Below are 71514 nucleotides of genomic sequence, written 5' to 3'. Positions count from 1 at the left end.
TGTCCCCAAGAATGCTTAACAAGGCCGCCTTAAACATGGCGTCGACCTTCTCAAACTTTTCCTGCTCCTCTGCAGAGAGAGGCCCCTCAGGTCTAGCATCTGTGGCGCTAAAACAGCCTAGGTTTGTAAACCATAGAACTGTCTTTGTGTGCCACCTCTTGTAATACATACCATCAAAGAGGGGAGGTCGAGTAGCGGCAGCAACGCTGCTTGAATTGATTTGCCTATAATCAGGTTTTTGGATTGTTGGAAATATAAGCAAATGCCCATATGAAATAATCCGTACAAGTAATTGATAAATCATGACTATGAAAATAACAAATAAACTAATCGTGCATACTAGTAAGGTAGATGAACAGATCACATCTAAACAAGAAAAATCGATCGTATCTACCATAGAAACTAGAAGAAGAAACTCTGACAGAGACTGAAAGAGAAACGACAAGATCACATACTTCACAGCAGCGTCGTTGTCGCCCATGTTGAGGTTGTCGAAGAAGTCGCTGAGGTCCGAGAAGAAGTTGTCGTTGTGGAGGAACTCGTCGTCCGATGACGACGTCGTGATGCCAGTAGTCGCGCCGGAGCGCTCCCCAAAAACCTGATTGCCCCTCACCCGTACAGGTTCAGGAGAGGCAGGGTTCCGGAGGCCTACTGTCCGGCAGTCGGTGCACGCCGACGGATGGGATGAGGAAGACGAAGGCGGCGGCGCAATGAACTGGAAACAGGTAGTCGTGTATGCGTCTCGTTATAGCGGCTAGGGTTGCGCAGGGTCTTATGTAGTGCGGTTCGGGAAGGTCGTGGGGCGCAGCCCACGTCCGAGTCGGCACAGCCACGATCAAGAAAAACCGGAAGGCAAAACAGCTGAGTAACGCGTCCGTTAATGACTCAAAATTGATTACGCAATTAATTTCCTAAACAGCAAAAAGATAAGCTCGGCTCGGCGAGATTCCCGCAACCCGCGGCGCGTCGTGGCGTGGCGTGGCGAGGCGAGGCAAGGCGGGCGGCGGAGGAGGAGGAGTGCGCGAGGGCTCTCTCTTCTCACTCACTTACTAGGACTAGAACACCTTATATACCACTCCAACTCTCTCCCAACTATCAATGTGGGACTAAACTTTAGCCCCCACTAGTGCTGCCACTGATTTTTGGAATGGGCCATGTGAGTTTCAGAATTTGATAATGGGCCATGGGCCAAAGGCCAAATGCCCCAAAGTCCAGCACTACTTCCATCCCAAAGTTTAAGGCTTATATTTTTGTTGAAAAGTTAAACCAAGTAAGTTTGATCAAACTTTTAGAACAATCTATCAACAAATATAATGTTTTATAGATACCATATGAAAATATATTTTATTATCTATTTAATGATAATAATTTTGTATTTTGCATGTTAATGATTCTAGTAAAAAATTAGTCAAACTTGACATAGTTTGACTTTCTAAAAAAATATATGCCTTAAGTTTTAGGATGGAGGTAGTACAATCGTACAGGTGGTGGCCTTATTATACAGGCGGTTTGGTACCCTATGTCACTACCAAACATAAGAATACAGTTGTAGATGTAGACCGTGTTCAAACCTGAAGGTGCAGAAGCTGTCGCACCTGTTGCACTCGAGCTCTAGCTTGTGGAGGCCTATAGCTGAAATGTCCCGGCGAGACATCCACCTAGCGAGATTAGCTTTGTTTTCGATCGAATCATTAGCTTAGACATCGTGCTAGTATGAGTTATAACTTCGCCTGTAACTTTTGATTTTCTAGTTGTACATGAGGTTGCAAAAGAAAGGGGGAAACCCCAACCCCTGCATCACTAGTCACAAGTTAACATAGGTTGCAACCGAAAAATACTAGCTTGAACCGTTGGATTGTTTTCGAAGGAAAGCTAGAAAATCTCATCATTGGGTTCACCACACGGTATAAAACAATAGATGAGTTCAAACATGTAATTTGAAGCAAATCAATATAACTTTGGTGATGCAACATCGGATGAAGCTGCTGCACTACTCCATGGCATTCAACTAGTTGAGAGGATTGGTTGCTCTCCTGTGATTATAGAATCAGATTCAATGGAGCTTGTCCAAGCTTTTAATGGAGAGATGCAAATCTGAAGCCCTTATACTGCTACCTTAACAAATTGCTTTGTCATTGCTAGTAGAATTGGCCAGGTTACTATGAAAGATTGTTTTCGTGAGGCAAATAGTGTCGATCATAAGATAGCTAGAGTTTGCTTTGATACAAATGTTTCTATTTTTTGGGACTGCGATCCCCCTATTTTATTATCCCGAATGTAATGAACGATGTATCTTTGCTTAAAATCAAATAAAATCCGCAGCAAAGTCCTGTTGCTTCCTCAAAAAAAAAAAATAGCAACTATAAAGGGGATTAGCACCATTGCATTGGGTTCAGCTGAACCCAATCCTTATGTGATAGCTCCGCCACTGATTGTTTCGTGATTCATGCTATCTATAAGTTGCAACGTTAAACTAAGATTCGATGATATTATTTAACTGAACTTGATTAATTCTACTCGTATCATTTACTAGTTGATACCCCGCGCGTTGTTACGGGCGTTAGAGATGATTTTCAGGTATGCAACTAATAGCATAAACCATCTATATATGCAAATATTGCTCATTTGCCCATATTGTTATAAACTGCAATCATATTGCCATTTAACTTGGCTTTGATTGTTTTGTTTATTCAAGTCTTGGTTGTCATCTCCGTACCTCTTCTTGTGCATATAATTGAAGATATTTTTGGAAAGTAATTATGTTTTGATCTTGATGTGAAGATTTTCTACAGCCTAACTTGTGGAGTACCATCATATGTTGATCTTGTTCTTGCTTCTTTCTGGTTCACTTTTCAGTGCCGATGAGCAATAAGTTGGAACAAATGAGAACTAAATCGGTTAGACTATTGCTAGATACTACAATGGAAGCCGGTAGATTCAAGGGGGCATGATTGATGTAGCTGTGCTTAGTTTCCAACCATCTGTAAAGACTGAAATAAGACAGGGAGTTGATTAAAATAGGCAATTACAAACCTGCGGGCTGGTACTGATGTTCCTAGCTGATTACTGGAAGGTAGAGGTCTTCTCTAGCACACTAAATGCTTGCAAAAATGTAGGAATCAACCGTAACTAGTATCCATGTAGATGATGTTGTGTTAAATGATAATTGAAAATACTACGTTTAGTACATCTACGAAATACAAATGATCTTTAGCAACAAGAGGTTGTATATATTATTTCATTTGGTCCTAAATAGTTGTCGTGGATTTAGGTAAAATGTAGGCTCAATATTTGTCTTGGCCTCCTTGTTCTCCGTTGCTGCCTCCAGGGTGAGCCGTGATGCCTCAACCTTATCATGTGAAATGCGTTTTTATACTTCTAGCACCGCAGTGTTTTAGACATGACCTCTAGGTGGGTGAACATCATTTACCCTACACAAGAATAACCATTCAAATGTTAAAATAACACAGGACATAGGTATGGAACATAATCATTTAGTACTGCATATCAAGCTGCAGGAGAAACATCTAGCTAGGATAAAACAGCACAAGGCTACTGCAATACTAGATATCACCATATATTATGAGGGACACTTCTATTAATTTAATTATCGTATCTAGAAGCAGCCTAGATGTTAGCTCAGATAGAATGCTGCCTCCATAAAGTAAATGATGCTCTTGTTCCATCTGCCATATACTTCTCGTCAGATAGAGCATAATCTGTATGTGACTGATAAAATACAGAACATCCATTAGAGATTGCATGTAAAACGCATCTAATATTTTCTAGTTCTATTGCCGACCAATCCATGACATCTACTTATCCATTATTATATACTCGGATCAAGGATGCAATAATGCTTACAAAATCGAGATCGCGGACAGCAGCATATTCATTCAGTTAACCAAACGAGAACGGCAGTGCCTCACCAAATTAACCGGGTGAATCAAGATGAAGAGAGCTTGTACACATCGAGTACAAGGATCAGAAGGCAAGGCTTACCAATCTGATGGAGAAGAAAGATTAGGGCTACTAGCAGCAGACCCGTCCCACCAAACGTGCCAGGCGCTGGTGCCAAATCCGGCATAGTCTGGCGATGCGGGACATACACGGGAATTGGGGATGGAGAAGCTTGTCTGCGTGCCTAGAGTTGCAGAAGATCCATTCCGCGCCGGCCGGCGAGACATGGCCGGAGCAGGGCGGCTGGGATGGATTTGCGGCGGCAGCGGTAGGATTTGTGGTTCCTCTGATTGAACGTGGATATATGCTATCAGAGAGGACGATTCAGCCCGGGAAGAAGGAATAATTTGGCGCGACGAGCAAAGTAATTCCGCGCTTCGGAGCATTGGATTTGGCAAACGCGTTGATAAGGGAAAGCAAGTCATACAACGCCAAGATTTGCCTTCCCGTTCTTGATAAGAGAAATTCCCTTGCGGAAGGGAAGGCTCGGACCTTTCTTCGCTATCTCTCGCCTCCACGTCTGTAAATGTCCTACGTGGAGCTGTTAAGGGAAGGCTGACGTAGGAGCGTTGTACATATGCCCTCAGGGAGCATACCATGAGAATAGTAGATTAAGCACACGGATTATGATATGACGGGAATATAGGAAAGGAGTTCAATACTGAAAGGGGGTTGACGATCACTCGCTGTCCGAGACCAGATGTAGACGCTCAGCAGCTACAGATTTCTGTCCATCAAGGAGGAAAAATCAAAGACAACCTTATTAAACGTAACTAGCACAGTTGTAAGAAATGTGTTTTCTGTTATCAAGATGAGACAATAAAATATATATTTTTAACTGTAGGTTTGCTAGATCTATATGGTCAATTATTCAGATAGGTTCTACCTTATACTCGCCTCGTAGCATTGCAAATATTTTGGCAACTGGCTAAATGGGGTAGATACTAGGTATAAAACGCTTATCAGAGTGGGCATGATTGCAGTCGTATGAACGCTATGGCTATGTAGAAATGACAAGGTTTTCAATAATAAGAATTCTTCTCTCATGCAGGTCATTTACCGTTGTACGGCTTTGCTCCATTCATGGTCGCCACTTTAGCGCTTGGAGGAACGAGACCTTTTTATGGAGGTGTCTACCAGTGGCGGAGCCAGGATTTTCATATTGGGTATTTGAAGTAAAAAAAAATCCAGCAAAAAAATATAATATATATAGGTTCGCAATAGCAAAAAAAAAATATACTGCCTGATCGGAACAGCTTCGAATTCACGGACTGTAGACCCTGACGGATTTTGTTGAGGAGTTGAAGTATAGAACGGATCAACTACTTTAGGATTGGATCACTCACGGTAAAATAAAAGGATCGTGTCACTTGCAAAATCACAGAATACAGAACTGAGTTGATCACCTGGAGAATTGGTCCCTTTCGCGGGTTCACTGCAGAGAATGTGGCGGACGGCCGGCGTGCAGGCGGGCACCTGCCGAGCGGCGATGGTCGGCGGCACAGGCGCGCAAAACGGCGACGGGGGCGGCCGGCGGCTGAGATCGATCAGTGATCCTGGCGGACAGGGCAAGGTGATGACGGCGAAGAGCGGTTTGCGTAGGGGCTATCGATCGATGCCTCTTCCCTCTGGTCTGGAGCTGAGGTGGGCCGGTATTGGAAAATGCCCGGAGAAAGCCCATACTGGCCCAGGTTGGAACGGCCGACTCGGGGGGGGGGGGGGGGGGGGCTCGGGAGAGCACGATTTTTCGTTTTTTACGAGTCTAACACGTATAGAAGAACAATCATATGTATATAAATGCATATAGGAGCTTATATACTAAAAAAATTGCAAAAAGTATTGGGTACTCATTGAATACCCATGAATAGTTCTAGCTTCCGCCCCTCGTGTCTACACGGTTGGAGCTAAGGAGTTTATTTCCCGATATGGGTGACTGCATATTAGGCGGATTGAAGCCAACGTAGCATAGTCTAGTTTGGCTCTTTCGATCGATCTTTTATATTTTTCTTCAGACTTGATACTTGAACGGCTATGTGCATCTTAGTTATGCAGAGACTAGGTATAATGCTTGAATATTTTGAATAATGAAGCGCTCTTTATCGAAAAAATAGCAGTGCAACTGCATGTGTGAGGCCGTGTTGTTACTGGTACCACGAACGTGCTCAAGTCTGAAGGCGCAGTTTTCATCATCAGCAGCAGCAGCTGACGCGGCCATTGCCGTTGCTCTAAGTTGTAGCCAGGGGAGGCGTCTGCCGGCCGGTCATGCGTGTCCACACATCGTGAGCGATGGCATCTTGCTAGGACCGCTGGCGCTGGTCCTGCATCTTGTACTCCCGTTTTCTGTGAGGGGAGCTGTATCGACCGTATGCATCGTATCCTCTGCTCGTTTGCCCGTCTTCTTTTGAGGAGAGCTGCTTATTTTGCTTCTACTTAAGACCATGCAAGAACATACGAAGAAGAGCGGAGCTTGTTAGAGCAGAGCGAGTGCGCGACCATGACGGGTGTCGAGAAAAACACGGAAAGCGGGAAGACGGTGTGTGTCACCGGCGCCGGCGGGTTTATAGGGTCGTGGCTCGTCAAGCTGCTCCTCTCCCGTGGCTACACCGTCCATGGCACCGTCCGCGACCTCGGTACGTACCGTACCCTCCTATCTATATGCGCTGCAAGTCTGCAACTCAAGGTTGAGGCTTTGTGTACGTGTTGAGGTTTAGTGAAATGGAAGACACACTGCCACAGACTAGATGGTGTGTGGGTGAGACACGGTGTGCGAGAAGGCCTTCATGGATGTTTCTTTCGATTTTACACTGATTTCAGGTGATAGCAAGACTTCCTATCTCAGGCGTTTAGATAATGCTGCTGACAAGCTCAAGCTTCTCAACGCTGATCTCCTGGACAATGATGCAATGGCAGCTGCTATTGCGGGATGCCAGGGAGTTTTCCACGTCGCCACTCCTGTTCCTTCGGAAAAGATAACTGATCCAGAGGTAAGCAACTATATCATACATGTAGGGATGAAGACAAGGGCGGAAACAATAGGAACTGAGTACTTACCGCATTTGTTTTCGTTATTTTTAGCAAAAAAAAATACTCCTTTCGATCCAAATTATATGATTTCACTTTATCAATATACGGATGTATCTAGTTAACAAACGTATATAGGTATATTCGTATATCTAGATAAAGTGGAGTCATTTAATTTGAATCAGAGGAAGTGCAGAATTTCGAGACACAAAATAACTACAAGGAACTAGATGCTATCATAAATTAATACATAACAAATATGATATATACATGCTAACATGGATACAAAACGAAAGTTCGCGGGGACTCAAGGGAAACATAACCAAATTAAAAGGTACAGTAATTGCTAGGTCAACTACAAACATAATAACTTGCTAATCCCAGCTGACTTGGAATTAGCTAATTCTCAGTGGACTCCCATGATTTGTTCTACCATGAGTTGCAATATGAGTTGTAATCGAGGATTTGTAGTTTTACATGGGGTTGCAACTAAGAAAAAACATCTGGGTGATTGGATTGCTTCGTAGTTTGTGCTAGTAATGAGTTGTAACATATGTTGCAAACGTCCTAGAGAGTTGAATTTCTTCGTGATTGTGCTAGCCATGAGTTGGAACATGTAACTAGGATTGATGACATCATCCGACAGAATTAAGATTAATTGTTAGTCAATTGAGAATTGGTCACACCCAATAACTTAATAAGCTATACTATTTTACCATTTTTTTTTACTTTGACAAAATTATAGTTGACGGATTCGACAGACAATCGGAAAATTTCGCATGTGCCATCCTAGAGGGACAAGTGGAAACAATCCAACAACTGAGATTGGGTGGTGTAGATTTGGCCCAACTGGCCCATTATGCGTTATTTTTAGTAAACATCGAAGGAATAAAAAACAGAATCATATTCCATCTCTCCTAACTCCCTGGAGGCAAAAAGTGCCGCTTCCTTCCTTTTTCGATTTCATGAGAAACTTTTATTTCTTTTTGGCTTTTGTTACATCCGTTTTTTTTCATGATTTTGGACCGTTGCTATTTTCCCCTTGGAACAGATGGATAAGTTCTGCTCCGATTTAATCCATGTGCACCCGGGTGCAAATCGACCACCTCCATGTTTCCTATCTTTGCCTATTTATACCCTGGGTTCTAAGAGATGTTTTCCTCCTTTACCAAGACAACTTTTTAAATAACTAAAAGAAATACAAACACAATATAGACATAGACACTCATATACATACACTGAACTCTCACCTTATGAGCATCTCCCTGAGATCGAGCTGATATATCTTAAGGTTGGCGAAATCATTATAAACGTCTTATGACGGACAGATCACATATGGCTAAAACAATATTGCAAATTAATTTCTGAAATAAATCTTTACTATTATATTGCAGTTCGTACGTCATTAAAAATATTTGATGTCAAAGATCAGGACCATTCAAACCGTCTAATCGTATTAAACAGCTCCCGCATGAAATCTAGCCATCCGTGAGATATATCCTCCTCAAAATCTCCTAAGGGCCTATGAATTTCCAAAATCAGCATCATATCGTTAAAACCGGTGTGCTAAATAAGGAAGTAAACAATAGCAGCAATAATTAGAATCGCTACAATCACTAGAATATGGAAAAACATGGAAAGGAAATAACTCGTTTCTTTCTCTCGTGCACGATCACGGAAATATCTCATACCTCAATCAATGAATCAAAAGGCTAAAAAGAAGAAGGTGTTCTGTTTTCCGCTTAGAAAAAATAGCCCGCATCTTGCAAAATCCCGCATCGTCTGGTAAAAATAGTGCTTGCGGAGACGAAAAGAAACCGCACGCCACGTTCTTTTTCAACCCCTGCCCACATCGCCGCCTCGACCATTCTCCACGCTGCCTCCCGAATTCGCCATCTAGCGTCTACTCATACCGCCCGCTGCATCACTTTCCCTATCCTCAGTAGAAGCCCTCGATCGTTGGTCGCTCGTGCGACAAAGCTGCAGCGGAACGACCCGCTCTGGCCCTGGCTTCGAGGAGGATGACACGAATTTATGCATACGTGAGGAGACTGTCACCAAATGGAGGTCTCCGTGAAGCAACGGCGCATGGACGGTTGAGCAGAAGTACATTGGCGGTTTTGTCCAAGTGCAGGTTTTGCGGCGCGCGTAAGTACGCTGGTGATGTCTTAGGTCCGGGTCATCTCGCTGCTTGGCAGCAGCGAAGGAAGTGACGAGGCGGCGGCAGCGGTTCAGGACCGTTGCGGGCCTCAACAGGCGTGCGGTACCAAATCATAACTCCGTCGCGGCTGGGATGAGGCGTTGTACAGATGGGATTGTGGCTTCATAGGCAACGCACGGGATTCTTTTTTTTTTCCTTCCGCATGGTTGTCATGTAATTTCTTTCGATTGTCTGCTTAAGGATGACCTTGTGACACTCTATCACTGGACCCTGCCTCCTCCCATCAAAGATCTGGCTGGGCAGGCTTCCTAGTTCCTAGACTAATTGATATTTGCAGCTGAATCTGAACTTCAACGGACCAGGTAGGCAGTGAGACAAAGGTAAGTCCCCCGTGATTTGTGAGGATAAGCCAAGCGTGGAGCATACAATTTTCTCAATATTTTCTTCTGGAAATATAGCTTCATTAACTTCGTCAATGTAAATTTAATTAGATTTTACATCTCTTTCGAAATATATTTGAATTTAGTACGTATTCTTAAAAAATTGTAAGATAATTATGTTGACTTAATGCGACCTTTAAATATCTTAATTGGTGTACATGACCAAACATACATATTTATAGATCAGTTGATGGGTCATGTGGAGATGTGGAGGTTTACCTATATTACTAGAGGTTTTCAAAAGCATTTGTAGATGTCACTTTATATGTGAATAAATACATATGCAAGTTATCTTTCTCTAAAAAGGAGAATCACAGCGACTTTGTGTTGTCAATTGGTTTTCCCGTTGCATGAAGGTGATTGAAAAGTTCCTTTTGGTGGAACTGATTGTGCGATATGAGCGTCGAGTTCTCCAGCTACGCACTGCCCGCTTCAGTGCCAACATGCACTGGCTCTACCCTCCGTCTTCTTTGCTTTTGGCATCTCTGGAAGCACCGTTATGGGGTAGTCTTCAACGGCATCGTCCCCTCTTTGTCTCTCATCCGCAAGAGCTGTAGAGATGATGTCGTCCTTTGGCGTGCTCGACTCCCTCTTGAATAGCGCGCATACGTAGATCTGTGGCTAACCTACCTCGTCCCGGAACGACCCTAGCTCTTTTGTTGTGTATCTTCTTCTCCGAGCACACCCCCTGCGTTGGGTGTCTGCTCCCCTTCCCGTGTAATGTTGCTGTCACAAACACAGGCTTTCACCCGAACTCTGATGAAATGAAAATATTCAGGCGAGAACCTTTGTGCTCTCCCCGGTGAACAATCAAAAAAAGGACATTATTCCTTTCTTTCCTATGTCGTAAGGTCTGTGGAAAGTGATATTTATATGTATTTTTATAGCTTTCGAGACTATTTTTGGCTGGACTACAGCTGTCACTACGACTGATTTTTTTTGTATAGATATTCCCTAAACAAAATTATGGCTACCAAAACCAACTGTTAGAAGCAGTGATCCTTTTTGATGTTATCTTGACAAGAATTTTAGTGAAAATCTTGTTACAATTTGCTCCCTCATGTATTACTAATGCATCGCAACTACATGATTGCATCTGTTAGAGCATGACAATTTGGTTACATGTTTTCTTGAAATATGAAATTTTTTGTGTGAATTGAGTGTTTGCTTTTTTTTGCAAGATTTACTATATTTTGAGGGAGGTGCTATAGAACTAAATAATTAATTCATATTTCATAGTTGATCATCATCTATGAATATGTAAGTAACTTTTAGGAGGAAATACAATAAGTTTATCGTGTACTTTATATATGGGTCGGCTATGAGCAAGAATTGTTGTGTATTATGCGGTTGTTGCACAATCTGGCAAATAAGTTATTCTACAAGAAAACATGTTGTTGACCAATCTCGTGAAAAAGTTACTTTACAAGAAATACAATATATATTGTGAAATATAAAATAAAAATATTGGCATGTCTTATGTCTAAATATGTAGCGGGCGAGAGCCGTAGCAACGCACGAACATTTAACTAGTTAAGGTAATATAGCACCCGTGTCAATTCTAGGACTTCAACACCACGGTATGTTGGTTCAGCCTTAAGGTATCTAACCAGGCCCCAACTTATGTGCATCAATTTTTATAATGGATAGATGTGTCATGATAATAATGGATAATAATGTGAAATGTATTTTCAAGTTAGTACTGAGTACGCCAGACATGATAATATTGTGAAATATATTGTCCGAAATCTAACATATACACAGCTACAAATGTTGGGCCCTGCTGTTACTGGCACCACCAATGTGCTCAAGGCCGCATCTGCTGCAAATGTCCGGCGAGTGGTCGTGGTATCATCCATGGTCGCCGTCGAGATCAACCCAAAAGACTGGCCGCATGGCAAAATCAGGGATGAGAGCTGCTGGTCAGACCAAGAATTTTGCAGGAGCATCGAGGTAACTAGACAGCACGACCCTCCCATGAATCATGATCAAGTATAAGTTTTCGCCAACCTTGACTACACCATTCTGCACCGTGCTCCGTGCATCTGCAGAGCTGGTACCCTGTTGCCAAGATCGCGGCAGAGGCGGCGGCGCTCGAGTACGGGCGAGAAACCGGGCTCGACGTGGTGACTCTCAACCCGTCGCTGGTGTTTGGTCCCATGCTCCAGCCGACGGTTAACACCAGCAACCAGTTCCTCATCTACTTCCTCAAAGGTTTTAGCTAGCTAGCCTACATAAATTGCTTAACAATGGCGGGGCATATTCTTCCCTGCTCCGTCTCTTGATTCATTACGTTGTCGCGCATGCAGGAGGTCCTGATCTGATATGGGACAAGCTGTGGCACATCATCGACGTCCGCGACGTCGCCGAGGCGCTGCTCCTGCTCTACGAGGCGCCCGGAGCCGCCGGCCGGCACATCTGCGCGCCTCACTTCATCACCGCCAGGGAACTGCTGGCATTGCTCAAGAGCATGTACCCTGGGTATCCGTACATAGCCGAGTAGGGCCTGTGCTCCCCTGATGATTCACCACATACTTGTATTTTTTAGCAACAACGATGAGATTGAGATGGATTCTATCGCTAACGGTAAATTAATTTGTTTTGTGTCTTTGGCAGGGACAGCATACGTGACATGGATCACCCGGCTCGGATGACTTCAGGCAAGCTGGAGAAACTGGGGTGGAGCTGCCGGACGATGAGGGACACTATCACGGACGCCGTCGACTTCTGCCGGGAGGCCGGGTTTCTTGAGGACGCGGTGGATGGCGCGCCATGCCGTTTCCCCCCTCTTTTAAACAAAATTTAGCGGCAGCAGAGAAGTATTTGGTAGTAGCAAGTAAATGCTGTGTTATCATCTCTATCTCTATCTCTATCTCTATCTCTATCTATCTCTACTATATACTATTAAAGCCACGAAGTTGGCAGGAACATCCAATCTCAGCCTTCCATTCTCCAAGATCGGACGGCTAAGGTCTCTCCAATGACATTTCCAAACAGACGCAACCATCGAAATATCTCTATCTATCTATCTATCTTCTATCTACTACTATTAAAGCCACGAAGTTGGCAGGAACATCCAATCTCAGCCCTCCATTCTCCAAGATCGGACGGCTAAGGTCTCTCCAATGACATTGCCAAACAGACGCAACCATCGAAATAGGAACTTGCCAGTATGCTAGCCTGATTTTCCGGGATTGCCGCTAATCACGTACTCCACGATGAGGAAACAATTCCCTCTTCCCATAATCATCTGCATGACCGCGAGCATCCCTGCTCCAAGCCTCCAACCGCCTCGCCCATCGTCCTTTCACAGACGCTGTGTCGATGATCGTTCGTTGTTGCCTGCCGAGTGCCGTACTAGCATGTTGACGCCGATACCAGGGCAAAACGCGCGCGCGAGAGAGGCACATCAGCGACGCACCAGGTTTCTCTTTCTCAGGCGTGACGGTGGCCGTGGCAGGTCCCGCCTGCCGGCTCAGGTGGACGGCGGCCAGCACCTGGGCGACACGGCCTCCTCGGAGCAGTCGTGCTTGTCAAAGATCAACTCAACATGGCGTCGATGAAATAGCTGGCGTTGGAGCTGGTGCCGGAGCAGATCGCCACAAGTTTGAGGAGGTCACCAGATCGCCACCGTCAAGAGCGCCGTCATGCACCTGGTGGGCGTTGACGGAGGAACAGGTGATTGGGTCCTGCGGGGTCAGCATGTGCCCGTACGTCACTAATGTGTATGTGAATGTGGAAGTGGGCAAAGATTAGGCACGGCGGCAGGCATGGCTCGCGCGTGGTATCACAAGGACCGACAGTCGTGAAGCTGTTGATGTATGCAGGCAGACAAATCCGGACGAAACAACCGTCGGATTGGACGAAATTAAGTCGTGGGGAATACCGTATTTCCAGTCGTCCACCCGGAGTTCGGCGGACATAGTTTAAATTCAAACAAATTACCGTCCCGCGCTACAAGTACGGCCAGTTGATCGGCAAAAGGAGCAAAAGGATCAGCCACAGATCGGCGATCGGAGGGAAATTAGACGGAGACAGGCTCGTCGGCAATCCCGGCCGGCACGGCGGTGTCCGACGGACCAGTTTCCTCACACGCCGTGGCCGAAGCGGCTGCGGCGGCCGACGAGGAAGCAGCGGCAGTGGACGTCGAAGCAGCCGCAGTCGACGAGGTAGATGGTGAGGAAGCCGAGGTAGGAGCCGGCGGAGACGACGAAGGACTGGCCGGAGTGGCTCGGAGGATGTCGCTGCGGTGGCCCTGGTACCAATTCCTCGTCTCCTCGTCCATCAGTTCCATGTCGCCGCCGCCCATCGACAGGTTGGCGGCGGCTTGTGTTGGCTCTTCTTCTTCCTCGTCTTTTTCTTCGACGGCTTGGCTTCCGTCGGCAACATCCTCCCGATGCTCGTTGCGCGCCGCCACAGCTGCCGTCGCCCTCGCCTCCTCTTGCGTGAAGAACCCCGGGCACGCAGCGGCGGCGGCCATGAAGAACCCTGGGCTCGCAGCGGCGGCCATGGAGCCGGAGGTGATCATCTCGTGGATCTCCTCTTCGTTCGGCACCGCCGTCGCACCGAACGGGAGCGGCCCTCGTCGCAGGGCCGGCGAGGTGCCCTCGAACTGGCCGCCGCCGCCGACGTCAAGCTCGGGCGGCGACGGCGTGGACCTGGACGGTTGGACGTAGGCGCCCTCTTGGAACACGGCAGTCGGCGACGGCGAGTACAGCGAAGGGGAGAAGGATGATGGGAACTGGTTGTACCTTGCGTCGGCCATTGGCCGGGGAACATGCTGCCGCCGCCGCCGCCGCTCATGGCCATGCTGATCATCCTCGCTTGTTCGTCCTGGGCCGCCGCCGCCGCCCTCTTGGCGGCGGCTCTTTTCACCCTCTCCGCCCTGCCGCTTGTTTCCACCTCGCGCCGTTTCTCGTCCGCCGCCCACTCGGCGTTCGACATGCCCGGTGGCTTCGTCTTCTTCGCCCGCATCTTCCTCGCCGGCGCCTTCGGCGGCATTGTGGTGGACGAGAAGACGAGGAGGAGAGTGGTGGTGGACGAGAAGACGCCGCCGGGAACTGGAGCTGGAAGACGAGGAGAATGGCCAATTTCGGCGGGAGAGAATGGGGATATGCAAGCAAATTGGAGGGAATGGGGATATGCAAGCAAATTGGAGGGAAAATCGACATGATTTGGTTTTCCAGTCGCCGACTACGCGGGTCCACACGACGTTTCGCGCCAAAATCTTCCGTCCGGAGTCCCCGAGCGCGCCCCGGGGGACCGGGGATGGCGTGGGCTCGCCGGATAGATGAAGGGCCAAATCCGGACGAAAACGAGGAACCGGGGGCGCGACTGGACCGATTTACGCCGTCCGGATGTAAAAAAAGCTCGCCGGGGGCCTGTTCGGGGGACGAGTGGAGATGCTCTAACTCTTTTTTGGTTGTAGTATGACGACTTCATGAGCACTCAACTGATTTTTGTGTCTCTCTCTGCCTATCTCTCTCTCTGGTGAAGTTTTTCCTAAACAAATTGCATTGCTAGAGGAGTAAGAGGTGAAGCATCATTCCCAGTACAACTCACTCTTTATGTGTCTTTTCTTTTTATTTGAAATGGAGGATAACCACAGTCAACTTAAAGTGCTTGTAGTTCAGCACACAGTGTCTCACGAACTACCAATGTTAGGACCAGTCTGTCAGATGAATACTTGTCTTTGAACTAAGATGCATTATTGTACACACATAGATGGAATTTTAGCTAATAACTTTTTTCCTACAAAAATATATGTGAATACATTTATGCTAGACTAGTGACCGAGTAGTCAACATTTTTTTGAGGATGCAGAGATATATATAGAAGCACGAGGATGACGCGCCATAGGTCTATTTGCACCTTCTTCATTTGTAAATGTCATTTCTTTTGCGCTTGAACAATAAATATTATTTTTGGTAGAAAATAATTTATGATAACAAAATTTTGTGAACAAAAGGATAACCATCTTGATAATACCACCATCACTAGACGTGCGTGCACGTGCCCACTCACTAGTTACTACTAGTAGCTTAATAATACCCTTGTGGGAGCCACAAAAGATTCCTGGAGCACATAAGGGCATCTCCAACCGAGCGACCCAAACGGACGCGTTGGGCCGTCCGTTTTGGCCGTTTGGGTGGCCGAGCGGATACGCGGATGGAGCCCCGCGTCCGCACGTCCATTTGGGTCGCGCGGTGCGCCCAACGCTGCAGAAATGGGTCGCGGCGCCGTATGGTATGTTTTTGCTTGTAAATTGACTATAAACGTCAAATAAATTATAGAAAATATAGAAAATAGTTCAAATGCTCAAAATTTATTACACAGTACATTGTCCACGTAATCAATGATAAAGTATTATTCAAATAAAATGTAAAAACGTTACAAATGCTTTAAGCTTCGGGATTTCCATCATCATTGTTGTTTGCAGCATTGTTGCCTACATGCTGCGACACGTGCTCGATCAAATCAGCCTGCAGCTGGTTGTGTACAGCTAGATCTCGAATTTCATGGTGTGCATGAATAATGTCCTGGAATGATGCTGGACCACCTTGAGGAGTGACCAACTCTCCCTGGCACTCCCAGTCATTATCAAAGAGTGAATCATCCCGCTCTACCTCAACAATCATGTTATGCATGATTACACAAGCGGTCATCACCTCCCACAGAGTTTGCACATCCCAGGCTCTGGCAGGGTGTCTGACGATAGCCCAACGAGCTTGGAGGATGCCAAACGCCCGCTCGACATCTTTCCGGGCTGCCTCTTGCTCTTTGGCGAACCTTACCTTCTGCTCTGAGTTGGGTTTTCGGATTGTCTTCACGAGTGTAGCCCAAGGTGGATAGATACCATCAACAAGGTAGTACCCCTTGGTGTAGTGGTGACCATTGATCTCAAAATCCACATCAGGGGACTGACGGTACGCTAGCCTATCAAACACCGGAGAGCGCTGCAGCACATTGATGTCATTGTGCGAGCCAGCCATTCCGAAGAATGAGTGCCAAATCCATGTATCCTGTGAAGCAACAGCTTCAAGAATTACTGTGCACCCCTTAGAATGACCGCTGTATGCCCCTGCCAACCAAAGGGGCAGTTCTTCCACTCCCAGTGCATGCAGTCTATGCTGCCAAGCATCCCAGGAAAACCCCTGGAAGCGTTGATTGACAACAGACGAGTTGTGTCCTCTGCATTAGGTTGCCGGAGGTACTGTTCTCCGAACGAACCGATCACTGCTCTGCAGAACCTGTACATCGCTTCCAAGCCGGTAGACTCACTCATGCGCGTGTACTCATCTACGAAATCACCGGCAACGCCATATGCGAGCATCCTAATCGCTGCTGTGCATTTCTGGTACGAAGAGAGGCCTACCTTGCCAATTGCATCCACTTTCGCGCAGAAGTAGTCGTCGTAGAGCTTGACGCCATCCATTATCCGGCGGAACAACGGTCTGGACATCCAAAAACGACGGCGAAACATGGCCGGCGTGAACAATGCCTTGGGTTGGAAGTAGTCGGTGAAGAGCTGGTCGTGGCCGCGTTCTCTTTTGCGGTCCAAGGCGACCGCGCGCCCCGGCAAGGACCCCCGGTGCACGGGGATCTGCGAGACAATGTGCTCGTGGATGATCAGCGCAGCCTCCATGAAAATTTCATCGTCGGACTCCTCGTCTGACGACGTGTCGATGAAGTTCTTGAAGAAGTAGTCGTCGTCGCTGTCCACCATGATCTACAGATGAAAAGGGACAAATTTTAGTACGCCTATTTCATCGAACACATCGCAGGCGGAGGCCATCCAATGCGTCCGTAGGGACCTGCAGGCCATGGCCGTCTCGGCCGACTTGCGGTCTGGAAAACACGGTCCAGGAGAGCTCACCTCCGGCGGCAACGGCGCACCTACGAACGGCGGGAGGTCTCGCGACGGTGAGAGGACAACAGCGACGGCGGTGGTGTCCTCCGACTCTGCTATGACGCAGCGAAAGCAGCGCGGGGCCGCGACCTATGCTTCCGCCCCGCTTGTCGGCGTCTCGACGACGGTGGTCGGCGTGGACGCCGCTCCCAAATCGCCGGTCCTTGGCTGGCGGCGGAGCGGCGGGTGACAAGGTATTAAATTGTCAATGCCTATGGATTGTAGGCTAGGGTTTAGTTGGAAGTAGAGGGCAAGTAGATCTCGAAGGTTTCAGCCGAAAAGTACTCGACGATTATGAAAACTAGGGTTTGTAAACAATGATTCGATGACCTCTGTGTCCCTCGACTCCCCCTTATATAGGAGGCGGAGCCGAGGGATTCGTGTAGTACAAGTTACATACTCCGGGACGGTTTCTAACTCATCCCGCCAAATTACAGATAATGCTTCCTATTACAATTCTAACTTTCCTTAATAATATCTTGGGCTTCCGAATCTTCTTATTCTTCGGGTAGTGGGCCTTCAGTAAACCCCGGGTACTATCTTCGGCAGGCCCATTTGGGATGCCTATGTCAGTAGCCCCCGAGATTTTGCTTGAATCGCAGAGTTAAGGAAAATCTCCACTGTTTATTTTTATTCGACAAACTCAACTTCTTTATATTTCTTTCTCATAAACTTCTATTTTGTACAGGGATAATGGTAGTTGGGGCTAGTTCATCTGACAGATCAGGTACTAGTTAACTGCTCTCGTGGCAATCCGCAAAAACCTACTTCAAGATCACGTCCCTGGACATGACCTCGGGATACTGGTGTAAACTTCGACAGGTGCCGCTTAAGGTCTTACCATTCTATCGAGTCCCAGTAAAATTTATCGGGTACCTAACGCGTCCGTTAGGATTTTTCTTCGTATCTGTTGATACGGATAAAAGTAGCAGAGCGCAGTCTTCGGCGATGCCACGCCCGGCAGAACGGATCTGGGGTCTTACCTTCGCAAATTTGCGGCATTCAGAAATTGATCGCAACTTCGGCGTTCTGAGAATATATTGTCGAGTGCTATTTCGGCTGTTGGAACGGCACATTTTATCGAGTCAAAGATGACTTATATTGCTTTCCCGATGGGAGTATATGCAGAGTTATTTATAACTCGAAATATACTCTGCTATCTTTCTTTTTTCTCTTTCTTTTTTATGATCTCATCGGGCACGCGAACAGCGTTCCCGATGGGAGTAGCCCCCGAGGCTACAGCCAAGGACTTGTACTTGGTTGTAGGCTCCACGCCTTATGCTGCTATATTTTCTTTTTATCTCCCGAAGTTTTATAATTTCTCGGGTGCGCGAACAGCGCTCCCGATGGGAGTAGCCCCCGAGGCTATGAACAAATATTTGTATTTGGTCATAGGCTCACGCCATTTCTATTTTGTCTGTCTAAATCTTTTTTCCTTTTTTCCAAAGTAGCCCCCGAGCATTTGATCAGAAACATGTATTTGATCAAAGGCTCAGCATTATTTTTTCCATGTCACCTTTTATGAAGTTGTGTAGTCGAATTTTTCCTTCTGCCAAGGTGACGTTATTGCTGACGATAGCCACGATTGTTAGTCAGAATTTTGCGACAAGTCTATTCTCGCTGCCATGCGGGCCCAATTGATCCGCTTTCTTGACACGTCGTGCAGGTGGGGGACACACGTCCTCCGCTTTTTCGGGCACACGCACCGTAACTTCCCCAGTGTTAAGTTACTTTTTTACCCTTGTTGCCACGTGGTTATCATCTGTCACACACATTCCTTATCCAACGGCTCGTCGTTTCGCCGCACCCTTATATAAGATTGTCATCTTCCTCCTTGAGCACTTCCGCTCGCGCCGTCCCCCCTTTTCTCATCTGCAAATTTCCTCCTGCAATCCACAATCTCCTAAGCTCCTCGCTTCCAAACTGCAACCCCTGCGCCATTGTTGATGCCACCGCGTCGATTGACGAGGCACAGCACGCCGGAATCCTCCATGGCTGCTGCGGATCTGGGGACAGCGGAGTGGGAAAGATCGAAGATTTCCGCTCAAGACGTCAACATGCTGAGGAAGGTGGGGATCAGCAAGAAACCCAAGGCATTGTGCTTCCCCAGTGAGGAAAGCTACCCAACCCCTCCAATGGGGTATCGGGTAAGTTTTGTCGACCATCTCATCCGCGGTCTTTCCGCCCCCATTCATCCTTTTCTCCGTGGACTTCTTTTTGTCTACGGTCTGCAACTCCACCACCTTACGCCGAATTCAATCCTCCACATCTCCATTTTCATCACTTTGTGCGAGGCCTTCCTTGGCGTCCAGCCTAACTGGGCGCTATGGAAGCGCATTTTCTTCTGCCGCCGCAATGGTTCGCCCAATGTCGCCTATAATATAGGCGGCGTTGTAATTTCTGTTCGGCCCACTGTCGACTACTTCGACGTCAAGCTCCCTGACTCAGTTCAAGGATGGCGCAAGAAGTGGTTGTACATTCAGGAGGAGAACCACGGATGTGCGGAGGACAACATCCATCCTTTTGATGGCGCCGAAAAAATCTTTCGCCGCCGCTCATGGGACGCGGAAGCCACCGAAGAAGAAAGGGCGTCGACAGAAACCTTGATGGCTCGTATCCACGAGTTGCAAAATACTCGCGGCAAGGAGTTATCGGGTATCCAAATCACTGCATACTTTCTTAGGACTAGGGTGCAGCCGCTTCAGGCTCGCAAGCATCCTCTCTGGAAATATGCCGGCGACAAGGACGTAGATCGGCTGTCGGTGAATTTGGAGGTCAAGGATTTAGAAAAACTTGTCCGAAAAATTTCATCTCTTAAGAAAAAAGATGCTGTCCTTTCTTCTTGCCGTGTGACGCCATTCAGCGCCGCCAATCCACTTCCCGAGGTAATCTTTGTCTATTGTCTTGTTATTGCTTTGCTATCTTTGTTGTAACTTTATTTCTAACATCGGTCCCTGTTTTTATTTTGCACAGAATCATCCAGACCTTGTCTCGCTTCCTCCTCTCCCTGAAGGTGGAGAAGTCGAAGAAAGGGCCATTGTCACTGATGATAATCAGGAAACTCCATCTTTTGTGAATGAACCCGTGGATTCTCGAAAATCTGCGGGTTCTTCCGAAGGTACTGCGTCGGCACAATCTCCTCCTCCCGCTGTCTCCCCGAGAGGCAAAAGGAAAAGGAAAGATGCCGAGGATTCCGGCACTTCCAAAGCCAAAGAAGTTGATCCTTCACGTCAGAAGGCGACTTACGATCCTTATCTTGAATCCCTCGTCAGCTCGTAAGTTTTTTTTTTCTGTACTCAAAATGTTTGTCTTGTCTTCTTTTTTATGTCGTCGAGTTTTAATCACAGCGATGATGAGGAAGAAACACCAACTGTTGACGTGGCTCCTCGCACGAGCACGTCACATACTTTGCTTGCCTCGGATACACTAGTTGAAGGAGAAGAATCTTCGCCTCCTCAACGAGACGTCGTCACCACTACTCCGCCATCAAGCCCCCTTGCTCCTTCACCAAAAAGGACAAGGGTCGAAATGATTATTGAGCCTGCCCCTCAATTGGGTAGCTCTTCTACTCTGCTCTTGGATGATGTAAGTTCTCTTTTTTTTTTCTTGCCAATATCTATATTTCCTCTATTTTGCTTTTTCACGCCCCTCAACGAGTTTTTTATTTTTTTGTATACCAATGTTTCTCTTTCTTTGTTCCTCTTTGACAGCCCATGATTAAAGAGCTTATCCGCATCGGGTCCCAATTCGTTGGGTACCGTGAGTATGCCAGCAGAACTGAAGGTAATAACTTTTTTGCTGTTTGTTGTTTCTGACTTCTTGCTCCTGTCGTTTGTCGCAATTTTTGACCTTTCTTTTTTATTTCGACAGAGAAACTTGCAGAGGCCAACAAACGTGCCGACGCACTTGCTCAAAAACTGGAGCAGAGTGAAGCGGCCCGTAAGAAAGCCGAACTTGTTGCTAGCGAAGCCAAAGCAGAGGCTGATGAAGCCAAAGCAAAAGCTGCTAGTGTCGAGGATCTGCAGAAGAAACTTGAGGATGCTGATACTGCTTTAAATGAGCACAAAGCGGCACAAGCTGCTCGTGAGCAGGGAATCCTCAAGCGCCTGAAATCGCAAAGTCGACGCTTTCAAGGTAATATTATCGATCCCTTCTATTTTTTATGGGACCTGCTTTTTCTTGCTTTTGACCGATGTTGATTTCCTGTTGCAGGTCAAACAAACCAAGAATTTGAACTGGAGAATCCCGACAATGATCCTCTCCTTGACGCACTTTCTTATCTGGAGCTTCATGGATCCGAAATTCGTGAAGGCGTGGCGAATGCTGATGCGGGACTGTCGGCGTTGTTCCCTTACTTCTTCCCGAAGAAAGAGGAACCCAAGACTTTCCTTGCCCTTGCCCAGGGCTTCAATTCATCAGAAGACCTTGGACTGAAGATGCGCCAGGAAAACATGAAGATTGCTATCGAGAGTACTGTTGCCCTGGTCGCTGACAGCCAACAGACTGTTGATTGGATGAAGGTTGGTGACACCGATCAGATAGAGCAGTCAAGATGGAGGTCGTTAATTAAGGCAGCCAAGCCCAACACGAAGAAAATCCTGGCCTATCTCGGGATCAAACCAGCTTCAACTCCTAGCTCATCAAGGCCGGAGGTCTAGTTGCATGCTTCTTTGCTTTTTGCTTTTTCCGTTTCTTTTGCCCCTGTCGCCAAATTAGCTGTGGCGACAATTATCCTAGTAGTCCTTTTGGGGAAACTTCTTTTGTAATGCCAATGTAAATTTGTCTAGAAATTAATGAAATTCCCTCTGGCATTATCATTGATCCTGGCGCTTTCTTTTCCAGTTAATATTTGATAACTATTCGGCCAATCCTTGCTCTGCCGATGCTTCACCTGCTTCTTCCTTCTCGAAGAAAATGCTAATCGACGATAACCCTCTCGAAGGTTCTTCAAGCAAACATTTGTCGGAAGATTTGCAAGAACTTCGACAACAACTTCAATCCATGAAGAAACAAACTCTTGCGATGATGGAAAAATCTCGACAAGCGTCCGAGCGAGAGGAAATTGCTCTTCAACAGGCAAAGGAAGCCATCGCTGCGAAGGATGCCGCTGTTGCTGAAGCTGCTGAAGCTTCTTCTCGCGAGAATTATATGCTTCAGCTAATGACTGATGCCAGTTTGGACATGACAGGTATGTTTCCCGCTCGTAACCATATTGGATATTATTCTCCATCCTTCGTTACTTGATTTTTTGTTTGATGTGTCAGGCTCATTTCTGGATACTGCTGCCGAAGACCAACGTGTTGAAGCTCGAACCACTGTTTTGCTGAGACTGGCTGCGCAACATGGGTCTAATTTTTGGGTTACTCCTGAGCGTACTCGCCAAATCGTCAGATTTCAAGATCGCGCGGCTCAGGTCCGAGATTTCCTTGACTTCTGTACGAAGACTTTATTTTTAGTTTATGGGACCATGTTCCCTCGGAACAAAATGCCAGAAACCCTTCTAGCTTTAATGGAGAAATTTCGAGATGCTCCTCGAATCCATGGCTTTGTGCGAGCTCAACTTTCTGCTGGCGCAAGATTTGCCATGATGATGATAAAAATTTGTCATCCAAAATTTCCCATAGATCAAATTGTTCCTACTTGCCTGGCGAAGATGGCAAAGAAGAAGAGAAATGTGGGCAAGATTGACGATTTGGTGACTCCTGTTGCTGAAGATATGATGGATGAGCTTCTTCGGATGGATTCTGAGTTCTTCGTGAAGGGAAGCTATGCTGAACATAGTACTCGTCCTTCTACTGAGCGGATAACCATAGATCATGTGCTAGGTTTCCCTTGAAAACTTTTTCCTCTTCTTTGCTGTATTTCTATCATTGATATATCTTTGTGTATTTGTAAACACAATCTATATTGTTAAGCTGTATTTTTGATCACTAAGCCCCCGAGCTTTTGGCTGGAGTCTATACTGTTTTTCTATCTCGGAGGTTTTCCCTCCTGTCATAATAAGATATCTCTGTTTTTCATTGATGGGTTGGAAGCCCCCGAGTGTTGTGATATCACAGTTCTATATTTTTGTTGCGAGGTTCTTAGACCAAAGCAGTAAGTTTCTTTTGCGCATACACTATGTTTATGATTTTATTAACTTCTAATATTTGGCGAGGTATTTAGTGTACCAAGGCGAAATATTTTGGTAAGTCTAATATGTCTATCTTGTACGTATTTTGAAACTTGAAGGCGTTGAGCCCCCGAGCGTGTCGAAGAATAAGAAATATATCTCCACTATCTTTATTATATTGCAGCACCGCGAGCCCGCCTCATTAAAAACCTTTCCAGCCCCACTCGGTGCCCCGAAAAGGAAAAGAGTGCGTCTGAAAACTCGCGGGCGTTTCAGTACATTGTATTTTTACAGAGAAGGACTATATTTCGACTCTAGGCGTAGAACCGCCTGAGCTGTGCTACGTTCCAGGGGTTTTTCTAGGGAACCCCTGTCTTCTTATCCTTTATCCTATACGCTCCTCCTTCAATTACTTCCGTTATGATGTAAGGGCCAAGCCATGGCGACTCGAGTTTTTCAGTGCGCTCTTGGTTGAGTCGCAAGACTAAGTCTCCGACTTGAAAGGATCTTGGTCTCAAACGTCGACTGTGGTAATTTTGAAGGAGATATGCCCTAGAGGCAATAATAAAGTGGTTATTATTTATATCTTTATGTTTATGATAAATGTTTATATATCATGCTATAACTGTATTAACCGAAACATTAGTACATGTGTGATATGTAGACAACAAGAAGTCCCTAGTATGCCTCTTAAACTAGCTTGTTGATTAATGGATGATTAGTTTCATAATCATGAACATTGGATGTTATTAATAACAAGGTTATATCATTATATGAATGATGTAATGGACACACCCAATTAAGCGTAGCATAAGATCTCGTCATTAAGTTATTTGCTATAAGCTTTCGATACATAGTTACCTAGTCCTTATGACCATGAGATCATGTAAATCACTTATACCGGAAAGGTACTTTGATTACATCAAACGCCACTGCGTAAATGGGTGGTTATAAAGGTGGGATTAAGTATCCGGAAAGTATGAGTTGAGGCATATGGATCAACAGTGGGATTTGTCCATCCCGATGACGGAAAGATATACTCTGGGCCCTCTCGGTGGAATGTCGTCTGATGTCTTGCAAGCATATGAATAAGTTCATAAGAGACCACATACCACGGTACGAGTAAAGAGTACTTGTCAGGAGACGAGGTTGAACAAGGTATAGAGTGATACCGAAGATCAAACCTCGGACAAGTAAAATATCGCGTGACAAAGGGAATTGGTATCGTATGTGAATGGTTCATTCGATCACTAAAGTCATCGTTGAATATGTGGGAGCCATTATGGATCTCCAGATCCCGCTATTGGTTATTGGTCGGAGTGAGTACTCAACCATGTCCGCATAGTTCACGAACCGTAGGGTGACACACTTAAAGTTGGATGTTGAAATGGTAGAACTTGAATATGGAATGGAGTTCGAATATTTGTTCGGAGTCCCGGATGAGATCCCGGACATCACGAGGAGTTCCGGAATGGTCCGGAGAATAAGATTCATATATAGGAAGTCATATTCCAAGTTTGGAAATGATCCTAGTGCATTTATGGCAGGTTCTAGAAGGTTCTAGAAAAGTCCGGAAGAATGGCACTTTGGAAAGTGGAGTCCCAAAGAGACTCCACTTGCATGACCAGCCAACCCTAAAGGGGAGGAGTCCAAGGTGGACTCCCCTAGGGTGGCCGGCCAACCCACCTCAAGGAAAGGTGGGAATCCCACCTTGGGTGGGACTCCCTCCTTGAGTAGGTTTCCCACTTTTGGGAGGTTTTAGTGTTGGGGTCTTATTCGAAGACTTGGACTAGAACTCTTGGGGCTTCCACCTATATAATGAGGGGCATAGAGAGGGGGCTGACCACTTCAAGCCTCAGCCTTGGCCGCACCCCTTAGAGGGCCGGCGCCCAACCCCTCTCTCTCCCCAAACCCTAGCGGTCTCTCTCCTCCACCACATCCCGCACGCTTAAGCGAAGCTCCGCCGGATTTCTCCACCACCACCGACACCACGCCGTCGTGCTGTCGGATTCAAGAGGAGCTACTACTTCCGCTGCCCGCTGGAACGGGGAGGTGGACGTCGTCTTCATCAACAACCAAACGTGTGACCGAGTACGGAGGTGCTGCCCGTTCGTGGCGCCGGAAGCGATCGTGATCAAGATCTTCTACGCGCTTTTGCAAGCGGCAAGTGATCGTCTACCGCAGCAATAAGAGCCTACTCTTATAGGCTTTGGAATCTCTTCAAGGGTTAGTCTTGATCATCCCCTCGTTGCTACCGTCTTCTAGATTGCATCTTGGCTTGGATTGCGTGTTCGCGGTAGGAAAATTTTTGTTTTCTATGCAACGTTATCCTACAGTGGTATCAGAGCCGTGTCTATGCATAGATGGTTGCACGAGTAGAACACAATGGTTTGTGGGCGTTGATGCTCTTGTTATCTTTAGTTTGAGTACTTTGCATCTTTGTGGCATAGTGGGATGAAGCGGCTCGGACTAACTTTACATGACCGCGTTCATGAGACTTGTTCCTCGTTCGACATGCAACTTGTATTGCATAAGAGGCTTTGCGAGTGTCTGTCTCTCCTACTATAGTGAAGATTCAATTTACTCTTCTATTGAAAACATTAGTATCAACGTTGTGGTTCATGTTCGTAGGTAGATTAGATCTCTCTCGAAAACCCTAAACCACGTAAAATATGCAAACCAAATTAGAGACGTCTAACTTGTTTTTGCAGGGTTTGGTGATGTGATATGGCCATAATGTGATGATGAATATGTATGAGATGATCATTATTGTATTGTGGCAACCGGCAGGAGCCTTATGATTGTCTTTAATTTTCATGTTGAGTAGTATTTCAAAGTAGTTGTAATAGTTGCTACATGAGGTGAACAACCATGAAGACGGCGCCATGAACCTTGACGCTACGCCGACGATGATGGAGATCATGCCCGAAGATGATGGAGATCATGTCCGTGCTTTGGAGATGAAGATCAAAGGCGCAAAGACAAAAGGGCCATATCATATCACATATGAACTGCATGTGATGTTAATCCTTTTATGCATCTTATTTTGCTTAGATCGCGACGGTAGCATTATAAGATGATCCCTCACTAAAATCTCAAGATAATAAAGTGTTCATCCTTAGTAGCACCGTTACCAAGTCTTGTCGTTTCGAAGCATCTCGTGATGATCGGGTGTGATAGATTCAATAAGTACATACAACGGGTGCAAGACAGTTTTGCACATGCGGATACTTAGGTGGCCTTGACAAGCCTAGCATGTACAGACATGGTCTCGGAACACGTGATACCGAAAGGTAGAGCATGAATCATATGGTTGATATGATGAACACTTTGAGTGTTCGCCATTGAAATCACACCTTTTCTCGTGATGATCGGGTTTAGGTGCGGTGGATTTGGTTCGTGTGATCACTAAGACAATGCGAGGGATATTGTTTTGAGTGGGAGTTCACCTAGATTTTTAATTATGTTGAATTAAAATTTGAACTCAATTTGTCATAAACTTAGTCTAAGTAGTATTTTGTATTAATTTTGTAGTATTGGCATCCGTTTACTACTATGCGCTAGTCTTGTTATTGAGATAGAAATACTGTTAAATCTGATAAGAAACTTTACGGATTAGTACCGTATTGTTAAAGAATCAAGAATTGATTAAGTCCTATTGCAAACTTTTAGTAAACCTCACATTGTTAATTCAAAGAGCTATGGTTTCAATTAGTACCTAAAGTTATCTTGTCTCCGTGAAACTTGAAGTTCAAATCTGTTTGAAAAGTAAGGAGCTGAAAATTTAGTTTTCAGAAATAATCAAGGTATGAGATATATGTGATATCTAAGACCTTATTGCAAGATGATAGAATATAAATTCGGTGAGACTACATAAACTCATAAGTTTTATGGGAATGTATGAAGGTTGAAGACGCCAGACGTCACAATCCTCCAACTATTGGGGCACTAATAATATTCGCATATCCATGAAGTTATCATCCTTAGTATGCACCGTTGCTAAGACTCGTCGTTTCGAAGCATCACGTGATGATCGGGTGTTATAGATTCTACGTGTGCTTACAACGGATGCAAGCCATATTTGCACATGCGAATACTAAGGTTAAACTTTATGAGCCTAGCATGTACAGACATGGTCTCAAAAAGGTTGTCATGAATTGATGGATAAAATTATGAGTGAAATTGTTCATCATAGTTACTAATAAGTGAAATCTAGAACACTTGTCATATGATGATCAACTTCAAAGTAAGAACCTCAAGGTTATTGGTATTTGACCAACAAACCTAGAAGTTATTGATGTTGAAGTGTTTTTCTGAATAATGAGGAAAGCTAAAAGAGAAACTGCAAAAGATATTCTGGCAAAAAGATAAGAAAAGACTAGAAAGTCTAGCTCAGGTGTATATAAATGATATACATGTTATGGTTGTATTCCTAGTTAAGTCACACAATGAAATTCTTGGGTATTAGTACCATATTGGTTGGTATGAAGTGTCATACAAAACAACGCAATACAAGAATACAATGGCCTAAGTGACTGACAAGGAATATGATAGGAATGCACGTCTGGAACAAAATAAAGTGTTATTATGTTCGTCGTTAGCATTCTATCTAGCCCTTAGAATTTATAATAAAGAACTTAATAATTGTTATTTTGCTCTGGTCAAATGAAAACAATGAGTTGTTCAAATTATGACATTACTCCATATACGATGGATAAGTTATTATAAATCTTAATGGTGAAACACACACACATAATACTGACGCTAAAATGCCATAAGGCAAGTGATTCGAATTCCACTTATTTGTGGAACCGCCATTTAGGTCATGTTAGAAAGGAACGCATGAAGGAACTCCATGCAAATGGGTTTTTGGAGTCATTTGATTTTTGAATCGTTTGGCGCTTGCAAATCTTTTCTAAAGGGAATGATTTAAAAACCGTTCATAGGCCAAAAGTTGAACGGGCAACTAACTTAGTGGAAAAATACATGAGGATGTATGTGGTTCACTGGGCATAGTTGTGTGCGGGAGATTCTTCTACTTCATGAAAACTTTCAACAATGAATTGAGTATATATATGTGGATATATTCAATAAGGAAGAAGTTTGAAACATTTGAATGGATTCAAATAAATTTCAGCATGAAGTGGAAATCATCGTAATAGAAAAGTCAAATATCTATGATTGGATCATGGTGGAAATATTTGAATTACGAGTTTTAGTGAACATCTAAGAGAGTTATGAAATTGTTCAACAACTCACATTTCTTGGAGTATCATAATGATGATATAGTCTCCAAGATATGTATCCAAACCTTGTTGGATTAATGATGAGATAAAAATATTATGACGCCATTATATTTTTGTGGATTATGCTTTAGTGACTACCGCTTTTACACTAAATAGAGCATCATCATGATCTGTTGAAATGACACCATACGAGTTATGGCATAGGTAAGAAACCTGATAGTCTTTTCTTAAATTTTGGTATGCATAGCATAAGTAAATAAGTTTACAACCAAAATCGGATGAATGTCTTTGTTGGTTATCCCAGAGATTTGATTGGGAATTCTTCCCACGAGACAAAGACAAAAGTGTTTGTCAATGTTTCTTATTTCCAAGAAATTGTTTCTTCTGAAGTATTTCAGTGGGAGGACAATATAATTTGATAAGGTTTATGAACATGAGCATAATGATCAGAGTAGCGCAGCATCGGAATTGGTTTCGGAAGCGGCCACAACGATCATGGCTCCCATGACTACAAAGTGTTTTAGTCATGGAGATCGAAGTACATATTGAACCTTGTAGGTATGGTTTACTTTGTGATCAAATAAATGATTTGTGGACAAAGGATTGATTTTGAACAATGATAAACCAACTACAAACGAAGAAGTTATGATGGGCCCTGACTCCGTTAAAATGGCCATGCGCCATGAAATCCATAATAGAAGAATACTTTTTGAAAGTAAATAGATCTATGAAATTGATGGACTTGGATGAAATATCCTTGAAGAAAGCTTGACTTGTCGAAAAATTGTTTACGACAAAGTTCAAAGAGTTGACTACGATAAGATTAGATCTTCCGTAGCAATGCTTATAGTCTATGTGGATTATTCTAGTAATCACTACATATTTCTTTTATGAGATATGCTAGTAGGATGGCAAAATACATTACTTATCAGAAGTGTATATTAAAGGTGTATACAAGATACAACCAAGAGTTTTGCTGATCCATGGAATACTAGATAGGTATACAAACTTCAATTGGATGAAGTGAGTATCGCGGAATTGGAATCTTCACCAGATGAAATAGTCAAAGAGTTTTTGATTTCATCAAGAGACGATGAAGAGGCTTGCGTTTGCAAGAAATTAAGTGGGAGCGCTGAGACATATTTATAATACTTATGTAGATGACATATAGTTGGTTATAAATGATGTAATTATATACTTGATTAAAAGGTTTCATTGAGAAATTAACTTCAATGAAAAGATATGGACTGAAACAAATTTAGTGTCAAGATCTATGAAGATAGATTGAAACAAAAAATAAGTTTAAGTCAAAGTACATAGAATGGATATTGAAATAGTTCAATATAGAAATATTAAGAAGATGTTCTTGTCATGTGAAGTTTTAACAAGACTTGAGTGTATCTGACACTCAATGAGTAAAAACACACAAGTGATTATAGATCACGAATAATATGTACACAATCAGATATCCTATGCTCTAAGAGTGTTATGAGCATGATTCATGTGATGATCACTGAAAAACAGTAAGAATATTCTTGAGTACTTAAGAAGAACCAAGTATATATATATAGTTTTATATGGAGAAATGACAAAACAAATCGTTGTAAGGTGTTGCACCGATACTAATTTTGTCACATATGAAAATAAAATTTCAAATCTCAAATTAGACTAAGTGTTGTTTAAAAGGTAGCACAATGAGCTAGAAGTTGTCTATGCTAGATTTAGAAGAGTTCTAAATATTGTGACGGATTCTACAAAAGAAGGCAGAGTATGTCATTGTTTTGACAATGACAAAGGATGTTAAAGTCAAGAGGTTCTTTGAGAACTTGGTGTAATTTCGATAGTGTCAGAACTTTGAAGCTATATTGTATGTGACAATATTAGTGACTTATTTCAGACCGCGGAATTAAGGTTCCACCATAAGATCAAATATATTTAATGCCAACTCATTTGGAAATGAGTGATGCGTTGAGACGCAAATGAATTACAAAATACATACGTTTCTGAGCGTGTCAGATCCGTTGACTAAAAACCTCTCCCATGAGCAATACATGATAAAGCACCATAAGGCCAAGGTGTTATATCTTTACAAATGTAAACTAGAATATTGACTCTAGTGCAAGTGGGAGACTGAAGGAGATATGCCCTAGAGGCAATAATAAAGTGGTTATTATTTATATCTTTATGTTTATGATAAATGTTTATATATCATGCTATAACTGTATTAACCGAAACATTAGTACATGTGTGATATGTAGACAACAAGAAGTCCCTAGTATGCCTCTTAAACTAGCTTGTTGATTAATGGATGATTAGTTTCATAATCATGAACATTGGATGTTATTAATAACAAGGTTATATCATTATATGAATGATGTAATGGACACACCCAATTAAGCGTAGCATAAGATCTCGTCATTAAGTTATTTGCTATAAGCTTTCGATACATAGTTACCTAGTCCTTATGACCATGAGATCATGTAAATCACTTATACCGGAAAGGTACTTTGATTACATCAAACGCCACTGCGTAAATGGGTGGTTATAAAGGTGGGATTAAGTATCCGGAAAGTATGAGTTGAGGCATATGGATCAACAGTGGGATTTGTCCATCCCGATGACGGAAAGATATACTCTGGGCCCTCTCGGTGGAATGTCGTCTGATGTCTTGCAAGCATATGAATAAGTTCATAAGAGACCACATACCACGGTACGAGTAAAGAGTACTTGTCAGGAGACGAGGTTGAACAAGGTATAGAGTGATACCGAAGATCAAACCTCGGACAAGTAAAATATCGCGTGACAAAGGGAATTGGTATCGTATGTGAATGGTTCATTCGATCACTAAAGTCATCGTTGAATATGTGGGAGCCATTATGGATCTCAGTATCCCGCTATTGGTTATTGGTCGGAGTGAGTACTCAACCATGTCCGCATAGTTCACGAACCGTAGGGTGACACACTTAAAGTTGGATGTTGAAATGGTAGAACTTGAATATGGAATGGAGTTCGAATATTTGTTCGGAGTCCCGGATGAGATCCGGACATCACGAGGAGTTCGAATGGTCCGGAGAATAAGATTCATATATAGGAAGTCATATTCCAAGTTTGGAAATGATCCGGTGCATTTATGGCAGGTTCTAGAAGGTTCTAGAAAAGTCCGGAAGAATGGCACTTTGGAAAGTGGAGTCCCAAAGAGACTCCACTTGCATGACCAGCCAACCCTAAAGGGGAGGAGTCCAAGGTGGACTCCCCTAGGGTGGCCGGCCAACCCACCTCAAGGAAAGGTGGGAATCCCACCTTGGGTGGGACTCCCTCCTTGAGTAGGTTTCCCACTTTTGGGAGGTTTTAGTGTTGGGGTCTTATTCGAAGACTTGGACTAGAACTCTTGGGGCTTCCACCTATATAATGAGGGGCATAGAGAGGGGGCTGACCACTTCAAGCCTCAGCCTTGGCCGCACCCCTTAGAGGGCCGGCGCCCAACCCCTCTCTCTCCCCAAACCCTAGCGGTCTCTCTCCTCCACCACATCCCGCACGCTTAAGCGAAGCTCCGCCGGATTTCTCCACCACCACCGACACCACGCCGTCGTGCTGTCGGATTCAAGAGGAGCTACTACTTCCGCTGCCCGCTGGAACGGGGAGGTGGACGTCGTCTTCATCAACAACCGAACGTGTGACCGAGTACGGAGGTGCTGCCCGTTCGTGGCGCCGGAAGCGATCGTGATCAAGATCTTCTACGCGCTTTTGCAAGCGGCAAGTGATCGTCTACTGCAGCAATAAGAGCCTACTCTTATAGGCTTTGGAATCTCTTCAAGGGTTAGTCTTGATCATCCCCTCGTTGCTACCGTCTTCTAGATTGCATCTTGGCTTGGATTGCGTGTTCGCGGTAGGAAAATTTTTGTTTTCTATGCAACGTTATCCTACAAATTTTTCAGGTCCTGCTGATATTTGGTTACCCTTGATAATACTTCGTCTTGAGCTTCGTCGAGTGCGTCGACGTCGTCTTCCAATGCTTTCCTGGAAGCATCTTCATTATACTCTGTGACTCTGGGGGAGTCGTGCTCTATTTCTATTGGTAGTACTGCCTCTGCTCCATGGACAAGGAAAAACGGGGTCTCCTGTGTCGCTATATTTGGTGTTGTTCGGATGCTCCATAACACACTTGGTAGTTCTTCTGGCCAGGTATGTCTAGCTTTTTCCAGTGGTCCTAATAGGCGTTTCTTGATGCCATTGCAGATGATGCCATTGGCTTTCTCGACTTGACCATTGGTTTGAGGATGTGCAACTGACGCGAAGTGCAATTTGATGCCTACTTCTGCACAGTACGCCTTGAACTCTTTTGACGTAAAATTGCTGCCATTGTCTGTGACAATGCTATGAGGTACTCCAAATCGAAAAATGATGTCCTTCACGAATTTTATTGCTGATGCTGCATCTGGTGAGTTTATCGGCTTTGCCTCTATCCACTTAGTGAATTTGTCGACAGCAACCAGCAAGTACTCATATCCTCCTGGCGAAGCTTTGTGCAACTTGCCCACCATATCAAGTCCCCATTGGGCAAAGGGCCACGACAATGGTATTGGTGTTAATTCCGCCGCTGGAGAGTGAGGTTTGGCGGCGAATCTTTGACACGCGTCGCAAGTCCTTACTATTTCCTTGGCATCCTCAATTGCTGTCAGCCAATAGAATCCTGCTCGAAAAACCTTGGCTGCAATAGCTCGACTACTTGCGTGGTGGCCACATATTCCTTCGTGTACATCCTTCAGGATTATTCTTCCTTCTTCAGGTGTGACACACCTTTGCAGGACGCCCGAAATACTTCGCTTGTATAATTCCCCTTTGATCACTGTGAAAGCTTTGGATCGTCGAATAACTCGCCTTGCTTCAACTGGATCGTCGGGTATCTCTTTCCTGAGGATGTATGATATATATGCTTGCATCCATGGAATTTGAATCATCATCACAAGTTCTTGGTCCTCTTCATCCTCCGTGGTTTCTTTCAGAAGCGTCGAAGTTTTCTCTTCTTTTGCTTTTTTCTGCACCTTTTTTGGTTTCGTGGATCTCTCCGCTATTTCTTCCCAAAATACTCCTGGCGGGATTGGGAGGCACTGCGACCCGATGTTTGCGAGAACGTCGGCTTCATCGTTGCTCAATCGGCTGATGTGGTTTACTTCGCATCCATCAAACAGCTTCTCGAGCTCATTGTACACCTCCTTGTATGCCATCATGCTATCATTGACTGCGTCACATTGGTTCATAACCTGCTGAGCCACCAATTGTGAGTCGCCAAAGATTTTTAGTCGAGTTGCACCGCAAGCTTTCGCCATCTTCATCCCGTGTATGAGGGCTTCATATTCTGCTTCATTGTTAGACGCGTTAGGGAACGTCATCCGAAGGACGTATTTCAACTTGTCGCCTTCAGGTGATATAAGTACTACTCCTGCACCGGCTCCTTCTACTCTCTTGGACCCATCGAAGTTCATAGTCCAGGTTCTCGACAAATCTGGGGGTCCCGTGTTTTGTAGCTCCATCCACTCTGCAATGAAATCTGGCAGAACTTGCGACTTGATTGCCTTTCTTTTTTCATACGTGATGTCCCGAGGGGAAAGTTCTATTCCCCAAAGGGAGACACGCCCTGTAGCTTCTGGATTGTTCAGTATATTTGAAAGAGGTGCTTCGTTAACTACTATTATCGGATGTGCCGAAAAATAGTGGCGCAACTTCCTTGCCGTTGCAATTACTCCATATGCTAGTTTCTGGTACTGCGGGTACCGCTGTTTGGAAGGCGACAGAACTTCACTGATGAAATATGAAGGAGATATGCCCTAGAGGCAATAATAAAGTGGTTATTATTTATATCTTTATGTTTATGATAAATGTTTATATATCATGCTAGAATTGTATTAACCGAAACATTAGTACATGTGTGATATGTAGACAAACAAGAAGTCCCTAGTATGCCTCTTAAACTAGCTTGTTGATTAATGGATGATTAGTTTCATAATCATGAACATTGGATGTTATTAATAACAAGGTTATGTCATTGTGTGAATGATGTAATGGACACACCCAATTAAGCGTAGCATAAGATCTCGTCATTAAGTTATTTGCTATAAGCTTTCGATACATAGTTACCTAGTCCTTATGACCATGAGATCATGTAAATCACTTATACCGGAAAGGTACTTTGATTACACCAAACACCACTGCGTAAATGGGTGGCTATAAAGGTGGGATTAAGTATCCGGAAAGTATGAGTTGAGGCATATGGATCAACAGTGGGATTTGTCCATCCCGATGACGGATAGATATACTCTGGGCCCTCTCGGTGGAATGTCGTCTAATGTCTTGCAAGCATATGAATGAGTTCATAAGAGACCACATACCACGGTACGAGTAAAGAGTACTTGTCAGGAGACGAGGTTGAACAAGGTATAGAGTGATACCGAAGATCAAACCTCGGACAAGTAAAATATCGCGAGACAAAGGGAATTGGTAATATATGTGTATGGTTCATTCGATCACTAAAGTCATCGTTGAATATGTGGGAGCCATTATGGATCTCCAGATCCCGCTATTGGTTATTGGTCGGAGTGAGTACTCAACCATGTCCGCATAGTTCTCGAACCGTAGGGTGACACACTTAAAGTTGGATGTTGAAATGGTAGTTCTTGAATTATGGAATGAAGTTCGAATATTTGTTCGGAGTCCCGGATGAGATCCCGGACATCACGAGGAGTTCCGGAATGGTCCGGAGAATAAGATTCATATATAGGATGTCATTTTATGTGAAATAAAATGTCGCGGAAGGTTCTATGGAAGGTTCTAGAAGGTTCTAGAAAAGTCCGGAAGAAACCACCAAGGAAGGTGGAGTCCACAAGGGACTCCACCTCCATGGCCGGCCAGCCCTAGTGGGTGTGGAGTCCCAAGTGGACTCCACCATAGGGGGCCGGCCACCCCCCCACATGGGAGGTGGGAATCCCACCTTTGGGTGGGAGTCCTAGTTGGGCTAGGTTTGCCCCCTCCTATGGAAGGTTTTGGTTTCGGGTCTTATTCGAAGACTTGGACACCAACACTTGGGATCCACCTATATAATGAGGGGCCAAGGGAGGGGGCCGGCCACCCCAAGACCATAGCTTGGCCGCCCCCTTGAGTGGCCGGCCACCCCCTCCCAAACCCTAGCTTTGCTCCTCCACTTCATATTGTCCGGTTTGCTTAGCGAAGCTCCGCCGGACTTCTACACCGCCACCGACACCACGCCGTCGTGCTGTCGGATTCAAGAGGAGCTACTACTTCCGCTGCCCGCCGGAACGGGGAGGTGGACGTCGTCTTCATCAACAACCGAACGTGTGACCGAGTACGGAGGTGTCGCCCGTTCGTGGCGCCGGAACCGATCGTGATCAAGATCTTCTACGCGCTTTTGCAAGCGGCAAGTGATCGTCTACCGCAGCAACAAGAGCCTCATCTTGTAGGCTTTGGAATCTCTTCAAGGGTGAGACTCGATACCCCTCGTTGCTACCGTCTTCTAGATTGCATCTTGGCTTGGATTGCGTGTTCGCGGTAGGAAAATTTTTGTTTTCTATGCAACGTTATCCTACAAAGTGGTATCGTAGCCGAGTCTATGCATAGATGGTTGCACGAGTAGAACACAATGGTTTGTGGGCGTTGATGCTCTTGTTATCTTTAGTTTGAGTACTTTGCATCTTTATGGCATAGTGGGATGAAGCGGCTCGGACTAACTTTACATGACCGCGTTCATGAGACTTGTTCCTCGTTCGACATGCAACTTGTATTGCATAAGAGGCTTTGCGGGTGTCTGTCTCTCCTACTATAGTAAAGATTCAATTTACTCTTCTATTGAAAACATTAGTATCAACGTTGTGGTTCATGTTCGTAGGTAGATTAGATCTCTCTCGAAAACCCTAAACCACGTAAAATATGCAAACCAAATTAGAGACGTCTAACTTGTTTTTGCAGGGTTTGGTGATGTGATATGGCCATGATATGATGATGAATATGTATGAGATGATCATTATTGTATTGTGGCAACCGGCAGAGCCTTATGGTTGTCTTTAAATTTCATGTTGAGTAGTATTTCAAAGTAGTTGTAATAGTTGCTACATGGAGGACAAACATGAAGACGGTGCCATTGACCTTGGTGCTACGCCGACGATGATGGAGATCATGCCCGAAGATGATGGAGATCATATCCGTGCTTTGGAGATGAAGATCAAAGGCACAAGAACAAAAGGGCCATATCATATCACATATGAACTCGCATGTGATGTTAATCCTTTTTATGCATCTTATTTTGCTTAGATCGCGACGGTAGCATTATAAGATGATCCCTCACTAAAATCTCAAGATAATAAAGTGTTCATCCTTAGTAGCACCGTTATTAAGTCTTATCGTTTCAAGCATCTCGTGATGATCGGGTGTGATAGATTCGATAAGTACATACAACGGGTGCAAGACAGGTTTGCACATGCGGATACTAAGGTGGCCTTGACGAGCCTAGCATGTACAGACATGGTCTCGGAACACGTGATACCGAAAGGTAGAGCATGAATCATATGGTTGATATGATGAACACTATGAGTGTTCGCCATTGAAATCACACCTTTTCTCGTGATGATCGGGTTTAGGTGCGGTGGATTTGGTTCGTGTGATCACTAAGACAATGCGAGGGATATTGTTTTGAGTGGGAGTTCACCTAGGGTTTTAATTATGTTGAATTAAAATTTGAACTCAATTTGTCATAAACTTAGTCTAAACTATTGCAAATATATGTTGTAGAGATGGCGTCCTCAATCAATTTTAATCGGTTCCTAGAGAAAGAGAAACTTAAGAGCAACGGTAGCAACTTCACCGATCGGTTCCGTCATGTGAGGATCTTCCTCTCGGCGGAAATCTGCAATTTGTGCTTGATGCACCGCTAGGTGACCCTCCTGCAGAAGATGAATCCGATGAAGTAAAAGCTGTTTACGCAACTCGGAAAACTCGGTACTCTCAAGTTCGGTGTGCCATCCTGTGCGATGCAGAATCCGATCTTCAAAAACGTTTTGAGCACCATGATCCTCATGAGTTGATGAATGAGCTGAAAGCTATATTCGAGACTCATGCGGCGATGGAATGCTATGAAGCATCGAAACATTTCTTCACTGTATGATGGAAGAAGGCAGCTCCGTTAGTGAGCACATGCTCGCCATGACCGGGCATGCGAAGAAACTCGATGACTTGGGAATAGTGATTCCTAACAGATCGGGGATTAATCGTGTCCTTCAATCACCGCCACCAAGTTACAAGAACTTTGTGATGAACTACAATATGCAGAACATGAACAAGGAGTTACCTGAACTCTTTGGCATGCTAAAAGCTGCTGAGATTGAGATCAAGAAAGAGCACCAAGTGTTGATGGTCAACAAGACCACCAGTTTCAAGAAACAGGGCAAGTCTAAGGGAAAATTCAAGAAGGGTGGCAAGAAAGCTGCCACGCCTCCTATGAAACCTAAGAACGGCCCTAAGCCCGATCTTGAGTGCTATCGCAAGGAGAAGGGACACTGAAGCGTAATTGCTCCAAGTATCTGGCTGATCTAAAGAGCGGCCTTGTCAAGAAGAAGAAAGAAGGTATATCTGATATACATGTTATAGATGTTTATCTCACTAGTTCTCGTTCTAGTACCAGGTATTTGATACTGGTTCGGTTGCTCATATTTGTAACTCGAAAGCAGGAACTAAAGAATAAACGACAAGCTGCTGAAAGATGAAGTGACGATGCGCGTTGGAAACGGATCCAAGGTCAATGTGATCGCAATGGACACTTCCTCTACATCTACCTTCGGGATTAGTTTTAAGCCTAAATAATTGTTATTATGTACTGCGTTGAGCATGAACATTATATCTGGATCTTGTTTAATGCAAGACGGTTATTCATTCAAGTCTGAGAATAATGGTTGTTCTATTTTTATGAATAATATCTTTTATGGTCGAGCACCACAAAAGAATGGCTTATTTCGTTAGATCTCGATAGTAGTGATACACATATACATAACATTGATGCTAAGCGAATTAAACTAAATGATAATTCTACTTATATGTGGCACCGCTGCCTTGGTCATATTGGAGTGAAACGCATGAAGAAACTCCATACCGATGGATTACTTGAATCACTTGACTTTGAGTCACTTGATAGATGCGAAGCATGTCTAATGGGAAAAATGACAAAGACTCCATTCTCAGTATGATGGAGCGAGCTACTGACTTATTGGAAATCATACATACCGATGTATGTGGACCAATGAGCGTAGCATCGCAGCGGTGGTTATCGTTATGTTCTAACCTTCACGAGATGATCTGAGTAGATATGGGTATATCTATTTCATGAAACATAAATCCGAAACTTTCGAGAAGTTTAAGGAATTTCAAAGTGAAGTAGAAAATCAACGTAACAAGAAGATCAAATTTCTACGATCTGATCGTGGAGGTGAATATCTGAGTTATGAGTTTGGCATGCATTTAAAGAAATGCGGAATACTTTCACAATTGACACCACGGGAACACCTCAACGAAACGGTGTGTCCGAACGTCGTAATCGAACTCTCTTAGATATGGTTCGTAGTATGATGTCTCTTACTGATTTGCCGTTATCATTTTGGAGTTATGCATTAGAGACAGCCGCATTCACTTTAAATAGAGCACCATCAAAATCCGTAGAAACGACACCGTATGAATTATGGTTTAATAAGAAACCTAAGCTGTCGTTCTGAAAGTTTGGGGTTGCGAAGCCTATGTAAAGAAGTTACAACCGGACAAGCTAGAACCCAAAGCGGAGAAATGCGTCTTCATAGGTTATCCTAAGGAAACTATAGGATACACTTTCTATCACAGATCCGAAGGCAAAATCTTTGTTGCTAAGAACGGAACCTTTCTTGAGAAAGAATTTCTCACTAAAGAAGTGACTGGAAGAAAAGTAGAACTTCGATGAGATTGATGAATCTATACTCGTTGATCAGGTAGCGCATCGAAGTTGTACCTGTACCGCCTACACCGCAACGAGAGGAAGCTAATGATAATGATCATGAAACTTCGAACGAGGAAACTACTGAACCTCGCAGATCGACAAGGGAACGTGCCACTCCCGATTGGTATGATCCTTGTCTAAATGTCATGATTGTGGATAACAATGATGAGGACCTGCGACGTATGAAGAAGCGATGATGAGCCCGCATTCCAACAAATGGCAAGAAGCCATGAAATCCGAAATGGGATCCATGTATGATAACAAAGTATGGACTTTGGTAGACTTACCTGATAGCCGAAAGGCTGTCGAAAATAAATGGATCTTCAAGAGAAAACAGATGCCGATGGTAATATTACTGTCTATAAAGCTCGACTTGTCGCAAAGGGTTTCCGACAAATTCAAGGAGTTGACTACGATGAGACTTTCTCACCTGTAGCGAAGCTGAAATCTGTGAGGATTTTGTTAGCAATAGCTGCATTTTTCGATTATGAGATTTGGCAGATGGATGTCAAAACGGCGTTCCTTAATGGAGACATTGAGGAAGAGTTGTATATGGTACAACCCAAAGGTTTTGTCGATCCTAAAAATGCCGACAAAGTATGCAAACTTCAGCGTTCAATCTATGGACCGAAGCAAGCATCGAGAAGTTGGAACCGACGCTTGATAAGGTGATCAAAGACTTCGGGTTTATACGATGTCATGGAGAGGCCCGTATTTACAAGAAAGTGAGTGGGAGCTCTGTAGCATTTCTGATATTATATGTAGATGACATATTATTGATCGGGAATGATATAGAACTATTAAGCAAAGGTTAAGGGTTATTTGAATAATAGTTTTTCAATGAAAGACCTTGGTGAAGCATCGTATATATTAGGCATCAAGATTTATAGAGATAGATCAAGACGTCTAATAGGGCTATCACAGAGTACATATCTGGACAAGATTCTAAAGAAGTTTAGAATGGACGAAAGTAAGAAAGGGTTCTTACCTATGTTACCGAGGCAAGGTATTGAGTAAAACTCAAGGACCGGCTACGGCAAGAAGAAAGAGAAAGGATGTGTAACATCCCCTATGCCTCGGCAGATGGATCTATCATGTATGCCATGCTATGTACTAGACCGGATATAGCACATGCCGTTAGTTTGACTAGCGAGATATCAAAGTGATCCAGGAATGGAACAACGGACAGCGGTCAAGAATATCCTGAAGTACTTAAAAAGAACTAAGGATATGTTTCTTTGTTATGGAGGTGACCAAGAGCTCGTTGTAAACGGTTACACCGATGCAAGTTGGAACACCGATCCTGATGACTCTAAGTCACAATGGGTACGTGTTTATATTGAATGGTGCTGCGATGAAGTCGGGCAAGCTCGAAGCGATTGCACGGTGGCGAAGTCTTCAACAGAATCGAGTACATAAGCGGCTTCAGAGGCTTCATCAGAAGCGGTATGGATGAAGAGGTTCATTGTAGAGCTCGGTGTGGTTCCGAGTGCATTGGACCCATTAATCATTTACTGTGATAACATGGGTGCCATCGCCAATGCACAAGAGCCAAGGTCACACAAGAGGCTGAAGCATATCAAGCTGCGTTACCACTCGATTCGCGAGTACATCGAAGATGGAGAAGTAAAGATTTGCAAAGTACACACCGATCTGAATGTAGCAGATCCGTTGACTAAAGCTCTCCCTAGGGCAAAGCATGACCAACACTGAATGCCATGGGTGTTAGGTATATTACAATGTAATCTAGATTATTGACTCTAGTGCAAGTGGGAGATCAAGGAGATATGCCCTAGAGGCAATAATAAAGTGGTTATTATTTATATCTTTATGTTTATGATAAATGTTTATATATCATGCTAGAATTGTATTAACCGAAACATTAGTACATGTGTGATATGTAGACAAACAAGAAGTCCCTAGTATGCCTCTTAAACTAGCTTGTTGATTAATGGATGATTAGTTTCATAATCATGAACATTGGATGTTATTAATAACAAGGTTATGTCATTGTGTGAATGATGTAATGGACACACCCAATTAAGCGTAGCATAAGATCTCGTCATTAAGTTATTTGCTATAAGCTTTCGATACATAGTTACCTAGTCCTTATGACCATGAGATCATGTAAATCACTTATACCGGAAAGGTACTTTGATTACACCAAACACCACTGCGTAAATGGGTGGCTATAAAGGTGGGATTAAGTATCCGGAAAGTATGAGTTGAGGCATATGGATCAACAGTGGGATTTGTCCATCCCGATGACGGATAGATATACTCTGGGCCCTCTCGGTGGAATGTCGTCTAATGTCTTGCAAGCATATGAATGAGTTCATAAGAGACCACATACCACGGTACGAGTAAAGAGTACTTGTCAGGAGACGAGGTTGAACAAGGTATAGAGTGATACCGAAGATCAAACCTCGGACAAGTAAAATATCGCGAGACAAAGGGAATTGGTAATATATGTGTATGGTTCATTCGATCACTAAAGTCATCGTTGAATATGTGGGAGCCATTATGGATCTCCAGATCCCGCTATTGGTTATTGGTCGGAGTGAGTACTCAACCATGTCCGCATAGTTCTCGAACCGTAGGGTGACACACTTAAAGTTGGATGTTGAAATGGTAGTTCTTGAATTATGGAATGAAGTTCGAATATTTGTTCGGAGTCCCGGATGAGATCCCGGACATCACGAGGAGTTCCGGAATGGTCCGGAGAATAAGATTCATATATAGGATGTCATTTTATGTGAAATAAAATGTCGCGGAAGGTTCTATGGAAGGTTCTAGAAGGTTCTAGAAAAGTCCGGAAGAAACCACCAAGGAAGGTGGAGTCCACAAGGGACTCCACCTCCATGGCCGGCCAGCCCTAGTGGGGGTGGAGTCCCAAGTGGACTCCACCATAGGGGGCCGGCCACCCCCCCCACATGGGAGGTGGGAATCCCACCTTTGGGTGGGAGTCCTAGTTGGGCTAGGTTTGCCCCCTCCTATGGAAGGTTTTGGTTTCGGGTCTTATTCGAAGACTTGGACACCAACACTTGGGATCCACCTATATAATGAGGGGCCAAGGGAGGGGGCCGGCCACCCCAAGACCATAGCTTGGCCGCCCCCCTTGAGTGGCCGGCCACCCCCTCCCAAACCCTAGCTTTGCTCCTCCACTTCATATTGTCCGGTTTGCTTAGCGAAGCTCCGCCGGACTTCTACACCGCCACCGACACCACGCCGTCGTGCTGTCGGATTCAAGAGGAGCTACTACTTCCGCTGCCCGCTGGAACGGGGAGGTGGACGTCGTCTTCATCAACAACCGAACGTGTGACCGAGTACGGAGGTGCTGCCCGTTCGTGGCGCCGGAACCGATCGTGATCAAGATCTTCTACGCGCTTTTGCAAGCGGCAAGTGATCGTCTACCGCAGCAACAAGAGCCTCATCTTGTAGGCTTTGGAATCTCTTCAAGGGTGAGACTCGATACCCCCTCGTTGCTACCGTCTTCTAGATTGCATCTTGGCTTGGATTGCGTGTTCGCGGTAGGAAAATTTTTGTTTTCTATGCAACGTTATCCTACAAAATATACTGGCCTTTGCACTCCATGGAGTTTTCCTTCTTCTTCTCTTTCGACAACTAGCACTGTGCTAACCACTTGGGGCGTGGCTGCTATATACAGCAGGAGAGGTTCCTTTTCCTTCGGTGCCACCAAAATTGGTGGTGTCGAGATTGTATGCTTCAAATCCTCGAAAGCTTTGTCGGCCTCTTCATTCCACTGAAATTTATCTCCTTGCTTTATTAGAGCGTAAAATGGTAACGCTTTTTCTCCCAGCCTGGCGACGAATCTGCTCAAAGCTGCGACTCGCCCAGTTAACTGCTGTATTTCTTTCAACTTTGTTGGCTTCCTCATTGTTACGATAGCTTGTATTTTTTCGGGATTTGCTTCAATCCCTCTTGCTAAAACTAGAAACCCCAGAAGTTCTCCTGCTGGGACGCCAAAGGAACACTTTGTCGGGTTCAGCTTGAGGCAGAATTTGTTGAGGTTGTCAAAGGTTTCCTTGAGATCCTCGATCAGCGTTGCCCCCTTTTTTGACGTTATGACGACATCGTCGATGTATACTTGCACGTTTTTCCCAATCTGTGTCGCCAAACACTTCTGCATCATCCTCTGATATGTTGCTCCCGCGTTTTTTAAACCAAAAGGCATTGTTCTGTAGCAAAACACGCCGTAAGGTGTTATGAACGCTGTTTTAGCCTCATCGTCTTCTTTTAGTCTGATCTGGTTATAACCAGAGTATGCATCCAAGAAGGAAAGACGTTCACATCCTGCCGTGGAGTCGATGATTTGATCGATCCTTGGGAGGGGAAAGTGATCCTTAGGACAATGTTTATTGAGACACGTAAAGTCGACGCACATGCGAAGGACTGTCGTGTGTTTCTTCGGCACCATCACTGGGTTAGCTACCCATGTGGCTTCTGTAGATATCTCTTTGATAAAACCAGCATCTTTAAGTCGATTTACTTCTGATAGCATAGCTTTGCGGTTTGGTTCCGAAAAACGCCGCAAAGGTTGTTTGATTGGTCTCGCTAATGGATCCAAGTTTAGGTGGTGCTCGGCAAGTTCCCTGGGTACTCCTGGCATGTCAGCTGGACACCATGCGAAGATTTTCCAGTTCTCACGGAGGAACTCGACGAGCGCGCTTTCCTATGCGAGGTCCATGTCGTTTGCGATGGATGTCGTCTTTTTCGGGTCTGTCGGGTGAATCTGCACCTCCTTAGAATTTTTCTCGGTGTTTGATACGTCCAAAACGTATCTACTTTCCCGAACACTTTTGCTATTGTTTTGCCTCTAATTTGTGTATTTTGGATGCAACTAACACGGACTAACGCTGTTTTCAGCAGAACTGTTCTGGTGTCTCGTTTTTGTGCAGAAATCCAACTTTCGGGAAAATCCTCGGAATTTATGCAGAAGGCCCTATTTTCCCAGAGAACTGACGGAGCCAGAAGGACAAACCAGGTGGAGGCCCGAGGACCCCACACCATAGGGCGGCGCGGCCCAGGGGGGGGCCCGCGCGGCCTTGTGGTGTGGCCCCCTCGGCCGGCCTCCGACGCCCTCCTTCGGACTATTTATCGGCCTCGACCTAAAAACGCACGGAGAGAAGTGGAAGTCGCCAGAAACCCTCCAGAACGCCGCCACATCGCGAAACTCCGTCGCGGGAGCCAGAAGTCTCCGTTCTGGCACTCCGCCGGGACGGGGAATTGGAAGAGATCATCGCCGCCATCACCGCCAACGCCTCTACATCAACCAGCCATGTTTCCCCCATCCATGTGTGAGTAATTCCCCCGCTGTAGGCCGAAGGGGATGGTAGGGATTGGATGAGATTGGTCATGTAATAGCATAAGATTGTTAGGGCATAGTGCCTAGTGTCCGTAATTGGTACTTTGATGATATTGTTGCAACTTGTTATGCTTAATGCTTGTCACTAGGGCCCGAGTGCCATGATCTCAGATCTGAACATGTTATTGTTTCATCATGATATTCATTGTTTATGGTCTTACCTATAAGTTGTATACACATGTCGCTGTCCGGAACCGATGGCCCCGAAGTGACAGAAATCGGGACAACCGGAGGGAATGGTAGCGATGTGAGGATCACATGTGTTCACGAAGTGTTAATGCTTTGCTCCGGTACTTTATTAAAAGGAGTACCTTAATATCCAGTAGTTTCCCTTGAGGCCCGGCTGCCACCGGCTGGTAGGACAAAAGATGTTGTGCAAGTTTCTCATTGCGAGCACACACGACTATATATGGAACACATGCCTATTGATTGCTTTGTACTTGGACACCGTTTTATTATTATCTGCAAATGCCCTGCTATGATTGTTACATGAGTTTCTCTCATCCATGCAACGCCCGTTCATCCGTCCCCGTGCCTACAGTATTTTAATCCTGCTGTTTACTAAAATCACTACGCTGTCTGTTACTCATTCTTTGTTATTTCACTATCCATCTTGCTATAAAGCTGTTACTAGTGATAAACTCTTGCGAGCAAGTCTGTTTCAGTGCAGCTGAATTGACAACTCATTGTTAAGGCTTCCAAGTGTTCTTTGTCTCCTTGTGTCGAATCAATAAATTGGGTTTTACTTCCCTCGAAGACTGTTGCGATCCCCTATACTTGTGGGTCATCAAGACTATTTTCTGGCGCCGTTGTCGGGGAGCATAGCTTTATTTGGAAGTTCACTTGGATTAATATTGTTCGCTGCAAATTCTCCATCATGGGTAAACCTCGCGATACTAAGATCGCCATATTACCATCCACCACAAGAAAAGGTACAATTCTGAGTACCTCCGCTACACTTGATTCACCATCTGTGATTGATAAACTTGTTTCACCGCCGCATGCTTCAAATGCGGGTACTTCTGCTGAATCTGAAAACTCTCATAATATTGATAATATTTCTGCTGTGCTTGATGATAGTGGTTCTTTGGGATCCTTTCTAGATGCTACGATTGCTAGGTCTAGACAAATTGAAAATACTGAAACTCCTAATGCTACTACACCTGTTAATTCACCTGAACTTGATTATTTTAGTGATGATCCTGATGAAGATTATGTGGAGCTTAATGATGATTTTATTGAAAAATGCAATGCTACTACTGATGCAAGAAAAATTAAAAAGTTGCTTGCAGAACATGCTGTTAGATATAAACTGTCTCCTGATCCTAAGTTTGCCACATCTCCTATAAACATTAAGGATAAAGATTATGATTTTTCTCTTGATCTATCTCATATAGCTATTGTTGAGAAAACACCCATTTGTGGTACTGAAAAAGAAAGTGTTGTTGAACACATGACTGAGTTATCTACTCTAAGTAGCTTGTTTTCTGATGATGTCAAGATGCGTACTTACTTTGTTGCTAAAATCTTTCCATTCTCATTAAAGGATGACGCTAAAACTTGGTATAATAATTTGCCACCTAATTCTATTAAAAGTCCGAAAGAATTGCTTGATGTTTTCTTCCGTAAATACTTTCCTGCTAGTGCTCAACATATTGCTTTGCAGAGAATTTATAATTTTGACCAGGGAGATGAAGAGAAATTGCCTGAGGCTTGGGCGAGATTTTGCTCTCTTATTAGAGCTCGGCCTGATCATGATTTGGAAAAGCATGATTTACTTGATATATTTTATAGCGGACTAACCATTGAGTCTAGGGCATACCTGGATAGTTGTGCTGGTTGTGTTTTCAGGAAAAGAACTCCAGACGACGCTGAAGAATTATTGGCTAAAATAAGCCGGAATCATGATGATTGGACTACGCCTGAACCAACTCCAACGCCAATATTGAAGAAGAGGGGTTTAATTAAATTGAATGATGAAGATATGAGGGAAGCCAAGAAGTCTCTCAAGGAGAAAGGTATTAAATCTGAAGATGTGAAGAATCTTCCTCCCATAGAAGATATATGTGAGATAATTCCCCCTTCATCCATGATTGAGGTAAACTCCCTTCAACGCTTTACTAGGGAGGATATTCCGTATTCGAAGCCTCCTGCACAATGCTTAGATGAGTTTGATAATTATATTGTTAAGCAAGAAAATTTTAATATGAGAGTAGAGAATCATTTAATGGAAAATTCTCGAGCTATTAGTGAATTGCATGATATTGTAGAGAGAACCTCCAATGATGTTAAGATGCTTGTTAAACATTTTCATATGATTCAAACGCAAATTGATCAACTCACTAAAGTGCAAAATGACTTGTTAGGGAATAATTCTAAAGAGAAACATGCTTATGAAGTAACAACTAGAGGTGGTGTCTCTACCCAGGATCCTCTATATCCTGAAGGGCATCCCAAAAGAATTGAACAAGATTCTCAACGCATTGAACCTAGTGCTCCTTCTAAGAAGAAAAAGAAGAAGAAACATAAAAATGTTGTAGAATCCTCTGAACCTGCTAATGATCCTAATAGTATTTCTATTTCTGATGCTGAAACTGAAAGTGGTAATGAACATGATAAAGATAATGATAATAATGATGCTCCTGATAAAGAAGAGGTTGAAGAAGAACCTGAAAAGCATGCTAAAAATAAAAAGTACACTAAAGAAGACTTTATTGCTGAGAAACATGGTAATGAAAGGGAACCTTGGGTGCAAAAGCAAATGCCTTTTCCTGCTAAGAAACTAAAATCAAAGGAAGAAGAACACTATAATACATTTTGCGATTGGATGAAACATTTATTCTTGCAAATTCCTTTGACTGATGCTATTAAATTGCCTCCTTATTCAAAGTATATGAAAGATATTGTTACTAACAAAAGGAAAATCCCCAATGAGGAAATTTCCACTATGCTTGCTAATTACTCTTTCAATGGCAAAGTTCCAAAGAAGTTGGGCGACCCAGGTATACCTACTATTCCTTGTTCTATTAAGAATAATTATGTTAAAACTGCTCTATGTGATTTGGGAGCCGGTGTTAGTGTCATGCCTTTTTCTCTTTATAAGAGACTTTACTTAGATAAGTTGATACCTACTGATATATCTTTGCAAATGGCTGATAAATCTACTGCTATTCCTGTTGGTATATGTGAGGATGTTCCTGTTCAAGTTACTACTAACTGCTTGATATTAACTGATTTTGTTGTGTTGAAAATGCCTGAAGATGATAATATGTCTATTATTCTTGGGAGACCTTTTCTTAACACCGCAGGGGCTGTTATTGATTGCAATAAAGGAAAGGTTACTTTCAATGTTGATGATAGGGAGCATACCGTCTATTTCCCCAAGAAGATTGATAAAGTATGTGGAGTCAATACTATTTTTGATGTGAGAACTATCAAAGTGGGAACTATTGATTGTCCTATATATGAGCCTAAAGAAGAATATCAAACTCTCGTGATTGGATCCATATCAATACAATTCAAGGTAACATGATTGATTTGAGGTTTATTTCTTCTTATGCTATGTAAAATTTATTTGGTGACAAGACTTGATCAACCTTGTTAACGAATACTTTTTATATGCATAGAGGGGGTAAACAACATCTCTTTCTTCCTCCACTTGCTCTAGTTGCTGTAGCACTTTTAATTTGCAAAGTTCCTTAGTTAATCGAAGATTTCAAAATTTTTCCTGGCCAGTAATAATAAATTAAATACCCAGAAATGTGCATTTTTCAAAGTTTTCAAAAATTCACAAAAATTATACCGTTGGTCCTATTTTTCGACGAGGCACCTGGGAGCACCAGAGGATGACCTGTGGGGCACCGTAGGGTGCCACACCACAAAGCCGGCGCGGCCAAGGTGGTGGGCGCGCCACCATGTGGTGTGGGCCCCTCCTTGCCCCACTTTGCCATCTCTTTCTCCCAACACCTTCTCTCTCCCGAAAAAACTCGTACCAAGTTCCTCTCACTCGCGTTTTTGCTCCAGAGCTCCAGATTTCTCGATCTCTTTGCTCAGCCCAGATTTCTTGCTGAAATTTGGCACATTTGCTCTTTGGTATGTGACTCCTCCACCCATCCAAGTAGAATTTTGTTTGGTTGAGTATATCTTGAATATTTTGCTGCTGTAGGTAACATGTTTAGTGAGCTTGCATGCTTGTTCTAAGTGGTGGAAACTAGTTTTGATGCATGATTAGTACTCTAGCAAGTTCCTATGGTAGTTTCCCTCAATTATATGTCACCAAATCAAATTTTTATATCATTTGTTGAAAATTTCAGAGAAGGGATGAAGAAGTTCAACTTTGGAGAGTTGTTCAAGAAAGGAACAACCAGCACCGGGAGGCCTTCTAGGGCCGCCACCCGGATTAGGCGATCGTACAACGAGGATATCATCGCGCCTAGCTTCGCGCCCGAAGAGGACAACGGGGCTCCTAATGCTTCGTCTTTTCCATGCTATGATTTTCTGAGGAATGCAGGGATATTGGAGGATTTCTCCACCCTTGTCAACAGGGCAGGCTTAACCACCTATGTGGGTGATGAAAGGGAGCAATACTACATGCTCACCAAAATCTTCGTCGAGAGCTTCAAGTTCCACAACAAGCAATATGAGCCGACAGTTGCATTCAAGATCTATGGTAATCCTGTTACTATGGGATTGGAAGATTTTTGTCGTGCATTGGATATTGCCCCTGTAGGTACAGCAAGTAGGATTGATGACAACCCCCGGGACTTGTTGGAGCTTTATCGAGGGATCACCGATGATGATTGTCGCACCATTCAGCGTGGCAAGATAAGGAACATTCAACTCCCCGCCATTAAGTATTTTGCGTATTACATTGCTACTAGCATTCTTGGTAGGGAGAACACTAGCAATATTTCTAGTTACCATCTTGCTTTCTTGAATATTGCACTTACTGGTCAGACATCTTATCATCTTGGTTCTCTTATTGCTCGCCTGACTAACAGGGGGCCTATTTTTGGAGGAACTATTGCACTGCGTGTTTTAACTTATTTAAGGCTTCCTATTGATCCTAATGATGTGCCATTGGCCCCTAGGAGACTCGATATTGCTGCTATGAAGAGTCATCATTTTGTTACCACTGATTCTACTTTAGATAATATGGTCTATAGAATGTTGTTTTCTGACGGGGATGAGAAGGAAATCCCTCTCCCCCAACCAGGTTTGTTCAGTATTGACAGGCAATCATGGTCGTGCACTAAGGAGGCGGTGGATGAACATATGAAGATACAAGACTTCCACCAGCAGCATGACTCCGAGGACGCCGAGGCCTCCCACGACCACACCGTCACATATCCGGGTGCTTCTTCCAGCACATACCCGGAATACGATCCATCTTCGTCATACTACGGAGATATTACCTCATGGGATCGATGGGATTGAACTCCACTTAGGCCAAAAGCCTAAGCTTGGGGGGAGGTATACCGGCATCACTCATTCTTTGCATATTATGGTTGCTGGATACTTGCACATACTTGTTTTGTTCGTTTGAGTGGTTTTCTAATGAGAGGAAGATGATATTTGGGGAAGTGCTGCCTGAAAACAGATTCTGGACTGTTACTAGAAAAATTCGTGCGCACAGCCAGAGCGTTATTTTGAGCTGCCAATTTTTGTGCAGGTTCCCCAGGTTGTTATCTAACTTTCATTAGTTGAACACTTTTCGAGCTGAGCAACGTAAGAGTTTTGTAAAAATCGATTTCTGTACTGCTGTCAGGTTTTGGCAGATTTCTGCCATCTCGCTTTTCTGTGTTTCTTTTAGTTTGCTATTTCTTGTTTTTGCTTTGTTTCCTTCCCAAAACACAAAAAGACCAAAAATATTCTGTTGTTTCTCTTCACCATTTGTTTGCTTTGGTTTCTTGCATTTGTTTCGCTTTATTTGCTATTGCTAGTTTGCTATAAGAAAACCCAAAAAGATTTTGCTTTGTTTGCTTGTTTCCTTTTGTTCTTGTTTCTAATTCGAAAACACCAAAAATATTTGCTGTTCTTCTTTGATTTTGTAAAGTTCTTTATGAGTTCAATGGTCTTCGGTGGCTGGAGCGTGGTTTTCATTTCATATTATCCAAGCTGCACAAGTGAAAAAGCAATAATGACGATCTACGACAATTGGATTGTGGTGAGAGGCTGGTATGAACTCTATTTGTTTTCATTTTTGTACATATACTCATCCATGTGAGCATGCTTAGTTGGTTCATGTGAGGTATATGTTATTTGAGAAAGTCTAGTAGTTTATGATCTCTCATGATTAGCTCCAATCTATTAATATGAGTAGCATGTCATGGATGTTTGCTTGCATTGTTTTATTCATAAGTAAGTATGGCATTGTGGTATCCTCCTCTGAATAATTCATTTATATCGACTTGGCACATGCTCACGCATGCATATGACTGAACAAAAAGTCAATTAAGCCTCGATGATCTATATTGCTTCAGAGTTCTTGTATCACTTTTATGCCTCCGTTAATTTATTTTGCCGCAAGCATGATTATGACGATTCTTTGCTCTCTTGATTTGTCGCTCCCTAGTCTATTGCTAGCCTTCACTTGTACTGAGCGGGAACGCTGCTCGTGCTTCCAAACACCTGAAAACCAAGTTATTCCAAAGTGTCCACCATAAATACCTATGCATGGCATTTCAAACCATTCCAAGTAAATTCTCATGCGCTACCTTTAAAATCTTCAAAATGCTTCTCAATTTGTGTTTATGTTTCATAGCTCATGAGGAAGTATGTGGTGTTTAGCTTTCAACCTTGTCATTTACTTTTGACGGACTCTCATATGGACTAGTGGCACATCCGCTTATCCAATAATTTTGCAAAAAGAGCTGGCAATGGGATTCCCACTCCCGAATTAATTAACTTAAATAGACACTCCTCCATGGTTTGTGATTGTTGGACGGCAACCGAAGTATTCGGTTAGCCATGGCTTGTGTAAGCAAAGGTTGGGGGGAGTGTCATCATCATAATAAAAATAAAATAAAAAGGCACTCCTTCATGGTATGAGATTGTTGGCTGGCACCCGAGGATTCGGTTAGCCATGGTTTGTGAAAGAAAGGTTGGAAGGAGTGCCACATAAATATGCAATAATTCATGGGAGCCGCTCTTGAAAGTCCGGTTGGCGAGGTAGTTGGTGTACCCATTACCATTCGTTGACAACAACAAACACCTCTCAAAATAATTTTACTCCTGTCTTTATAAAAATGAAAAGCTCTAGCGCATGTTAATCCCTCGCTTCCCCTCTGCGAAGGGTCAATCTTTTACTTTTATGTTGTGTCTCCATTATTTCTTTGAGCACTATCTTGAGAGCACAACTGTCATTCTTAGTATAATATGCTTGTCTCAAAATATGATTGATTGTGGTATAACTTTGATGCATTTATCTTTTGACAATCACTACTTCTAGTCTGTCTATGAACTCGTGAGGTGCCCGGGCATTTATGTTTTGCCAACCAAATACAGGCAAGCGAGATACCACTTTATCATACTCTCTTATGAACATTGCAATCCTGCTTATACACATGATTCATGATGCTTATTATTAATTGTTGGTACCTCTCCATGATTGACATAGCTGTTAGATGATCTTATTTGCATGTATCTCATTATGAATTGCTTAAGTATTAGCCATAGCATGAGAATATATACATCATATGAGCAAATGTGTTCGTGAAAGTTCTTTTATCGCTCAGTTGTTAATTGAATTGCTTGAGGACAAGCAATAAGCTAAGCTTGGGGGGAGTTGATACGTCCAAAACGTATCTACTTTCCCGAACACTTTTGATATTGTTTTGCCTCTAATTTGTGTATTTTGGATGCAACTAACACGGACTAACGCTGTTTTCAGCAGAACTGTTCTGGTGTCTCGTTTTTGTGCAGAAATCCAACTTTTGGGAAAATCCTCGGAATTTATGCAGAAGGCCCTATTTTCCCAGAGAACTGACGGAGCCAGAAGGACAAACCAGGTGGAGGCCCGAGGGCCCCACACCATAGGGCGGCGCGGCCCAGGGGGGCCCGCGCGGCCCTGTGGTGTGGCCCCCTCGGCCGGCCTCCGACGCCCTCCTTCGGACTATTTATCGGCCTCGACCTAAAAACGCACGGAGAGAAGTGGAAGTCGCCAGAAACCCTCCAGAACGCTGCCACATCGCGAAACTCCGTCGCGGGAGCCAGAAGTCTCCGTTCTGGCACTCCGCCGGGACGGGGAATTGGAGGAGATCATCGCCGCCATCACCGCCAACGCCTCTACATCAACCAGCCATGTTTCCCCCATCCATGTGTGAGTAATTCCCCCGCTGTAGGCCGAAGGGGATGGTAGGGATTGGATGAGATTGGTCATGTAATAGCATAAGATTGTTAGGGCATAGTGCCTAGTGTCCGTAATTGGTACTTTGATGATATTGTTGCAACTTGTTATGCTTAATGCTTGTCACTAGGGCCCGAGTGCCATGATCTCAGATCTGAACATGTTATTGTTTCATCATGATATTCATTGTTTATGGTCTTACCTATAAGTTGTATACACATGTCGCTGTCCGGAACCGATGGCCCCGAAGTGACAGAAATCGGGACAACCGGAGGGAATGGTAGCGATGTGAGGATCACATGTGTTCACGGAGTGTTAATGCTTTGCTCCGGTACTTTATTAAAAGGAGTACCTTAATATCCAGTAGTTTCCCTTGAGGCCCGGCTGCCACCGGCTGGTAGGACAAAAGATGTTGTGCAAGTTTCTCATTGCGAGCACGCACGACTATATATGGAACACATGCCTATTGATTGCTTTGTACTTGGACACCGTTTTATTATTATCTGCAAATGCCCTGCTATGATTGTTACATGAGTTTCTCTCATCCATACAACGCCCGTTCATCCGTCCCCGTGCCTACAGTATTTTAATCCTGCTGTTTACTAAAATCACTACTGCTGTCTCTGTTACTCTGCTGCTGTTATTTCACTACTGCTACTGCTATAAAACTGTTACTACTGATAAACTCTTGCGAGCAAGTCTGTTTCCAGGTGCAGCTGAATTGACAACTCCGCTGTTAAGGCTTCCAAGTGTTCTTTGTCTCCCCTTGTGTCGAATCAATAAATTGGGTTTTACTTCCCTCGAAGACTGTTGCGATCCCCTATACTTGTGGGTCATCAGTGTTGAAAGTTGATTCTTTGTTTGGCCTTCCAACGTCTGGCAGCACGTCATAGTCAGTCATACTCCTTGACGCCAGATACTCAGCTTGCATCCCGAAAGTTTCTGATATCCGGTGAAAATCTTTATCGCACTTGTCGGCTAAGGCGAAGCTTCCTTTGACTGTGATTGGTCCCTTTGGTCCAGGCAACCTCCACAACAGGTATGTATAATGTGGCACCGCCATAAATCTAGCATATGCTGGTCGTCCTAACAGAGCGTGGTATTGCGACGGAAAATCCACGACTTCAAATTCCAGTCTCTCGATTCTATAATTCTCTCGGGTTCCAAACTGAACGTCGAGATTGATCTTCCCCAATGGATAACTTGGTTTCTCCGGTGTGATACTGTGGAACCTTGTGTCTGTTGGCTTCAAGTTTGCTAAGGATATGTTCATTTTCCTCAATGTATCTGCATACATGAGGTTTAAGCTGCTGCCGCCGTCTATGAACACTCGAGAGACATCAAATCCCGCAATAACTGCTGGCAAAATAAGTGCTGACTGCCCTGGTCGAGGAACTTGCTGCGGGTGATCTGCTATGGTGAAGCCAATATCTTGCCCTGACCAATTAAGATACTCGACAGTTGGTGGAGGCATTTTTTCTGCCATAAACACCTGTCGTGAGATTACTTTCTGAGCTCTATTGGATGGCCTTCCCTTCTGAATCATCGATACTGCTCCATTAGAGTTAGGATCAACATAAGGTGGTGGTGGAGGTGCTGCCGCTATTCTGAGCTGATGTCGATTGTCTTCTGTAATCGCGGGAGGTGGTGGCAGGTGAATCTCGCTCCTGGGTTCTCGAGGATTTCTCTGTGCTGCCCGAGCGTTAGCGTGCTCTGCATACCTTAGCATTGCCTGGAAATTGCGACAGTCTTTCTGCAGGTGCCCTGACTGTCTTTTTCCGTTGCTGTCGAGGAAAAAATGCATCTGACACGGCCCACTCATCATTTCTTCGGGGGAAACGAAAGGCCTCGGGAACCTAGGCCCGCTATTTTGCCTGTTGTTGCGAGAATCGTCCCTGTTATCGCCTCGCTGCTCACTGCTTCTCTGATAATCATCTCTGTTGTTTCCTCCTGTGTTTGCCCGAAAACCTGTCGAAATTTGTCCTGGAGCGTCATAATTCGGGTACTGCCGAGGAAATCGTCGCCTCGGTTGATAATTTCGACCACGGTCCTCCTCTGGCGACCTGTGCCTTTTGTTGTGGACAGCATCTTCTCCATCTGCCCATCTGTTTGCTATTTCCATTAGCGCAGATACTGTCTTTGGGTTGGTCCTTCCCAAGTCCTCGACGAAATCTCCACGCCTGATTCCTGCGACAAACGCATCTATCGCTCTCTCGTCAGATATATTTTCTGCCGGGTTTTTGATGATGTTCCATCTTTGGATGTATTTTCTCATTGGCTCATCCGGCTTTTGTCGACATGCTCTCAACTCCTCTAACGACGCAGGTTTCTTGCATGTGGACCGGAAGTTCTTGACGAACACATCCTCGAAGCTTTCCCAGCTGTCGATAGATCCTGGGGTAAGTTTCTTTATCCAAGATCGTGCGGCTCCACTCAGATGCACCTGGATGCTTTGCATAGTTGTTGCTCTGGTTCCTCCTGTGAGCTTTACTGTCTCGAGATAATCAACTAGCCAATCTTCTGGATCTTGAAGGCCGTCGAATTTCTTGAAGTTGTCAGGTAACTTGAATCCTGAAGGGACTCGAGTTTTTCGGACTCTCCTCGTGAAGCACGGTAAACCGCACATATCTTCGTCGTTAAGCTCCAGGGATTGCCGATGTTCCCTTCTGCTTTGCCGCGCTCTATCGACCCTTGCTTGTGCTGCCGTGTCTCTTGCTCCGCTTGGTCCTTCAGGGGCTGCCGCTGTTGCTGCTGCAGGTCGTGGACTATTTTGCCTTGCTGCTCCTTCGGGAGGCGTTGATACAAACGCTGTCCCCATAGCTCCAACTCCTGCTACCGCCATATTGTATAGTGTTTCCCTTGGATCGCCCGGAGGTGGTTTAGATGCGAGGATAAAAGCGTGTGTCGCCATATACCCAGCCTCTGGTGTCTTAGGGATGATGTTTCCTCTTGTATCTATCGACATAAAAGACATGTCGAGGTTTTGGACCAAGTGCTCTCTTTCTGCTTCGGGTATGTGTTGTAACCTTGATCTTGCTCTGTTCCGAGCCTCCATGTGGCTATCACCCGAAGTTCTAGATTGCCGACTCAAATCTGCCCTTCTCCTGCTGGATGCAGAAGCTGCCTCCTTTCTTCTGTTTAACTCAGCTGTCTGTTTTTCCAACTCTCTTGCAGCTCGTGCGAGCCTATATTGATATGCTTGCAATTCCTCTGGTGTGGCTGTGGTGGCCATTGGTTCTGAACCGTTCATAGCTCTTGCGGCTCTATCCCACGCTGCTTGCGAAAGTTGAACTCTGTCTCGCGGCTGTGGCCCAACGTATTTATTGCCCAGGCCTCGTCGCAGATCGGAGGGATCGACGTATGGATTTCCCAGATCGTCGAAAGCCTCAGATGTTTCCTCTTGATCTTCAATGGCATAAATCTGATGGTATTTTGTATTCAGATCTATGTTGGGTTTGGTGACACCATCGTTGAGATTGATGAAAACCTTGCCCATTGTAATAGATTTGTCGATGAAGTCGTAACTGTCGACACTGCTTGAGTTATCGCTTATGTATGAGTCCGCAGATGACTCAAACGACATGTCGTTGAAGATCTTGGCGAGTTTCTCTCTTGCCCTGGTGCTGACGTAGCGTGTCGACGAAGTTTCTTCTTCTCCTGATTCGGTTGACGATGTATAGCTTGAAAAATCGGAATCGACCGCCGACGATCCCGACGAAATCGGAATTTCGACACGATACGATCCTTCCTTCTCGACGCGAAAGCGAAACCTTCCGAACGTCATCTCCATAGGCTCCGCCAGATACGCATATGCATCCAAACGGGAGGGTGGGTGAGGAACAAAATCGACAGGACCAGCAGCGATCTGTTTACCTCGATCCATTGCGTTGCTTGCGATTGATGATGTCGAAGATCTTGAACGTGCCATCGAGATCAGATCCTTACGCCTCTAGTTCCCACAGACGGCGCCAATTGACAAGGTATTAAATTGTCAATGCCTATGGATTGTAGGCTAGGGTTTAGTTGGAAGTAGAGGGCAAGTAGATCTCGAAGGTTTCAGCCGAAAAGTACTCGACGATTATGAAAACTAGGGTTTGTAAACAATGATTCGATGACCTCTGTGTCCCTCGACTCCCCCTTATATAGGAGGCGGGGCCGAGGGATTCGTGTAGTACAAGTTACATACTCCGGGACGGTTTCTAACTCATCCCGCCAAATTACAGATAATGCTTCCTATTACAATTCTAACTTTCCTTAATAATATCTTGGGCTTCCGAATCTTCTTATTCTTCGGGTAGTGGGCCTTCAGTAAACCCCGGGTACTATCTTCGGCAGGCCCATTTGGGATGCCTATGTCAGCGGGAGATGTGTGCTAGGGGTTTCTGTTTTGGGAGACAGACAGGCGGGCCAGGGGCGGACAAGGGGAGGACGCGAGCGACCAGCCTTCGGCGTCTGCGGCCACGCAAACTCGTCCCAGATTTGGGCCGGTTTGGGTCGTCCTGGACGCCGCGGCCATCCGTTTTGGGGATGGGTCCGCGCGTTGGGCCGCGTTTTTGTCTGGTTGGACCCATCCGGACGCGCGGGCGCGGGATGGGTCGCCCCGTTGGAGATGCCCTAAAACAAGTAGACTAGATGGCGCTCCCTGGCGAGGCGACCGCGCCTGCCCCCTCCCCTACCAAATCGCCGGTAGCCACCCACTCCTCCCCCGCCGCCCAGCCCCACCTAGCCCCTCCACCTTAGTCCGCCTCACCCCGTGATACGTCTCCAACGTATCCATAATTTCTGATGTTCCATGCTTGTTTTATGACAATACCTACATGTTTTGCTCACACTTTATAATGCTTTTATGCGTTTTCCGGAACTAACCTATTAACAAGATGCCACAGTGCCAGTTCCTATTTTCTGTTGTTTTTGGTTCCAGAAAGGCTGTTCGGGCAATATCCTCGGAATTCGACGAAATAAAGACCCAACATCTTATTTTTCCCGAACCTTCCAGAAAGTCAAAGGGGGACCAGAGGGGAGCCCTGGGGGCCCCACAGGCGTGGTCGGTGCGGCCCAAGGGGGGGCACGCCGCCCTACTGTGGGGAGGCCCCGTGGCCCCTCCGACTCCGTATCTTCGCCTATTTGAGCCCTTTCGACCTAAAAACTCGACACCAATTGACGAAACTCCAGAAAGACTCCAGGGGCGCCGCCACCATCGCGAAACTCCAATTCGGGGAACAGAAGTCTCTGTTCCGGCACCCTGCCGGGACGGGGAAGTGCCCCCGGAAGCCATCTCCATCAACGCCATCGCCTCCATCATGCTCCGTGAGTAGTTCCCCCATGGACTACGGGTTCTAGCTGTAGCTAGTTGGTATTCTCTCCCCCATGTACTTCAATACAATGATCTCATGAGCTGCCTTACATGATTGAGATTCATCTGATGTAATCGGTGTTGTGTTTGTTGGGATCCGATGGATGATACATTATGATTAGTCTATCTATAAAGTTTGTGAAGTTATTGTTGCTGCAATCTTGTTATGCTTAATGCTTGTCACTAGGGTCCGAGTGGCATGATCTTAGATTTAAGCTCTATACTTATTGCTTAGATTGTATCTACCAGTTGTATGCACATGTCTATGTCCGGAACCAAAGGCCCCAAAGTGACAGAAATTGGGACAACTGGAGGGGAAAGCGTAGGTATGAGGATCACATGTTTTCACCAAGTGTTAATGCTTTGCTCCGGTGCTCTATTAAAAGGAGTACCTTAATAGCCAGTAGATTCCCTTGAGGCCCGGCTGCCACCGGCTGGTAGGACAAAAGATGTTGTACAAGTTTCTCATTGCGAGCACGTATGACTATATATGGAAAACATGCCTACATGATTAATAATCTTTATGTTCTGTCTTAATGCTATTTCAATCCTATCAATTGCCCAATTGTAATTTGTTCACCCAACACTTGTTATTGGAGAGTTACCACTAGTGTAGATAGCTGAGAACCCCGGTCCATCTCTCATCATCATATACTCGTTCTATATGACATTGGAAGTAGTATTAACTATTTTCTTGTGCCATTACCTCTGTGTTACTGTTACTGCTGCTGTGTTACTGTTACTATTGCTCTCATATTACTGTTGCTTTCACACCACCCCTGTTACTAGTGCTTTTCCAGGTGCAGCTGAATTGACAACTCAGTTGTTAAGGCTTATAAGTATTCTTTACCTCCCCTTGTGTCGAATCAATAAATTTGGGTTTTACTTCCCTCGAAGACTGTTGCGATCCCCTATACTTGTGGGTTATCACCCCGCATGCTCCAGGTTTCCTCTCGGACGAGCAGAGGCAGCTGCTACGCAGATCGGCGATGGTCTTTGGGGCGGATCTAGATCGTGCCCCGATGCCGCCGTCGACGTCCCCGCCGCGCATGCTCCGCCGGCCGGCCTCCCAGGGCGAGGAAATCCCTGACTCCGCCCCATCTTATCCCGGTTTGGCTCTCCCGGGGGCCCACCAGCAAGATCCCTCCCCAGGTTTGACCGGCGGATCCACCATTAACTCACCTTGCAGGACCGTCTTCAATGCGTCGCAGCTGCTCTCCGTCGTCGTAGCATCCCCAGCTACCTGCAGGGCCTTCATGGCACGTCCACTCCGCCCGCAGTGCCCCTCTCCCGAGATGAGGAGGGATAGGTTGCTGCCTCTCCGCGGCGCCGCACGCGACGGTATGGGCATTCAAAGCCCCCTCATGGCAGACCTACCGCACCACCGGCTGCCCAACGGCTCGCGCATGCAGAAGCAGCGGATCTTCGCTTCAAAAAGCGCACGGAGGGTCTCTACGCTCGCTGCCTTGCACCTGCCCACCACCACCTCGTCTCCGCCTGCAGGGACAAGGTCCGCTGCCTCTCCTGCAACCTGTCCGAGCACAAGGAGCGCGCCTGCCCTCTTCGCCAAGCCGCGCGAGCTGCCAAGAGGAAAGTGCCGACCGTGCCCCCGCCGCGCCCTCAAGCTTCGTCTCCGGCTGCGTCGGGAGCTCGCACCTATGCCGTCGTTGTCGCCGCTTCCACGCCCGGCCCGCGCTCACCTGCGTCGCCTGCTCCTCCACCTCCGCCCCCGTCGCTGCCGCTGCCTCCTCCCCCGGCCATGGCGCACAGTGATGTCTACGCACGCTTCTATTCCTGTAGACAATGTTGGGCCTCCAAGAGCAGAGGTTTGTAGAACAGCAGCAAGTTTCCCTTAAGTGAATCACCCAAGGTTTATCGAACTCAGGGAGGTAGAGGTCAAAGATATCCCTCTCAAGCAACCCTGCAATTACGATACAAGAAGTCTCTTGTGTCCCCAACACACCTAATACACTTGTCAGATGTATATGTGCACTAGTTCGGCGAAGAGATAATGAAATACAAGTAATATGGATGATTGTAAGTAGTAATTGCAATCTGAAATAAAAATGACAGCAAGCAAACATGTAGCAGAACTTGTTGGAAATTGTGTTTCAATGCTTAGAAACAAGGCCTAGGGATCATACTTTCACTAGTGGTTACTCTCAACAATGATATCATAAAGGAATATAAATATAAGCACTTCACTATGCTATTCTGAATTACTCTCCTATTGGAATCACTAATCATGTAGTGGCTACAAAAGCTCCGCTCAAAGTTCATCAAGTACTTGACAAACACCATTCATAGGGATATCCTCATCAAATCATAATCCAAGACAATACCGTTGCAATTTAGACCGAGCACTAACATAGCATACACACTGTCAACAATAGCTATGAAAGGAGGAATAGATCACTTCAATACTATCATAGCATAGTGTTTAATAGACTGATTTGGATGGATTTGAAGCAGGTGTGGAGATTGATTCTATCATACCTGAGGAACTAGAAAGTTCCATTCAAGGATCAACCTTGGAAGGATGTGGGTCTGTTTGTGGAGATCATGGTGAAACTCATCAAAGCACCCTTGGAACTGATGTCAAGCTGAAGTGCACCAGCTTCGACTGGATTTCCTCCTAGACCCCTGCCTCAAAGCTTGCGCATGGTGGAAGAGCTTCCATGGCTTACATGCAGGAGCATACAGAGGAAGACTCCTCGGTCCATGTCGTGCTGGGTTGATCTACTTCAACTAGCTTGCAATAGTAGAGGCTTTTAGTTGTCGGTGTAATGTAATGCATGTGGTGGTTTCTGGATAGTTTTTGGCTAGAGAGTTGGCGTGTTTTTGCTGGCGCTGAGTTGAGGTTGGTTCAGTACCCCTGATGTGGGCAGTAGTGTTTTAGGTTGAAACTTCATTTCGTTCCAAAGGTGCCGGCTTTGTTTTCGCTTTTCAGTTTGAAACTCTGAATATGTTCCTGAACACTGGTTTCGTTCATGTTATAAATGGAACCGGGGAGTTTGTCTCCCTATGAATCTAAAACACATTAGTTCATTCAAAACCCCGAGTACAAGCTACACAATCGTTCGATGATTTGGTTATTCCTTTGAAAGAAATTTTTCGATAGAAATACCGATTACACATTATGTGTTAGATCAACATGGATTGGCCTATTTAGTCCATACTCACTAGTAGAGGTGACCAGAAGAACAAAGCAGGTTGCAAATTCTTTGATGTTTGGTAATACCGTGGAAGCATACCTTGTTGCAATATGTTCACTCAAAAACTTCAATGCAAAAAAATTAAACATATATGTACAGCAAAGCATAAGGGTGCAACTAGCTCTCAATTGAGAGCATAACTAAAATCCTGATAAAATGTTTCTACAAAGTATATTTTAGTTGCACCAAGTATGCAACTGAATTAGTCAGTGTAAGTTCAGGCATACCATTAGTTGCAACTATAGTGCAACTACTTTATCGCAGTTAAAAATGTTCCTGTTGCAATCATGCCGACACAAATCTTTGCACCACACCCAACGGTGGAGAAGTTTGGTGTTTCAAGTAAATTCTCATCTAACCGAGAGTTAGCTTTTCCATAAAGTATGCGTATGTTCAATCAATTCTTCGTATGTCATTCTTTCCAGTTCTTCATATTTGTCCGATGGAATTTAAAGAAAAAGTCATCGTGGTTTTAGAAAAGGCTAGAAAATTCTAGGCCGGTTTGCTTCATGCCTTGACGCAGCTTGAAGGGCCGGGCGTGTAACAGCAGCAGCAGCATTGTGTTCCAAGAAAGCAACTCGGTAGCCTTTGACATTTATTTTAAAAAATCGGCTTGCATTTGACTTTTGCGCAAGATAAGAAAGACAGAGGAAATAAAATTCCTTCAGCAAAAAGAAATGTCCTCCACCACCCAAAGAAACGAACGGAGGTCGAGCGTCTGGAATCTTCGACCCATGACTCGTGGCCCACCGTCAGCCACAGACCTAACTCGAAAAGAATGACGGAAATGCCCCTGGCCCCCATTTCTTTCCCCTTGCCCAAGCCGATGCGGCGGGCCGCCAGGGGTTTAAGACCTCCCACTAGGGTTTTTTCGGATCTCACCTTCCTCCCCTTTCTCACAGCCTCCACCCGCCGCCGCCGCCGGGAGCCGACCCAAGCTCGAGCGCCAGCCATGTCCATGGGATCTCTCATCGCGTCGAGGCTGGCCAGGTCCGGCCACGCCCTCGCCAACCGCGCCATCTCTCAGGTGACACCCCCTCCCCCACCCCCTGCATTTCTTCTTGGTCCATGGCCAAGTTCTTGTATTTTCTTGGATTGGCACGCCGATTTGGGTGTCGATTTCTCTTGTGGCGATGTTGATCTGATCTATTTGTGGTTTCCCTTATGTGATCTGATCAGGCTCCCAGGGCTCCCCTTCACACGACGTCTCCCCTGCTCTCCAGGCTCGGATCAGTGGCCCGCGCTTTCAGGTAACCTAGCAATTTAGGATCTGTAGATCTTCTATTTTGTGTATGTATATGTCAGCTTGTTTCTTGCCTTGTTGTCTGCTGAGACGGATCTTCTGTGTTTGTGCAGCTCGAAGCCCTCAGCGGCCGATGTCATCGGGATCGATTTGGGCACGACCAACTCATGTGTCTCCGTCATGGAAGGAAAGGTGTGGTCTTTTCCCCCTAACCACTCTGAAATTTACCATGATCTCTTCTTGCCTGGAAGACAGTTCAGATGTAATTAGCAGCACTAGCCCATCTTGAATTTGTAAGCAATTGCTGTATCCAGATGCAAATTGGTCTTGTCATGTTCTGAAGCTGATTTTGATCACTATACATAGCGAATCGGTGGCACTGCTAGTAAATTGTTGTCAAGTTGCAATTTCTGTGATACCTGCTAGTGAATTCTTATCAAGTTGCAATTTGATGACCGAATTCGTAACACTGCTAGTAAATAAATTCTTAACAAGTTGCAGTTTGATGACTATACTTTCAATTGGTAGTGAATGGGTGATGCTGCCTTAAAAGTAAATGTATTTTTTTGCGCAGACACCAAAGGTGATTGAGAATGCTGAAGGCGCAAGGACAACGCCTTCCATTGTTGCCAAGAACAAGACAGGCGACCTCTTGGTTGGCATCACTGCCAGTCGGCAGGCTGTCACAAATGCCCAGAACACAGTTCGTGGGTCCAAGCGTCTGATTGGTAGATCTTTTGATGACCCGCAAACACAGAAGGAGATGAAGATGGTGCCCTACAAGATTGTCAGGGGACCAAATGGTGATGCCTGGGTCGAGTTGGCTGGGCAGCAATACTCCCCGAGCCAGATTGGTGCGTTTGTTCTCACCAAGATGAAGGAAACTGCAGAGGCTCACCTTGGCAAGTCGGTCTCCAAGGCTGTTATTACAGTGCCGGCTTATTTCAATGATGCTCAGCGCCAGGCTACCAAGGATGCTGGTAGGATTGCTGGGCTGGAGGTGCTGAGGATTATCAATGAGCCCACTGCTGCTGCTCTGTCATATGGAATGAACAACAAAGAGGGCCTGATCGCTGTCTTTGACTTGGGTGGTGGTACTTTTGATGTCTCCATCCTTGAGATCTCCAATGGAGTTTTTGAGGTAATTTTCTTCACCTGACTTTATCAATCCTATGCGTGTAAATGTCGAGCTAAGCGTTCTGATCGTAATATTTATATCTTGTTCAGGTAAAGGCAACTAATGGAGACACTTTCCTTGGTGGTGAGGACTTTGATGCTGCATTGCTTGACTACCTGGTTGGCGAGTTTAAGAAGTCTGACAGCATTGACCTGAGCAAGGACAAGTCTGCTCTACAGAGGCTCAGGGAAGCTGCTGAGAAGGCCAAGGTTGAGCTTTCCTCAACTGCACAGACTGATATCAACCTTCCCTTTATCTCGGCTGATGCCTCTGGTGCGAAGCACTTCAACTTGACCTTGACCAGATCAAAGTTTGAGTCTCTTGTGGGCAATCTCATTGAGAGAACTCGCAGCCCTTGTGTGAACTGCCTCAAGGATGCTGGCATCTCTGCGAAGGAGGTTGATGAGGTTCTTCTGGTTGGTGGTATGACAAGGGTGCCAAAGGTCCAGGATGTTGTTTCTCAGATATTCGGCAAGTCACCAAGCAAGGGAGTCAATCCTGATGAGGCTGTTGCCATGGGAGCTGCCATCCAGGGTGGCATCTTGAGGGGTGACGTGAAGGAGCTCCTGTTGCTGGATGTCACACCCCTTTCCCTCGGTATTGAGACTCTTGGAGGCATCTTCACAAGGCTAATTACCCGGAACACTACGATCCCAACCAAGAAGAGTCAGACCTTCTCCACTGCTGCAGATAACCAGACACAGGTTGGGATCAAGGTTCTTCAGGGTGAGAGGGAGATGGCTACAGATAACAAGCTTCTTGGTGAGTTCCAGCTTGAAGGTATTCCACCAGCTCCAAGGGGCCTGCCACAGATTGAGGTCACATTTGACATTGATGCCAATGGTATTGTCAAGGTGTCAGCGAAGGACAAGCAATCTGGCAAAGAGCAAGATATCACCATCAAGTCTTCAGGTGGTTTGTCTGACAGTGATATTGAGAAGATGGTGAGGGAGGCAGAGCTACACTCTCAGAGGGACCAGGAAAGGAAGTCGTTGATTGATATCAAGAACTCTGCAGACACCACGATCTACAGCATCGAGAAGAGTGTCAGCGAGTACAAGGACAAGGTTCCTGCTGAGGTTGTTACGGAAATCCAGTCTGCTGTTTCTGATCTGAGATCAGCAATGGCTGGTGATGATTTGGACAACATCAAGCAGAAGCTGGAAGCCGCAAACAAGGCGGTTTCGAAGATCGGGCAGCACATGCAAGGTGGTGGGGGAGCTGCTGGCGGCAGTGGCAGCAGTGGTGGTGACCAGACTCCGGAGGCTGAATACCAGGATCCCAAGGAGGCCAAGATGTAGATTTGATGTGCATCAGGTCTCTACTTTTTTGTGTACCCAGTTTAGGAAGTTAATATATTCATCTACCTCCGGCTGCTTAGGTTTCTCTATGAGGGCTACGATACCTGTAACTTTTTGGCAATTGTTCGAGTTGCGGATAAATTGTGAGTGGAACAAACTCATAACCTATATCAGCTATTATATGGGCCATTCGCCATATTGTCCTGTTGCCTGATGCCCCTTTTGTGTGTGTTTGATATCTTGTCCTTTCATGTTTGCTTAAACTAAATCTTACCTGTAGCCCAGCCTTTGAGATGCTGATTGGACATTTGAGCTGCCAGATTTGGTAACATAGAATGAAATGCTACCAAATAGCTGACACGCTAGGCAGCTTTTGGCTTCTCTATGGTTTATGATAATTCTATCGGTTGAACTAAAATTTCCCAAATTTGCTTCCTTTATTACAGGAAAGAAGAACAAGAAGAAGGCTAATTTCCTTATCGAATTGACTTTACTTATATTCCATTGCTTTGGCACTCCTGTTTCCCAACTAGAATTCCAATAATCAAAGAATAAGAACAATCAGAAGAATAGGTTTAGCCTTTCCGTAAAACTATTTCTAAATAGAATATGTAAAATGAAATGGTTTTCCACCAGTGGAGATATGTGCATCTTTGCTGCTATTGTTCTACGGCATTTTATGAATTACATTCAGCAGTCTAGGAGTCACAAACTGAACCCTTGTAAACTACTCCGTACCTAATTTTCTTCCCAACTTGTTCGTGGCATGCATTAAGCCTCTAGAGGTGTTACAGTGCTGGAGTATAGGGCGAGCAACCTGTTTTCTGAACTTAGCTATCATGACCAATGCAGCCTCATGTCCAGCAGTTGATGTTTAGTTCTGTTTAAGTTTTGTTTCTTTACCTTTGGTTATTTGTAAGTTTTTTGTTTTGTTTCTGTGCCGTTGGACGCATACATTGAAAATCTACTGAAAAGAAAAGATTTGTTGCATTCCCTGCCCCCAACAATTCCAAACAAGGATCTTCATGGGGAACCAATTGGCAAAAGGTTGATTATTCTTGGACTGCTATTACAAATGCAGCTTCCTCTTTAGGAAAGAAATTCTTTCTTGGGTAGAGAATATCACCTTGCCGAGATGTTTTGAGCCAATAAAGGCGTCCTTAACTGCAAAATAATCTTTAGTTAGTTCTTCAGTTTTGGCTAGGTTTAGGTTCTCTCTGGCTTCAACATAAATCATTCAACAAGGTACCAGCCTAACAAGCCTGTTTAGATGTAGCATGTCCAGTAGCTGTCAATCTGTAGTATGCTACTACATGAAACATCCAGTAGCAACAAAAAATATGTCTGTGACCTTTGTGCATTATCTCTATTCCATTTGAACAGACTGAATGTAATTAAGGATATAGGTGTCATTTTAAGTAGCAACAAAAAATATGTCTGACCTTTGTGCATTATCTCTATTCCATTTGAACAGACTGAATGTAATTAAGGATATAGGTGTCATTTTAATTTTAAGAAACATGAGTTTAATCAGTTGGTAGGAAAATTAGAGTGATGCAAATATTCAATTCCCCAATGCATTTGGAATGGAAAGCTATGTGAGCAAAACAATGCAGAAAAGAACATCCAGATAAATTTTTGATCATAATAAGTTCATCGCCAAACATGTTCCATCAACACATCCAAAGGAAGTTCAACAAGAAAAACACAGAATATGCTATATCATTCATCTGAGTATATTCACCAAAACATTCTAACTTCATCTACCTTACTAGAGAGCATTAAAGGGCCGGAACAAGCTATGTGAGCAGAACAATCCACATAGGTTGAAAAAAAGGAGTATTCATGGAAAACTTTAATCATAACAAGTTCATCACCAAATAGGTTCCATCGACACATCAAGTTCAACAAGAAAAACACTGAATAGGCTACATCATGCATCTGTGTAAGTTCACTAGGACGACATTCTAACTTCATCTACCAATACATGATCAGACAGGCAGAACATTCGGTGAACAAGGCAACACTGCAACCTGCAACGAGACCAAAGCTCTCAGGCTTGAGCCGCCTCCCTTTCGCGGTTCCACTGCTCAATTTTCGCCCTCCTCTCCTCGCTGCCCTCCCTGACCGGGCTCCTACTGCGGCTCCTGCGCCGCCGACGCCTGCTCCCATCACTGTCATAGTTGCGATTCCTCTCACTGCTCCTCCTGCTATGGTGATGGTAATCACCATAGTCACCACGGTCCAAGCTGCCGCCATAGTAGTCGCCGCGGTCCCTGGACGACCGCGAGGATCGATCACGGTCCCTCGAGTGGTAATGGTAAGGGCTCGGGCTCCTGCTGCTCCTGCTGTGGCTTCTCCTGGACCGATGCAGGTGCCCATACAGCCTCTTCCTCAGGTCCCTGCCGATCTCCTTCACATGCATGAAGTTGCAGTACCCTCCACGGTTGCAGTTGTGCTCCTCGAACTGCCGGCAGGTGGCCTCCCGGAAGTCGGTGACCGGCGAGAACTCAGCAATGATGGGGCGGCCAGAGTAGAACCGCCCCTGCAGAGCCTGGAGGGCCTTGGCGGCCTGGTCCTCCTCCCTGAACGAGACGTATACGTTGCCAATGAGGTGGTCAGCAAGGTTGTCGCAGACGTGCAGGTTCTCCACCTCGCCGTACTTGCTGAGCTCGTCGAAGATGTCCTCGTAGAAGTCCTCGAAGTCGCCCTGGATCTTGCTGGGGTCGATGGGGTTTCCCTGCGGGTCGAAGCCCGGGGTGATCATGTCGGGGCGCTGGTACATGTTGCACAGCAGCAGCGTCGGCGACACGGAGGGGCGGTTGTGCAGGCGGGAGCAGCGGTCGCCGTGCCTGCACGCGCCGATCTTGAAGTAGAAGGGGCAGTTCACGCGGTCCTTCTCCGTGCCGAAGATCGACGCCAGGTGCTCAGCCATGGCGGCGCCTGGATTCCAGCACCTGCTCGTCCCCTCGCAGAGAAGCTAGAGAGAGATCTGCGGTTACACCACACGAATCAGAGATTCTGTACGCAAAATTACATCTAGGATTGACCATGCTAGATAATTCAAATGAGTGGGGAAAAGAACTTAATAGACAACATCATGAGTAGTAGACACTGCAATCCCCAATTCCGGCAGAACCTTCAAAATAGCAGGCACTTAAATCTCGGGTCAAATCAATGAGCGCAGATCGATAACGAAAACCAAACTTAACGAAAATACTGTAATACTAATCCATCACTTATTTTCTCTTCGAGATGCGATGGGGGGAAGATCCTATGCCCCGACCTGATACGAATCGAGAGAGAAGACACACGAAAAGAATCATCAATCAATCAATCCCATAAAGGCAATCCAGCCGCGTACAACCTACAGATACATGTATCGATAGATCGGAATAAAACGCACACGCCAGGATACGTGGATACGGGTGTGGAGGAGGCGGCTTACCGGGAAGCAGCGCCGCCGTCGCCGGAGGTGAAGCAGGTGGAGCACGGGAGATTTGTCTGGGATAACTGTTCCAGTAGCATCTGGAAGAGGATATAAAGGTCGTGGCGGCACATCTGATCGTTGATTTGTGGATGGATGGGGGAGATGTGGTTGGCTCCAGACTACTAGAACCTTCTACTGCTTTTGGGCGTTCCGGACAGCCCATCGTTGGCCCGGTCCAACAACGGTGAGTTTGTATTGTCCAGACTGTTTTTTTCTTCTTCTATGGGAGCCCTTTGAATTAAAGGATGGCATCCAACAAAATGTTTATGGATTGTATACTTCTACAAGCCAATTCCATATGAGTTCTCCAAAGATGTAAGACCATCTCCAACCTGAGTTACAATGACTTCATTTTTGATTCAACTGGCTATGCAATAACCTGAATGCACACACTAATAGCAAGAGTAGCTATTCATTTTGTGCGGGTTATCCATATGGCTAGATGCTGGAGCTATATTTGATTCTTTCTTCTATTGGAGAAGGAGCGAGGACACATTATGTATCCGTGAAACCGTATCAAGATGGTTCTACGAGATATTTTTAGATGGGTCTATTATTGTCCAACTACGCGATGCTTAGAACTACTATGCTCTTGTTTTTCGGTTGTTGGTTTTTGTATCCACCTTATACGACCCATGAGATATAATCATACTTGTACATATTTAATAAAGATGACTTTAGCATACACTGATGTAAAGGCTAAGGTTCTCCCCCTTTTCGAAGAATGAACCGTCTTCTTTAACGAGTTTAGTATGATAAATGTGAGCAACACCATGTAGAGCAGCGCCAAGGCGAACTAGCATCATCTTTAGCGGAAATTCAATTCGGCACATGAGAACATATGCTCCTACCACCGGAAAAATATTTTGAAATGTTCAAAAAATTCGAACAAAAAATTTCTCGCTTACATATCAACATGTTACGTGCGCACATCAAGTCTTGCGAAAAACCGACATTTTTTGTGACTTGTGTGAAAAAGATAAACAAAACGTCTCGTACACAACTTTTTCTTACAGAAAAAATTGTCTTTTTTACAAATGACACTCAAAAATTTGGTTTTCTATGGAATCACTTTGTGAACGTGTAGAATTTCGAGATGTATCCACTAAATTTTATGTTTAAATTTTTCAACATTTTAAAAGTGCATTTAAAATGAAGTTTAAAAACCGGGAGCATATGCTCCCGGGAGCCAAAATGCCATTCATCTTTAGCAAATACTACATCCATTCTAAAATTTAAGTTTTAGCTTTCTAAAAGGGCTTATATTTTAAAACAAGTAATAAATGTGGAAAAGGCCGAGAAACTAAGAAAATTTCTTCTTAACTCCACCCATCAACTTCCCGAGAATCTTTGGTTGCACCTCATGCACATAACCAAATCATCACATCACGTTGGCGTACCATGTGAACCAGAATTGCCTTAGAGCAAAGCAAACGCTTATTCAAGTTTGGGTGGCTATGATGAGTTGCTGACATGCCCGCCTCATTTTGGCTTAGTAGAAAATGCTGCAGCGTGGCGTTGCTTCCGGTCGTTTCTATAGTACCTAGTAAAAATTGCTTTCTCACTCACACTTGTGTCTAGCAAGATGCACCGTCTTTTTAAAGATTCTCTTGGGACGCGTTTGGTAGCCTGTATCACTTTCCTGCACCACTGCAGCGGAAAGGAGTCCCCTGCGCGTCGTAGACGGACCATAAGCCATAAAAACCACGTTGTTTGGTGGCTTGCATAGAGTTTTTTCGGCCCCGTGAAGATTTAGGCTCTGCCCGTTTGGTAGGTCGATTTTCAGGCCTTGTAGCAGCCTAGAACGGCGCCCCTATTTTTTGGTTGCAACCCAGAAACTGCTTCAGCTTATTTCTTACCTTCCGTGGTGAGGTTACCAGCGATCAACAGCACAAGCAAGAACACAATTCACAATTCAGACAAACTTAGCACTGATAATAGTTCAAACACAGTCATAGTTCACGACACATGACGATCATAGTTCATGACACAGGACGATCATAGTACACGACACACCATAGACGATCATAGTTGAACAGACGACTGGAACATCAAGTACACACAGACCAGGAGCTTCATACATGACTTTGGAAGACGACACACCTGGTCGCGTCGCCATGGTAACGACACATG

At 44.8% G+C, this 71514-nt stretch overlaps 3 protein-coding genes and 1 long non-coding RNA gene across 6 annotated transcripts; 2 read left to right on the top strand and 2 right to left on the bottom strand.

The window, feature by feature from the left end:
- Nucleotides 1-2966: 2966 nt before the first annotated feature.
- On the bottom strand, nt 2967-4489 carry LOC127298261 (uncharacterized). Its single transcript, XR_007849682.2, has 2 exons — nt 4003-4489; nt 2967-3431 (listed from the first exon to the last, which is right to left on the bottom strand). It is a non-coding gene; the product is annotated as an uncharacterized lncRNA (long non-coding RNA).
- Nucleotides 4490-6335: 1846 nt separating this feature from the next.
- LOC127302127 (cinnamoyl-CoA reductase 1) lies at nt 6336-12588 on the top strand. 2 transcript variants are annotated; one of them, XM_051332487.2, is made up of 6 exons: nt 6336-6590; nt 6775-6944; nt 11395-11535; nt 11634-11796; nt 11892-12081; nt 12199-12588. In XM_051332487.2, the coding sequence occupies exons 1-6, from the start codon at nt 6455-6457 to the stop codon at nt 12386-12388; spliced, it is 990 nt and encodes a 329-aa protein (XP_051188447.1). In that variant the 5' UTR covers nt 6336-6454; the 3' UTR covers nt 12389-12588. The 2 variants fall into 2 exon arrangements, with proteins under 2 accessions (XP_051188447.1, XP_051188446.1); XM_051332486.2 differs by having other exon boundaries at nt 6338-6590; nt 11347-11535.
- Nucleotides 12589-63010: 50422 nt separating this feature from the next.
- Nucleotides 63011-66105, top strand: LOC127302126 (heat shock 70 kDa protein, mitochondrial). The gene is made up of 5 exons (XM_051332485.2): nt 63011-63197; nt 63350-63420; nt 63527-63605; nt 63988-64554; nt 64641-66105. The coding sequence occupies exons 1-5, from the start codon at nt 63123-63125 to the stop codon at nt 65889-65891; spliced, it is 2043 nt and encodes a 680-aa protein (XP_051188445.1). The 5' UTR covers nt 63011-63122; the 3' UTR covers nt 65892-66105.
- A 1612-nt stretch (nt 66106-67717) lies between these two features.
- Nucleotides 67718-69487, bottom strand: LOC127302125 (splicing factor U2af small subunit A). 2 transcript variants are annotated; one of them, XM_051332484.2, is made up of 3 exons: nt 69340-69487; nt 68989-69177; nt 67718-68883 (listed from the first exon to the last, which is right to left on the bottom strand). In XM_051332484.2, exon 3 carries the CDS (start codon nt 68824-68826, stop codon nt 67945-67947), a length of 882 nt encoding a protein of 293 aa, XP_051188444.1. In that variant the 5' UTR covers nt 68827-68883; nt 68989-69177; nt 69340-69487; the 3' UTR covers nt 67718-67944. The 2 variants fall into 2 exon arrangements, with proteins under 2 accessions (XP_051188444.1, XP_051188442.1); XM_051332482.2 differs by lacking the exon at nt 68989-69177 and having other exon boundaries at nt 69340-69467.
- Nucleotides 69488-71514: the final 2027 nt, after the last annotated feature.

The sequence above is a fragment of the Lolium perenne genome, chromosome 5 (genome assembly GCF_019359855.2).
Source record: "Lolium perenne isolate Kyuss_39 chromosome 5, Kyuss_2.0, whole genome shotgun sequence".
In the NCBI taxonomy this organism is placed as follows: domain Eukaryota; kingdom Viridiplantae; phylum Streptophyta; class Magnoliopsida; order Poales; family Poaceae; genus Lolium; species Lolium perenne.
The sequence above is the reverse complement of the archived record's forward strand: the minus strand, read 5'-3'. Positions and strand labels throughout refer to the sequence as shown.

Excerpts from the sequence above, each read along its gene's own strand:
- LOC127302126 (XM_051332485.2), top strand. The coding sequence starts at position 63,123 with ATGTCCATGGGATCTCTCATCGCGTCGAGGCTGGCCAGGTCCGGCCAC. Across the intron at positions 63,198-63,349 it reads CCAACCGCGCCATCTCTCAG|GCTCCCAGGGCTCCCCTTCA; the intron begins GTGACACCCCCT and ends TGATCTGATCAG. Across the intron at positions 63,421-63,526 it reads TCAGTGGCCCGCGCTTTCAG|CTCGAAGCCCTCAGCGGCCG; the intron begins GTAACCTAGCAA and ends GTGTTTGTGCAG.
- LOC127302125 (XM_051332484.2), bottom strand. The coding sequence starts at position 68,826 with ATGGCTGAGCACCTGGCGTCGATCTTCGGCACGGAGAAGGACCGCGTG.
- LOC127302127 (XM_051332486.2), top strand. The coding sequence starts at position 6,455 with ATGACGGGTGTCGAGAAAAACACGGAAAGCGGGAAGACGGTGTGTGTC. Across the intron at positions 6,591-6,774 it reads TGGCACCGTCCGCGACCTCG|GTGATAGCAAGACTTCCTAT; the intron begins GTACGTACCGTA and ends CACTGATTTCAG. Across the intron at positions 12,082-12,198 it reads GGGTATCCGTACATAGCCGA|GGACAGCATACGTGACATGG; the intron begins GTAGGGCCTGTG and ends TGTCTTTGGCAG.